We start from the raw sequence: 72,089 nt of genomic DNA on the forward strand, positions 1-72,089 counted from the left end.
CCACCTAAGTCTTCTGCAGTTCTCCAGGGAGGAGATGATGGCCCCTTGGACTAGGGGAGTCACAGTGGAGGTGGACAGCAGTGGATGGACTTTGCAGGTAGGAGGGATGGCCCTGTCCAGGAGTCGAGAGTGGAAGATAAGCAGCTGGAGAAAGCTGTCACTAGCCAGTATTGCAAAGCCAAAAATCCCAGGGCTGAGATGCACCTTTAAATCCCACTTCATCCCAGGGTTCAAATTATCCTCTGTCCCCACCATGTGGGCATCAACCCTGGCTTCCATGCCAGATCTGCAGACCAGCCTCAGGGGCTGCCTGCCCGTGGTACACTGAAGAGCAACGGTTCCTAGAGAGCTCTTCTTTGGATTCTGCTAACTCTTCCTATAAAATCACCCACCCCTTGGTCTTGCTTATGTCCCTCCCTAGAGGTGGTGAGGAAAAGACAAGCCCCCTCCCCCAGGTGGGGGCTTTGGAGGAGCGCAGACAGTGCTAATGTGTCCCAGGTCACATTTTTCTCCAGGCTAAACATCCCTGTGCATACAATTGCTTGGGGTCAGTCCCAGCTTAACATCATTACCACAATGTCCCTTTGCAAGTGTCTGCCTGGTGTGAGGATTGGACTTCAACACCTCCAGGTTCAAAGAATCCCGAGGATCAGAGGCCAGATGTTCATCTCTCTTGAGCCATTTGTTTGCATCCCTTGGCTCATAGCCCAGAATACTGTGCTGGATGAGCTGTGTCCCTGTAGCTTTACCCTTCTCCTTCCAGAATTGTTTTCTGTCCTAAAATGTTCTCTCAGGCCTAGGATGTGTACGGCGCTATGTGGAGCTGTATTTTCCAAAGCAGGCCATGCAACGGAGTTGCCATAAGATGGTGCATGGGAAGAGCCATCTGTTGGTGAGTAAATCTGGACAGTGCTGTTTGCTATGACATGTGGGATTATGTATTATGTATCTGTGCGTGCATACATATTTATATTTACACAAACTACCATGACATCCTCTAGACCTCGCTGGGAGTTCCAAGGTGCACACATGTATCGACACCCATTCTCTTGGTTGACTAGGGATGCTGCCCAACTTATGAACCGAAGCAACCCTCCTTCCCAGAATGCCTACTGTTAATAGGTCTGCTATGGGAAATGCCATTCCAAATGATAGCTATGAAATGCAATTTGTTCTTTAGGTAACTCAAGCCCCAACGTCCCTCTTTGCCCTGAAACATATAGATGTCTTAAAGTTCCAAATGGCTGTTTCTGAATTCAATTATCTGCCTAGTGGGTTCCTTCTTCCTTTACTGGTACTTATAGATCTGACTTCACTGAGGTACACACACTGATTTTAACAACTAAGTAAGAGGCTGGATTAGTCACCTTCCTACCCTCCCCTCACTCATGTTGAATTCAAACAAGCCATCCTTTGGCTGCTGCCCAGGCCTTGGGTGGAAGTGAATGTTTACACCCCGTTTCCAGTTCCTAGGGGGATTCCAGTGGTGAGGCCCTTGCTCCATGCTTTCTCTGCTTCCCGCTCCATGCAGGGGTTGGTCAGCCTGGGAATCACCAGCATCATAGGGCAGGTCAGGGAGGACAGCAGGGGAGGACACTGCAGCTGAACCCTGAGCCCAGCCCTCACTCCGCAGAGGGACCCTGTGTAACACCCAGGAGAACCGTTTTCTGAGCCTCCCCTTCCCTTAGTGTCAAAGGAAGCAGGTGACCACAGAAGCCCCATTAGGAACCGTTTGCTTTTGGTCCCTCCCAGTCAGTGGCTGGTGCAGCCCGTTTCCCAGTCAACCTAAAAATACAGCAACAGAAAGTGTCCTTCCCACGCACCATCTTATTAAAAGCTAGAGAATCTCTCAAAATAAATGCATCCTTTGTTGTTAAGATATCTAGAAATATTGTGCCCTTCTACCAGGGTGCCAAACCTGAAGTGCCATTGTTAGAAGGTTAGAAATAGTCGTGGTGGAGGTGGAGGGGGCTCGAGGGGCCTCCTCAAGGGCCTCGCAGGCTGTATTCCCCCTGTGGAGCCTCTCAGAGAGGTGGGTCCGTTGCATAAGCACGCCAGTGACCAAACTCTCTTCAAAGCAGTGAATCTACTTCATCATCTTTGTCAAATAACGAACCTAAGGTGGAGCTGTGCCAGACGTCCTCAAGCACATGCCATATTGTCTGAGCAAACGTTTTAGGCATAGCAAGCCCTCCTTATTGGGGGACAGTGGGAGCCCCACCCCCAGCGATCCCAGTACTTAGATGCTGGCCAAGGGCCAACCCTGTGAGCAGGACTTTCTAAGGACAGCAGCCTCAGGCCTGCTATGTTAACTCTTTTCTGCACAAGAGCCAATATTGTCTCTATTTCCAGATGAGTAAGTGAAAGTCCAAGGGCTGTACCCAACCACCTGTTCACATTTGGGCTCATTACTATCTCCACTGGGTCTTGGTTTCTTCCTGGGTAAAAATTAGGGATGGATAATACAAACTACCTTCTGCTGTCATTTTGATGATAAATGATTTAATGCACATCACCCCCCCGCCCGCCCGCATATAAAGTGTTTGGTTCCTGGTACATAAAAAAGGACTCAAGAAATTTTAGATGGTCATATTATTATTATTATTGGTTCAAATCACATGGCTAATATTTGGCAAAGTAAAGCTTTGGACTCTGGTCCATATTATTGCTTCTAGAAACTTCTGCTTTCTTAAGCACAAAACTTGCTTTTTTAGTTCCTGTGACAGATCCTGGGTTTTACTTATGACTATGCAGACAGTAAGAGTGAAATGGATCTCCTTTTTTCAATCCCAGTACCACACTCCCCAGGGAAGAAAATGAGTATCCCAACCTTTATCGGGTGCTCTATCCTGGATTTCTCATGAGGGTCTAAAGAGTGGGGTCAGATGGAATCTTATAATTCCTGCTGACATCATATGGTTTTGTGAAAGGGATTCTGAGGAAAGGGAGATCAAGACAGACAATTCTGTAAAGCATTCATTGCAAGTGGTATGAAAAAAAAAAAATATATATATATATATATATATATATATATATCCCAGAGTTATTCTGAGTATATAGTAAAATAACATTCACAGAGTGGTGAGCACATAGTTAATGCTCAATAATTGATGACTATGATTACTCAGTAAGAAATCTGTATCTGAAATAAAAGTCAACTCACTGATTTGCCATAAGAAGGAACCTGAAAACTACAAGAACAAAATGCCCGCTAACTCTGAAGGACATCAAACTACCTTGTGAGTGTCAGGATGAGTTGGGAGAAAAAAGGAGTTGGGTGGGTGGGGCGGTGGTCCTGAGCATGGAGATAAATTAGGGTTGAAGAGAGGTGTGCAAAATTTAAGCTGGAGGCAAAGACAGCAACCAGGGTATATGGCAACCAGGGGTCAGTGCAGGTAGAAGGTTATGGTCCTCCAGGAGGCAGGAGGCCAAACCACAGCTCAATGAGCCAGACAGCAGACACAGGCACCCTCCAGGGGCAGCTATGAGCCACCTCTTTTAGGAGGCCTAAAAGTGGGACAGGGCCATTCCAAGGTCCCAAGCCATGACCATCTCATATTCTGCAAATTGGAAGTAGTGAGTCTCCCAAGGGCTGTTGCAAACCTGTTTTCTTGGATGGAACAGCAAAAAAAAAAAAAAAAAAAAAAAGCCCTCTGGTCTTGCTACTTTACAGAAGCCTTAACTTGCAACTGCTGAGCTACACTGCAACCACATATGGCCCATTTGAATATTTTCAACTTCCAGCACGGAAACTGATTTTCAGAAGAAACTCCTCGTGATCACATTTCACGAGGTGTGGATCTGTGCCAAGTGGATTCAGCATTGACCAAGTCTTGTATATTAATTAACCTGAAAGGTGGGAGGCAGCCTGAAGTTCCAGCATGCTGCAGAGTGAGTGGCAGAAGACTTGAAGACTGCAGAGCTCCCCTATACATGTTAAGAACTGCTTGTAGAGACTTGGATTTTTCTCTCTACGAGCCCGAAGCAAGCCAGAAACCTCCTGGGTTCCAACCCTGAGGCCAGCAGGGACCCTTCCTGGATAATATGTCCAAGTTACAGGCAAAGCCTTCTAGATGATGGTGAGCAAAGTGAGCCACAGACCCTACGTTCATGATAGATCACAAGGATAAGGAAATCTTTTCCCTGCCTCCTGGTGCTCAGGGCCAAGTCCTTACTTCTCTAGGGAGAGGTAAGGGCACAGAGAAACAGAAAAGGAAAACAGAGTGGGACACAGAATAAAAACGTATGTATTAAAATAACAACACAAATGTTTGTATTTCTTCCCAAAACTGGCAAGTGCACCGATGAAGGCCATTGGCCAGGCCCCTTAGTAGACGAGATTCAGACTTGTAGCAATAGATCTCTCAAATAAGCTGCTCTATATGAATTATAGTTTCATGAACAAGACGTTCAATTAGCCATAGAACTAGATGTGAACCTGAAAGCTGTTTGAAGCTTCACTGCAATACAAACCCCTACACTGACCATTAGGACAGATTTCAACACCCTCCTCTGTCTCCCAATACTCGAGGCTCACCTGTCCTAATAGGAAGCCAGCCTCATTGCTAGAATAGTGTTCTGACTGGTTCTACTGCCCCTCAATCCATCCTCTGCATTGTTGTCGGAGGAACTGGTGTACAGATCAAATTTGATTATGTTACTACTCTGTGTAAATGTTTTTAAACGATTCTGCCCTACGTTCATGATAAATCCCAAGCACTCTAGCTTGGCTTAGGTCATGCATGCTCTGATCTTGCCTTCCAAGATCTCTTGACACTTCCTGCCACATACCTTTAGTTCCAGTCTTCCCCAGCTCCAAGTGTTTCACCTGGGAGATGGAGATACTACTATGTACTCACCCCAAACCACTTCCCTTTCCTCCCATGGACATGGCTAGAAGAGACAGAAGCTGAGGCTACAAACATGGTGGAGACTTCAAGATGGAAGATCACTGGATTCCTGAACCATTGCAAGGAAATGAGCCACCCAGCGCATCCAACCAGGAACACCAGTGTTTGCCCACTGCATAAGCAAGAAACTAACATTTATGGCAGGAAATCATTGAAAACCTTGGGGTGCTCGTTATAGCAGTCAGTGTGGATCCTATCAAACACACGAGCATGTTCTTGTAGGCGGTCGGCCTTTTTATGTTGTCCCCTCTTTCCAACATCCTCCCCTTTATTTTTTGCCTCTGTAATTCCTGATTATCCTTCAACATTCTGGGTTCACCTCTTGGCTGGGAAGCCTACTTGGGTCCAGACGGAGTCAGAGTGGAGTCAGAGTGGTCTCACCTCTGAAGTGCCCCAGACTCCGTACTTTCCTTCTGTCGCTGTCCCTAACAACGGAAGTTTAGTTGTTTCTTTCCTTGTGCATGTCCGCCATTGACCAGGCTCCAGACAGGGACTACATCTTGCTCATCTCTGTGTTCCTGGGGTTCAGAATATGGGGACTTTCTGAGTCGATTTTGAATAAATATTTTTCGAATGAATGAGTAATGGACGTATGAATGGAGTCAGCGCACACAGAGATTGGTGAATGGGCTGATTCCTGACAATAACCTAAACATTTACAGGACGTGTGTGCCGAGAACCACAGGGAGTACGAGGGAAGTGTGGGGACCATGAGGTCCCAGCCCAGGCCCAGGGAGGGGAAGTCCACAGAGCAAGCCTGCTGGACAGTGGTCACAGAGAACCCAGAGCTCTGTGTTCTCTGTGTGTCATGGACACAGACGGAAGAGGCAAGAGAGAGTTAGAAGGCAGGAGGATGTTGTGAAAGAAGAAACATACCTTAATTATGCACCTACTGTGTGCTGGGAAGTTTAATTGGATGTTTCAGAAGCCTATACAAAAGCAAGAGCAGATAAATGGGATTACATCAAACAATAAAGCTTCGGCACAGTAAAGGAAACAATCAACAGAGGGAAGGAACAACCTATAGAGGGGGGACTATTTGCCAACCATTCAGCTGACTGATTACATGAGGAACTCAAGAAACAACCTTAGAGAAAGAAGTAATCCAATTTAAAACTGGGCAAATGATCTGAATAGACACTTCTTAAAAGGAGAAATACAAATAGCCAACAAATATATGAACAATTGATCAATATCATTAGCCATCAGGGAAATGCAAATCAAAGCCTCGATGAAATCCCATCTCATTCTAGTTAGAATGGCTACCCTCGGAAACACAATAATGAAAGCCAGGGAGGATGTTGATCAAGAGGAACTCTGATGTAAACTAGTATAGTACTATGGAGAATGGTATGGAGGCTCCTCAAAAAACCTAAAAATACAGATCAATTGTATTACCCAGCTATCTGACTCCTGGTTATATAATCAAAGGAAATCAGCATACCAAAGAGCTGCCTGCATACCCAACTTATTGAGGCGCTGTACACAATGGCTGAGACATGGAATCAACTGAGGAGCCTATAAATGGATGAATGGATAAATAAATTGTATATATACACAAGGGAGTAGTAATCAGCCGTGAAGAAGAACAAAATGTTGTCATTTGCTGCAAACAAACAGTTGGAAATAGAGGACATTGTGTTAAGTGAAATAAGCCAGACACAGAAAGAGACAAAAGCTGCATGTCCCCTTTCATGTGTGGAAGCTTAAAAATAGTGAACCTGAATGTAAAAGATGATTCCTGGAGACTGGGAAGGTGAGTGGTAGGAAGGAAGAATCAAGGGAGGCTGGATTTGATCAGTATATACCATATGTATGTGCTGAAATATAATAAAACGCATTAGTATGTATAATTAATACACGTTAATAAGGAAAACAAAATATTACAAGGTGTGGCTATCCTTACAGCATATGTTTTCTGTGAATGTCCTCGTTCATCAGATAATGATGCAGCTCAGAGAAGTTAAGTGACTTGTTTAAGCCCACACAGCTGTTCAGTGGCAGAGCCTGAAATCCAAACCAAGTGTGCCTGTATTCTGAGCAGGGGCTCCTCCCAATGTACCTGAAGGGACAAAGGCTGAAGCTGACAGCTGACTTGTCTGTTTCTCTATGATATCCAGTGCCTACAGACTGCACAGAGCAAACCCTCCAGTGCTTCCCCTGGCAGGGGTGGGTTAACACGCACCAGAGGGGAGGGGGAAGGCCGGCTGCCTTTCTCTGGCCGAGCTCTGTCAGCAGGCCTGCTTTGCATGCCACCCCGGACACTATGGAGGCCAATGCTGGGCTGCTGGTCAGGCTCCCCTGCTTTCTCAGAGGGATCCAGGCTGGAGCCAGTACATTTCCCAGCCCCCAGGCAACCTCTGACCAGGCCTCCTGGGCTCTGTCTCCACTGGCAGCTGGGAGCAGTGCAGCCTCTTGGCGGGCAGAGCAGCCCGCGGCCCTGCTGGCAGGTGAGGGCTGTGTCCTGCTGCCAGGGACCTCCCCCTCTGTCTGGGGAGGAGATCCAGGAGCCCCAGGCCCAGGCCCAGCCCTCACTTGCCTCAACAACCTGGAGGCTGAGCAGAGTTCCCTGAATCGCTGGCCAAGGGATCGGGAAGGCCAACGTCTTGCTGGGATGTGCTGGCCAGCCACAGAGGAGTCTGGGTCCCAGAACGAGCCGTCAGTGGTCATGGTCTCGTGAGGGTACTCTGCCAGGTGCTGCGATGAGCAGACACAGCTTCTGTCCCCAGGGAGCTCAGAGCCTAGGAGAGGAAGGGGACACAAGGCGGACGATCCTAGGACAGTGTCCAAGGGAGGCAGCTTCCTCGGCTCCACCCTTCCTAGCTGCACACTCCCTAGGCCTCGGTTTCCTTGCCTGTGAAGTGACACTAACAGAATCTTCTCGGAGGGGTTTGAAGGAGAAGCACGTGGGTGAAAGTGCTGAGCCAAGTGTCTTGCTCTTGGAAGCCACTGGCTCCGGGCTGTGTGGACTTGTGTGCTCCTGGTTAGATGGGGCGTGTGGAGGTCAGGGCTCTGGGCTTAGATTTTTTGTATAACACCCATGGTTTTTTGCCCAGGGCTGAGGACTGAGTTGTTTTCTAAGTAGGAGAGAGGCGGAAGGCACAGCTGATGAGACAGGAACAACTGCCATCAATAATAGCTTCAGGATGTGCGTCTCTCTCCCTTACTGGGCTCGCTCCAAGGAATCGGCCTCTTTGAACTGACCAAGACGCAAACCACAAAACAGACAACAGCAGGCGGGGAAGAGGCTGGCCAGGCTAATAATCTCCAAATAATGAGTCTAGATAATCTGAACTTGATAAAAGGCCCCTTGAATCATCAAGGACAGTCTGCACTGGTGAGAACAGCTCCTATCTGGGCAGCACTTAGAGTTTGCACAGCTCCGCCATGAACATTATTTCATCTGGGGGAACCCAATAAATATGTGTTGAAGGATTGAGCTTTGCCACGGTCTCATGGTGGAAGTCTTAAGGACCCTGATTGGGCTGATTAAGATGCGGAGACCCGGGAGAGAAATTCAGTTGCTAAAAAGGATGAGGCATGTTGGATGCCAAACCCAGTGTTATTTGCATACCTTCCCCGTAAACAGACAGGTCATGGCAGCTGTGCAGTGACAGACCCCTGGGCCAGGCAGGAAATGCAGCTAACATATGTGTCCTCAGTGTGCCTGTCCTGGAGATGGGTCTCCAAAGCAACATGTAAAAAAAAAAAAAAACTATTCTGGGCGCCCCAACCCTGCCGCCAGCAGGCATGTTCCCTGGTGGGTGGGAACTGTGGAGAGAAAAGAAGGGGGCATTTGGCACAGCTGGAATGCAGACAGGCTGGGAGGCTGCTGAAAAAATTGGCTTGGCTCTCTCTCGCTGATGGAAGCTGTGTAAAATGTGGAAAGAAAAATTACACAACTGAGCTGCCTCCCGGGAAGCCGCTGGCTAATTAGGTGTCTCGCAGCGCTCGGCTCTTATTGACGGAGCAGTCTTCACCCTTGGGCTGCCAACCCCGGCCGGGTACAATGTCTGAAATGTTCTCCTGGGATGCTGGTGGTCACCAGGGCCACTGCTCCGAGGGCGCCTTCCAGGTGCCACCTCTGTGCTGGAGGTTTGCACCTAGCAGCCATTAAACACCAAGCTCTCCCTGAAACCACAGGAATGAAGTGTGACCAGAGCTCCCGTGTGGTGGGTGTGAAAGCAGAGGCAAGGAGAGGTCACTGGGTCCCAGCCTTGGGGACAAGGTGAGAGGTGGCTGGTGACTCTAGAAACCAGAGGGAAGTAGTCCTAAACCCTTAAAGAGAGAATTCCAATTTGGGGGATGAAGTTCATGATCCATCCTGACTTGGCAAAGCAGAAAAAGCCCTCCAGACAGCATCTAGACCAATGTTTCACCAACTTTTTTTTTTTTCCAATAGGAACTTTTATCTGAATACAGTCTTGGGAGGAAGCAGAGAGGATAAAACAGAGCAAGGAGGTGGTGCCCGGTGTTAAGTCGGGGCCCCACCTGCAGCCTTCTGGCCTCCCACTCATCAGCATTGCATCTGCCTGGAACCCTGGGGTTCCTCGGAACCCAGTTTAAATCACTGTCATTCAGCTCCTTCATCTTGCCACCTGAGAAAACAGAGATCTGGAGAAGCAAAATGACCTGTCCAGTGCTAAAAAGTTCAATAAGCAGTACAGGCATAACCAGTAATCAGACTTCCTGTTGTTCCAATGGAGGATTGTGGTGTGGGCTACGCAGCCTTTTGTAGCTCTACACCGTGACGGAGTTGGAGGTTAGATGTCTGTCTCGATGGTGCAGCAGTAGTGATATACACGTGCAGAGAAATGGAGATAACGATGTGTGGTTTATTGAGCCTTCTTTGTGCCAGGCTACGTGGATGTATTAAGAACCTAGAGTTGGAGGAACTTGGGCCCCATGCCCTAGGAGCTCACAACGGAGCTGGGGAGACAGACAGGGCCCCTGGGGCTGCCGGTCAAACCAGGGAGTGGAGAGAAGTTCAGTGGGAGTGCCCAAGACAGCCCATGAGGACCATCAGGGTAGGAGAGGGTAGTTGGGGACTGACGGGATTACGGCTTGGGAAGGGAGGACTTGGCGGGGGCAGGGTATAGCAGGGGGATTGTTCCAAGGAGGCTCTACGAGAGCCAAGGCTGGGAGGCACCAAAGAGCCAGGCGTGGTGACTACACGGGTGCCTTCTAACAGAGACATGCTCAGGCCCTTCCCCGCCCCCTGTGGAAGCGGGTTTGTCTTCCCGACCCTCCCCAGCCCCAGCCCAGGACTGATGGGAGGCCTCAGCTTCCTACTTTCCAGTGAGTGTCCTGAAGATGGGAGGGGGGATGGGAAGAGCAGGAGAAAGGAAATGGATTCCCCAAGGCTGTGTGTGTCAGGAGAGATGTCACTGCTACCAAACACTGAAGCTGCTAGGACAGTCACGGCGCAGCCAGCGTGGCTTCCTTCCTGGGCTTCTCTTCCTCGGCCATGTCCTGGCCCAGAAGGCAAAGGAGAAACAAGGGAGGGCTGGGTCTTTCTTTCTACATGACCCTGGGGCCTTGTTCCTGGAGGCGCCAGAGGCTTGATGGGCAAGGGCTGGACACGGGGCTGGGGCAAGGGCTCTGACAAGGTGGGAAGAGGCTTGCCACAGGGGATACAGGGGAGCCCTGGAGCAGGGCAGGAGGCTGCACTCCGTGGAGACCAGGCGTGGCGGCTGCGCCTCTAGGAACAGTTATTCTGCCCACTCTTTATCTCAGCGGAAGCCAGGCAGCCTCCAGAACTCTGTGTCAGTGGCCATTATGGAACAAAGATGGATCACAGAGAGGCCTGTGGTCTTGGGTGCTTAGAGCAGGGTCAGGAAGAAGTAGGCGCCTTGTCCTGAGCAGGTGCGCTGCAGGGGAGTAGCAGGAAGGGGTGCCCTCTCCAGGAGCTGGGGAAGGTCTTGAGCTGTTTAGTTGGGATATTATAGTGATGGATGCTTCCAGAAGACTGGGAGACTTTGGTATATGCTTGCCTATGGCCATGTGTGTGTATGTTTACGGTATGTGATCAGCACCGACATCTGCGTGATTGTGTAGGCGAATGTGTGCATTTTATGGGTACCTATGAGGGACTGACCTGTCCCTTGCATGAATGTGTGCACACGGTCCTGGACCTCAGGACCTGAGCCACACCTGTGTACGGACGTAGATGAGGGTGTGGCCTTGTGAGTTGAGTGCAGCTGAGATTCTCGTGAGTGTGCATCTGCACTGCTGCTGTGTACAAGGGTGTGGGGAAACTTGTGAATGTGTGACTACACTTTCCGAGGTGCCAGGGGACTGAGGCAGGCCTGGTCAGCTCTGCCAACAGGTCTCCTTCCCCATGGGGCCTGGCGTGGGCATCAGGGCTCTGGCAGGGTAAGGGACAGTGGGTGTTCCAAGTCTCCTTGCTCCAGAGCCCTGCTCTGTGCCCAGGAACATTCCCACTTTCTCATTCCAGGGAAGGAACATAATGTCCACTGGCTCCTCTCCTGCCCAGTGAGTCCAACTCCCTGCTGACTCGGGCTGAGAGGCACTTCCTGACCGGGACAGGGAGCATCCAGGGAGCCAAAGCCCAGAGGCAGAGTGGGAGGGAGGTGCACCCACTTCAAGAGACTCTGCCATAGGAGCTTGTCCCCTGAGGAGGAGTCTGCCATGTGCCTACCCTGGGCTCAGCATTTCCTAACCATACACTCTTTGAAGCCTTCTTGTGACCTGGTTGCTGGGTACTACCATTACCTCTTTTTGGCAGTCAAGGACAACTGAAACTCAGGATGAGGAACTGGTCCAAGAAGGCACAGCCAGGGATTGGTAGGGTGGGATTGGATGCGATTTTCCTGACTCTGCACCCAAGTTCTTACCCTGCAGGCAGGACCAGCCCCTCCTGCCCACGCTGCCCATCACCTCCCATGCACAAACAGGAAGACGGAGGCCCGGAGGGGACATATTCTCTCACCAGGCTTCCTCCTGCCTGGGCTGTCCCCTAGGAATCCCGGAGACTTATGGGCTGTGACTGCAGCAAGGGACCTACGTGACGATGGTGCCCTGATTTCTGTTTTGGAGAGAAAAGGCCTCACTAAACAGTCTAGGGTGCATTGGTCCATGTGCAAATTGCTTCCCTTTGTTGGGACTGACAGCGAGAACTGCAGCTTCTGTGGCCAGTGACCAGGGAACTTTCCTCAAGAAAATCTTTCCATGGCTTGCTCAGCCCCACCACTGACAGGCACACAGATCTCCTGATCTCCAGGGCATCCTACACAACTCAGCCAGCCTCACTTTCTTCAAAAAACCCTTGCTACCTGAGTGCCTACTATGTGCTGTACCATGTGCCAAGCCCTTTCACATCCTATATGGTTCATGTTATTCTTCCCATTTATTATTTCATTGAATCTCTATAACTGTACTATGAGATTGGAATTATTTCCATTTTACAATTAAAGAAACATTCAGAGAGTTTAAGTCATTTTCTTAGGGGCACACAGCTCATAAAAGCTGGAGCAGGAATTTAAACTTTGGTGTAACCCCAAAGCCTATGTTCTTTATAATTCAATGAACAAATTTGAGCCCCATGATATTTCTGTAAGCAGAAAATATTTAGCCTAGGATCAGAAATGGCACAGAAATGATTTTACTTGGCTGAGAACACATGCTAAGGGGCAGAGGGAGGATATGGGCTCAGGTCCATGCATATGTGGATGGACACCTGATTCCACAGCGTAAGAGTGAGAGCAGGTGACTATGTGTGTAGGGAAGGGCAGGTGGCAGCCTAGACAATTGTTTGACTTCTTTTCCTGCCACCATGATCCCTCAGCTCTAGACAAAGAGGGTCTCTCTCTTCCTTAGCCCAATGGGCCATCTTCCTCCTTACTCCACTCCCCACCCCTCACCTACTCACAGATCTCCATTATCAGGTTTCCCATGGCCTCAGAGAACACCTACATATGTCCCTTCTGAGTGCTGATGTCCCCACCTCACTCTAGATTTTTCTTTGGCTCCACCTCCATCTCAAATCTGGGGATGCCCAATGCTACTGCTCGCACAGAGATGGACTCGTGGTGAGATTCAGAATGTGCCCTGGCTTCTCTTAGAGACAAGGATGAGCCTTGAGTTCCAAGGAGCCTGTTTTTCCCTCCATGTGTTCATTCAAGTATCCACCCACACCCCCTTCCATCCATCCACCCAACCGTCCATCCATCCACCATTCATCCATGCACCAAACCATCCATCCACCCATCCATCCATCCACCCACTATCCATCCATCCATTGAACAAATGTTTTAAGCACCCATTATGCTTGAGGTACCATTGTAGAACTTGTTTATATCAAAGAATAAAAGCAGACAAAAATACCTGCCCTGATGGATATTATAGTCTTGGGAGGAGAAAAAGATAATAATAATTACATCAATTACAAAGTATGTAGGAAGATGCTAAGGGGAAAAATAACATGAGGAGAATGTAGAATCCATTGAGAAGGTGACTTTTAAGGCAAGGCTTGAAGGAGACTTATCCATATGATCATATGTGGGAAGAGTTTTCCAAATGGAACAAATAGCAAGTGCCAAGGTCCTGAGGTGGAGGTCTGTCTGTGGCCAGAGTGGAGTGAATTGGGGCAGGAATAGGAGAGGAAGTCAGATAGTGTAAGGACTTGACAGTCATCATGAGAACTTGGACTTGCAATCTGGGAGGGAATGGTGTGTGTGTGTGTGTGTGTGTGTGTGTGTGTGTGTGTGTGTGTTGGGCAGGGGATGGAAAGTCCTCCCTCCCTTCTGGATCTTCTTCGTTTCTCTCACTTCTTATCAGCTGTCTCTGCAGGGAAGTTTTTCCTAAAATCGATTTTCCTAAGTAGTAGCACCTAATGCCTCACCATGCACTTTTTTTTTTTTTTTTTTTTTTTTTGGTACTGGGAATTGAACTCAGGGGCCCTCGACCACTGAGCCACATCCCAGTCCTATTTTGTATTTTATTTGAGACAGGGTCTCGCTGAATCGCTCAATGCCTGGCTTTTGCTGAGGCTGGCTTCCATTCCCTGCTCAACACACACACACACACACACACACACACACACACCACACACGATCCTCTTTCCTCAGCCTCTTGAGTGGCTGGGATTACGGGTGTGTGCCACTGTGCCTGGCACCATGTATGTTTTATGCGACTACTGTATTTCATCTTCTTCGGTGCACTTACTGTCTGGAATCAGCTAATGTAGATTTTCTGCTTTGTGTCTCTGCCCACCAGAATGGAAGATCCTCGAGGGCCTGCCTGGGCCTGCCTTGTTTAGTTCAGACTTCCCGCTGCCCACACAGTGCCTGATGCCCGGCAGAGAGCTGTGAGGCAGCAAGCAGCCTGCCACCCCCTGACCAGCTAGCTGCTCCCTGGCCCCAGGGGCTGCTGGGAGGGCAGTGGATCTCCTGATCCCCAGCTGGTCCACACCACCCATGCCACAGCGGCCTCCAACCTCCTACAACACCCTGCCACACCCAGGGAAGTAGGAGGTGAGGATTAGACTCAAGAGGCCCTGTGCAGAGCTGAGCTCTCCCCGTCCCACCTCTCCCGCACTGGATCATCAAAATAAATAGGTCTTTTCATCGAAATCCCAGGCAAAGTTCTACTGGTCAGGTCAAAAAGCTGTGCTGCTCAGAGGCTTCCAGAGAGAAAAGGGGCCTGAGGAGGGACAGAGAAACTACTAGGCACTCACAAAGATGTTCTCAGTTGGGTCCTCGCTGAGTCTGCAATGTGAGGCGGCTAGACCCACTTTGCAGATAAAGAGATGGAGGCTCAGAAGTTAAGCAACTCTCGCAACTCCCCCTATTTTATATTACATGCTTAGTGCACGGCAAAGCCAGAATTCAGTCTTAGGTCTGCCTGACCCCAAAGCCTTGGGCTTCATCCATCTCTAGGCTAACCTTCAGCCTCAATCCAGCACAATAACCCATTCTTCCAAAGACTTAACAGAACCAAGAAAAGGAAAGCAAGAAAAATAAGGAGCCCATCTTGATAGGGACGGGGTTGGCCAGGCGCCCTCTCTGCACTTATGCCAGGAAGAGCCATCCTGGGCCCAGCATCCTGCACTCTTGACCCAGGGTGTACGGGGACAGCCCTGTCCTCCTCTTAACCCAGGGCATTTGGAGCAGCCCCGGGGTCCAGCTCTCAGCCTGAGCTCCAAAGGGAGTCTCCGGCTGCCTGCCCGCCGGCCTTCCAGACTAAACATTCCCTCTCCAGCTCTCCTTGCTCCGCCAGGGCAAAGTGTCCTAGGAGAGTCTCAACAACAGAAGTGAAGGATAGTTTACGTGTGTCTCTGGACACCCTTGGGAGAGAGGCGGGCATGTACCCAGGCCTGCAGACACGCTCAGCACACGCAGGAAGGAGAGCTGTGGGCGCCAGTGGGGAGAGTCAGACCAGCCCTAGGTTCACACGTCTCACTCACACACACACACACACACACACACACACACACACAGCAGGGCTGCTGTTGAACCTGATAAAGAGGAGTGGGCCCACAGAAATACTCAGATCCCACTGGCCCTGGGCTTTGGAAGGGGCCGGGACACGTGTGCCTCAATGTGGACACACATGGCCTACAGGGCTGTATTTTGGAAAAAAAAAAAGAAAAAAAACACAACCAAACCTGCCAATGTTTCCACTGTGGGCTGCTCGTAAAGTTTTTGTAGACTGGAGAAATGGCCCTGAGCTGAGGAGCTGCATGTGGGTTGCCAGATAAAGAGGGAATCAGGAAAACAAATGGCTCTGAGAGCAGGGGTGGGGTGGCAGTGCGGGGCCTGCAGGCGGGGGTGGGGCAGGGCTGGGGCAGGGTCCCCCAACAGCCACAAAAGCCACTGGTCTTCCAGCCCACGGGCTCAGGGCTTTGGTTTGGCTCAGTGAGATGCAGCACAGGGCCTACCACGCCCTGGGCCAGCACCTCACAGGCTCCCAGTGCTCAGAAGCTGTTAGGAGGGAGCTTGCAATGCCGCAGGTGGTCGGGGACACAAGTCACTTCATTGCGACCTTTGGGGCTGCCCCGGTTACAGCTGATTCATTATAATTCAGAAATATTTTGCATAGTATAACGTGTGTGTACAGATATTTGTGAAATACATCTGTAATAGCAGCAATTGCAAAACAAGAGCAAGCGCTTAAGAAGTCTGGACTCAGCGCCGGATGCTGGCCAAGTCCTTCACATGAATCATCTTCGACTTTCACCACAACCGTGTGAGGAGGTGGGCCCTTGATATCATACCCATTTCACAGATGAGGAAACAGAGGCACAGAAGATCTCGGTAAGGTTCCCCAAGACAATTAGTAAATAATTAGGTGGGGTGTGAGTGCGAGCGCAAATCTACTTAAGGTCCGGGAAACTGTAGTCATTACATAGAGATTATATAAAATACATAAAATTGACACATCGTGACACATTTGAAAAGTTATTATTGTTTTGTTGAAAAATGTCCAGTGGGCACTGCTGAGCCCGCCCTTGGGCAGTGGGTATGAAGTGCCCATCCATTCTGAGTGTCCTTCAGGTTGGAGAGTGTGGCCACATCTGCAGGCTCCATTCGAGGGTGTCTTCTGGACAGTGGTTTGAGCATGAAGGAAAAGGACGTGGTGGGGGCGGTTCAAAGGTCACAAAGAAGAGGACCATTTTGAATGTTAACAAGTAAAGTTCTGTGGCGGCTGGAGAGATCCTTACTGTGCTCTGGCAGGACTGACCATCAGGTAGAAGGTTCCGGGGAAATTCCCGACAGAGGCTCTGAGAAGAACAGGAGACCATGGCTGCAGAGCGGGGCCCTCTCTCGGCAGGACTCTGCCCCCCACCATATGGGGTGTGCACCCCCCAGAAGGAGGGGCTGTGTGTGCAAAAGAGCTGGGTGTGCGACGGATGGGCTGCGGGCAATGACGCTGGGTCCCGTGACAACCGGGCCTCGGGTGCAGAGTGGTGGCCTGGGCAGGCTGTACCTGGGCATGCTGGGGGGCATGGGGGCTCTACTTTCTGCCCAAGTTTTCTGGGAACCTAAAACTGCTCTAAAAATAATCATAAAAATAACGAAGTTTATTAATTAAAAAAAGAGAGAAAGAAGGAGGTGGGGATAAAACAAAGTCCTGAGCCACCTCTAGGTGTGAGGTTCTATCGAGTTCTGAGCAGCCCCGGGGTCTCCACGAGGGCCTCTTGGTCCCCAGGGGTGGGACCCTTGCCTGTCCCCACCCACCAGCCCGAGCCGACCTGGAATTCTTTGCTTTATCAACGCGGATGGCACAGCAGTGTCATTTGCAGGTTGCTCTGCCCGTCACATTCTACAGGCCTCGGTTTCAGGGGCTCATCTGTGGGGGCTCACAACCCTCCTCATGGGGCAGCACCCCACAGTTTTCAAGCCTCCTTCATAAAGGGCCCGTGAAGGCAGCTACCTCACGGATAAGCCACAGCCAGGTAGGCGTGGAGGAAGTGCTCTGTAACCGTTACTGTGTGAATGAGTGACTCTTTGAGTTTAGCAGTGAACCTGAGAGAGGGACAAGGCATTTTGGGCTTTACCTATTTTACATTTATTGAGCTGCTTACAATGAGTAAGACTATAGAAGCACTCACATGAATTAATTTCATTTAATCCTCATTACAAACGTCGATGGTGGCAAATAACGGGATAACTGAAGAAACTGGGGCACAGAAAGGTTAACGACCTTCTCAAAGGTCACACAGCTCGTAGACAGAGATTCCGCTTCTGGCAGCTTGGCTTTTACACACATACCACGAGAATCTGTTTCAGATCCAGGGAGACCTGGGCTGCGACCCGCCTCTAAGTCCCAAGGAAGGTTAGCGGGGTGGTGGCCAGACTCAGATTCCAAGAACAGCTCAGACCTCTTCCCACATGATCAAAACAACATTTCTACAGCCTGGCACAGCATGCGACAGCTGGCTTTCCAACCACCTAGCAAACAGCAGGACCTTCCCTGCCTAGGAGGCCAAGGCAGTCCCTCCCCGGAGATCCACTTACATCCAAGGTCTGTCTGATGCAGAAGTGGTGGCAGAAGAGGAAAACAGGAAGACAGGTTCAGAACAATCATAAAAGCAAGATGAAAACAGGATCTCCTCTCCGGAGGCCTCCCATCCCATCCACATCCTCGGCTCAGACATCCTTCGGACCTGACCGATTTGCAGAACTGAGTCCCTCGACTCAGGAAGGGGCTAGCCTGAGCCTAGAGGGCGATGACGAGGTGCTAAGTGTCCAGGTGTTGAGGTGCCTCCATCCTCCCCCACCTGGAGCCCTGCCTTCGTCTGTTCAATCATTCACTGGAAACATGGAGGACAAGGGCCCCAATGCAGCTGCTCTTAAGCTGATGGAGCTCCGGTCTTCCTCCCCTTCAGACTTGGAGGTCCTGTGAGAGCCGGATGTGACAGGTGGTGACACGCTCTCCAGCCCAGGAGGCCCTCTACCTGTGAGAAGCTGCTGGTTCTCTCTGTGTCACAGAGCAGTAAGAGATTTCTGAGCCGTGAAGGGAGTCCACTCCTTGGAGAATGTGGAGCCCCGGTGTAGCCCTCAGGGTGGCCTGGCTGAGCCCCTGCTCCCCTGCCTGGGAGGAATCGGATGGCCCCTCCACGTTCCTCTTTCCTTCCTCTTTCCTTCTTCCTCCACACACAGGTTATTATCTTGCATTAACTTACTTACTTGAAACCTCCTTAAATCCTTTTTGGAATAAAGTTGAATCATGAAAAAAAAAAAAATCTGTTGAGCTGAACTCGTAGAGGATAGAATAAGGAGGGGATTTATTCCAGGAACTGGGCTGAGCCTCCAAACTGAAACTCCACATTTCCTGTCACCCCCACTCATCTCCCTGGGGACAGGACTGCTGTCAAAGGGAGGGCTGCCTTATTGTGACATTCCTTCTGCCTCAGGGTCGGCGGCCCTTCCTGGAGAGGCTCTTGGGCCTGTCTGGGGGCATCTCCCACTGTCCTGGCCTCACCACTGTGGGGAGGAAGAGGTGGCCACTCTGCCGGGGAAAGAGCTAAGTGAGGGACAGTCAGTGACACGGTAGATCTGTCATTCATGACTTCTCTCTCTGTTCTGGAGCTCATGTGGACAGACCAGGCCACACCTTCCCCTTCCTCTCAGGCTCTGAGGGCAGGTGGGGGCAGAATCATTGCCAACATAGAGGCTCTGGCCACCAAGAATTGATGGTTCACCTGGTTCTAGATACTGAAATGTGGTGACCGCCCTGGCTGAGGCTGGGTGAGGTGTACAGAGCTCAGACTTGGTGAAGTATTCAGGGATGCCGGAGGTAGCAATGTGGTCCCGTCCTCAGGGAACACAGCATGGTGCTGGCCACCTGCCCACCACCCACGGCAGCAGGAGGGGCAGCAGGAGGGAGAATGACGGGCTCTGTGGCCTCTTGCCTTCAGCCTTTGTCTGGGGCCCTCTCCCAACACACCCTTCTCTTGCCTTCTTCCCCACCGGCGCCTCCCTCTGCAGAAGCTGTCCCTTAGTGGGCGTGTCTATAGGCTTGTCCTTGAGATGTTTGCATCCTCTTTTTGTCCCTCCCCTTCTTTTTCTTAATTTTCAACTTCAACCTTGATCTCAGTTTGGATGTTTGAAATCAGTGACATCCTTTAAATAGTAAGTAGCTCAAAGACACCTGCCTCTTATCTTCAATTAATAAACCCCATGGTGTCATGGGCTTCGTAAACTATGCTGGTGCGCTAGGGAGAATGATTGCTCCCCAGAGGTGTCTGTGACCTTATGCCCTGAATCTGCCAAGAACGGAGGTTACTTAGCGCGACAAAGGTTAATTTTGCAGATAAAATTAAGACTCTTGAAATAGGGGATTTTCTTGGTTTATTTAGGTGGGGCCAAGGTAATCATCAGGGCTCTTAAAGATGGAAGAGGAAGGCTAAAAATTGAGAGAAGGAAACGTGACCATAGAGACAGAGGCCACACTGATAAGACTTGGGATAGATCACTGCAAGACTTGGGGAAGACAAGGAAAGAGATTCTCCCCTGGAGCCTGGTGAAGGATTCAGCCTGCTGACACCTTGACCTTGACTCTGACCTCCAGTGCAAAATACATTTGCATTGTTTTAAGCCCCAGAGTTGATGGGAATCTGTTACCACAGCCATAGTAAATGGACACAGTCACCTTGGGAAGAAAGGGAAGGAAACCCCATTTCTTAGAGAAGAGTTCACAGTTCCCAGCTTTGATATCACAGGGTTTCTTTGGAGTGAGTGAGTGTGTGAGCACGTGTGTGTGTGTGTGTGTGTGTGTGTGTGTGTGTGTGTCTCTGAGATGTGACTTGTCCATGTGGCATATGGATGTCTTTTGTCTCCCAGACCATAGTTGACACAGGACAAGTTTCCTCAAACTAATCAGACACTCTCATCTCAATGGAGCCTCTGTGCGGAGGTAAATTCACATGCCAAAGTGGCCCTTCCTCAGAGACACATCAAGGGCACCATTGTGTTCATGCACTAATAAGCAGGCCCGGGCAGTTGGCTCTGCTTTTCTTGGGCTTTCTTTTCACAGTGACATCTGCTGGGCTTCAGCTGGCACCCTGGAGCCTGTGCAGGAGAGCCTGGTGGCGAACGAGATGGGGGACTGAGGCCCAGGGGAAGAGGCAGCAGTGCTGGCTGCGTCTGACTTCATAAATGCACACAGGTGTCACAGTGAAACAGAATTCGGATTAGATGACCCCATATCTTTTATTTGATAAATCGGACTCTGGAAAGTCCCCAACAGTCCATTGGCTCTGCTGGGATGCGGTAGACTGTGGTGGTGCCCAGACGGTTTTGAGATCAGAGATGAATTTGAAAAAATGCCTCCTGTTGGCTGCATGACCCGGTTTGTTACTTTATTTTTCTCCTTATCTATAAAATGGGAGAAGAGGGAAGTTCAGAGTATCCCCCCAAATTTATGTATGTGTATAGCACAGTCCCTGGATCAAAGCAAATCATCAAGATGGCAACGTTATTTGCAGGTAAATGGATGGAGTTGGAGAATATCATGCTAAGTGGAGTAAGTCAATCCCCCAAAAACCAAAGGCCGAATGTTCTTTCTGATAAGTGGATACCGATCCATAATGGGGAAGGGGCATGGGGAAAATGGAGGAACTGTGATTGGGCAAAGAGGAGGGAAAGGAGGGGATGGGGCCTGGGGGCAGAAAGATGGTGGAATGAGATGGACATCATTACCCTAGGTACACGTATGACTGCACATATAGTGCGACGCTACATCGAGTACAACCAGAGAAATGAAAAGTTGTGCTGCCATTGTGTACAATGAATCAAAATTCATTCTGCTGGCATACATACCTAATTAAAATAAATAAATAAATAAATAAAATTTTACAAAAAGATGGCAGCTCTTGGGATTGTCTTTATTTTCTTGGTCTGTCTTGCATCAACATGGAGAAAAACAAGGAAGCAAGACTAGGATTCTGTGGGCAGTTATCTTGTTTGAAGAATCTCTGCTGAGAGGTTTCCAAAGACATAAAATATTTTTCTTCTTGGTTCCCTTTACCCACACAGCTTCTCTTCCAAGCTGTGATTAGAAACCTGTTATCTGAGTTCCTGTCTTGAATTCGGCTCCATGTGCCTGTCTTCCTTCTCTTCGCTCTAATGTGTTCTCAGCCCAGACATACCCATTTATTAGAGACTCCAAGGCTGAGGAGGAAAAGCACTGACTGGGAGAGCAGAGGCCAACCTGCAAGAGGTACCTGATTACTCCGTCCTGTGGGGCAAGGACACCTGCGGGACTGGGATAAGTGGCCATTCCCCAGCTGCAATCTCAGATGACAGCTGCCCTAGCTCACTTAGAAAGGCAGGGACTCTTCTGGGGCCAGGTGGGACTGCCTTCCCTGAAATTCAGGATGGAGAAGAGAACAGAGCTGGTCCCCAAACCTGGCTGAGTGGGAACAGAGCTGCTAAGCACAAGTCATCCTGTCTTTCTTCTTGGCTAAGAGGGCTCCGAGTTCGCAGGGCAGTCATGGGGGGACATCTGGAATGGGGGGGGTGGGCGGTCACAATCATCCCCCAGGGACTTCCCTGAGCAGGAGCTGAGGGAATGGTGGGAGTCATTTCCACTGTGCCCTTGTCAAAACCCTATGGAGAGGCCTGTAGGTGGTCTAGTTGGAGAGGAGGCAGAAAAGGGCACAGGAGTGGGCACGTTCCTCTTCCCTGGCAGCCACCTGTGTGGTCCCATGGGAGGTGCCCGTGCCAGCCAGAGCAGCGCATCTCAAACCTCAACATGCATGCTGGGAGCCATGTGGAGAGCTCGTTAAAATGCGCACTCTGAGTCAGTGGACCTGGAGTGGGGCCTGAGGTTCTGCATGTCTGTCAAGATCTCAGGTGAAGCCAATGGCTGGCCCGCCTCTGGGATGAGCCAGATAAAAACAGAAATATAAATGATAATGCAGAAACAAGATGAGGGTCTTGCAGGAGAATTTTCTCTTGACTTCCATGATGTTCTGGGTGCCACATCTTTTAGCAGAGATAATATAGAGTTCTTTCTCTTCCTTCTGGCCTTTGGGTTTCCCCTATGTGTGCACCTCCAGAGTGGCAGGTAAGGGGGAGAAGGGTGGGAAAGGGAGAGAGCCATGTGGGGTCAGGAGCACTGGGCTCCACCTGTGTCCTGTTTCCCACTCTCATCAATTTCCACCCCTGAGGCAAACAGACCTCCCAGCCTGTTTCTTCATGTCTCCCTGAAGTGCTAGCTGGGCATCCCTAATCTGAAAGTCTGATATCTGAAAACCTCCAAAATCTAAAACTTTTAAAGCACTGACACTCATTGGATTTTTGGAGCATTTCTGATTTTTTAAATTGGGGATTAGGGAGGCCCCACCATTAAAGTCTATACAAATATTCCAAAATCCAAAACCTCCCAAATCTGAAGCTCCTCTTGTCCCAAGTATTTTAAATCAGGGATGTGCAGCTTGTATAAGAGTTAGGACTAGGATTAGGGTGAGAGTTAAATAAAGCAACAAATGTGAAACATCCAGCAAATTACCTGGAACATAATAACATGCAATGTCCAGTACATTTTGAAATTAAAAAAAAAAAAAAAAAAAGCAGGCTCATTCTGCGCAGGATCTTGACAGCCAAACAAAGGAGTTTGGCTGTGCTACCAAGGAGCCAGTTACAAATGATTCCTAACTCGGCAATAAAGCCAGCCCCCCAGGGACCTCTGCTGAGCTGCCTCTGAGTAATTCTGAGTTCTTAAATGGAACTCAAACAGATACAATTATAGCATTCAAAACCAGTCCTGAATGCGGACCTCTCACTAATGCCCATTAAGCTTTTGCCTCGGTCGGTCTGACTTGGTCTGATTCCACAGGCCCTGGATTTCCTGGAATCACCCGCCAGCTCTGTCTCCTGCTAGACTTGGAGATGAACAGCAGGTCGTGCGGGACTGCACATCGGATGAGCATCCAGGATGATGGGGAAACGACAGAACCCATAACCCTGCCCAAAGACCTTCCAGATCTGAAATCCAATGAAGCTAGAGAAAGAAATGACCCTTTATCCAGGGTCCTTGCTAGAAAAGGACAGCCTAGGGGCTGAGCCTCGATGGGTGAAGAGCTGAAGGAGCACAGGCTTCCCGGGAGAGAATGGTAGCTGGGGTTGGACCGCAGCTCCAAGGGATGAGTAAGTGTCCCTCCCCCAGCTTGATGGGTTGGGCAGTTGGGGAAAAGCTGGGGCCTTCTGAGCAGCAACTTCTTAGGGCTTCTGTTGCCCCTTAATATCACTTGTCTTGCTCCCTCCCTGGTGGCCTCTCCAGAAGCAAGTGGCTGTTCTGTGCAGTGGTTAGGGACATGAACCTGGACACGGGCTGCAGGAGGTCCGCCCCAGCTCTGTGACCCACGAACTAGGGGCCTCAGGTAGGTTAACTAGCTCCCGGGGACTGTGGTTCTTCCCCTGTAGAGGAGGGAGACACACATCGTCTCATGAGGCTGCTGTGGGTTTCAGAGGAGTTAACCCCTGGGAGGCATCTAGAGCATTTCCTGGCGCCAAGTCAGGCCCAAAAGCTCTCAATACATCCCAAATGCCAGTATCTCACATTCCCAAACTCTCCATCCAATGCACCCCACCCCTCTCCTTCTACAGTTCCCCATCTCTAAATGACAGCTCCACCCTCTAGTTGCTGAGGCCCTGAACCTTGGAGTCATTTTTGACATTTCTTTCTCACGCTTCACAGGCCATCCGATCATGTGAAATCCTATCAGCCCTACTTTTAAAATAAATCAGAATCTGGTCCTGCCTAACAACCCACAGCCCAATCTGCCGCCATCTTTCCTTCTGGCTCTCGCAGTAGCCTCCTGCTATTCTCCCCTCTAGGCACCCAATCCCTTCTGCACACAGTCTCTCGAGTAATCCTTTTAAAACACTTAAGTCAGATTTTAATTTTCCTCTGCTTAACACCCTGCAAATGCCCCCATCTCACTCGGTCAAAGCTTACGTTTTAGCATATAAACTTCTATATGATCTGCCCACTACCTCTCTGAGGTGTCCCCCACTTCCCTTCCCCGGCTCACTCTCTCCAGCCACATGCTGGGGGACAGTGCCTGGGATTTACCAGTGGGTAAATAGGCAAATGAGGGAATGAACGCCTGTCAGCTCTGCCCGCAGGACCTTCCGTCAGGGTGGGGAGCCGAGACACACTCACACCACAAGGGTGACATGCTGAGGAGCAAGAAGAGGGCAGTGCAGACCTCAGAAGGGCTGCTGAGGAGGAAGGGGAAGGAGGAATAGTGGGAGTGGTGGGCGGGGGAAGGGGGTGGGGTGGGGGGGTGGGGGGGTGGAGCAGGGTGGACCTCCTGCACGGGGTGCATGGGTGGTCCGGCAGAAGGAGAGGCAGTACCTGGGGCTCGTCATAGATACAGGGCCTGACTTGAGCACAAATTCCAAGGTAGCTGCTCTGAAGGAAGGTGTTGGTGGGCCAGTCCAGGGGCCTTTGGTAACTTAGCCACTTAGCTGATGTTCCACCAGGCACTGTGCCCAGAGCCAGCTATGCAGAGACGACAGCAGAACTCAAAGATCAGACTGAAGCCCTTGAGAGAACAAGACTTCGTTTGTTGTTATGAGGACCAGGAAAGGGGCAGCACAGAACTGAAGGATTTGTGGAGCACTTTACAGTTTAGAAGTGCTTTCTCACATAGGATTACGAAGTCACGTGGCATAGCAGGAACATGGTGGTGGTTGCTGCAGGGAGCCTGAGCTGTGGTCCTGCTCCACCACGTGTGGCTGCCTGTCCTTCAGTGCGTGGTGACCACCCTGACCTTCTTTTTCTTTATCTGTGGAACAGTGGTGGCTAGTGTTCACCAAATGCTGAACACCCATCTGCGTTGTGAGTGCTTGTGTGTGTGTTAACTTGTTGGACCTTCCAAAACACACCTATAAACTAGGTGCTATTGTGACCCATTTGGCAGGTATGGAAATTGAGGCTCAAAAAGACTAAGACTCTTGGCCAGGTCACACAGCAACTTGGGAGAACCCAGTGATCCTGGCTCCGGAGGCCACAGTCTTAGCCACACTGCTACACTGTGGATGATGACAGCAGCCCTGCCCCAAAGTTTTGGGGAATCAGTGAGATTATCATACATACAAATCAGCTCCCCTTGTCTAAACAAACCCAAGCACGGCTTTACGAGTGACTAGTTAAAAGTTCTAGGTAAGTAGTGGCAATGACTATTTTATCTGAAGCTCACGATGTTAGAGCAGTTGGCTGCTCTAGGAGATGTTATTGGCACCTTGGCATCACCCCTTGACCTTATCTGAAGGTCACAAATAGATGATGATGACGTCCTGCCCAGGGACACTGTCACTGATATCTTCTCAGAGAGGATTCTTGTGCATCAAGCAGGGCAGGTCAGAAGTGCTGAGTGTCCACACCCCAGGAGCAAACCTCAACCAACAAAGCATGTGAGTTATGGATAACACCCCAACTTCCTTGTCCCTTAGTGGGATGATTCTGAAGTGTGTCCCACACAATCACTCAGAGGGTCCCTTACGGGATGCAGCCCCAGCTGGCCACAACAGCACCCCTAACCTATTGGTCATTGGTCCTTCCTTGCCCTGTGTCCCTCCCTCTTCCCTCATGGTGCTTCCTGGGGTCGATTCCTGAATCACCGACTTGCTCCCTACCTCAATCTGAGTTGCAGAATCCCAAGGAAAGTGGGGACGCAATTCAGTTTGGAGAGAGAAGAAAGGAAGGGATAGCCCTCTGGAGGCTTGGGATTTTTCTGGACGGAGCCAACTAGGGGAAGAGCTGGGGAGAGGCGCGGCGCGTTCATCCGGCTCCAGTCTCCCAGATGCTGCTTCTCAAACAGCGCAGCCCCGTAGCCCATATTTCACCTGACACTTCAAACAGATGGGCCAGCACGGGATTCTGGCAGGAGCCCGATGCCTCTGGAGTAGATTACAAGAGCATTCCTTGCAACTCGTGGACATGAGCGTAGAATAAACACAAATAAGCTCCCCTTGTCTAAACAAACCCAGGCTCGGCTTTACGAGGCGTTTTTCTTTCCCCATCCCTCCCACACTCCTCTCCTCAAAGGCCAGGCTTGTTTGCTTGCTTAATCCCAAACCCTTGGCACCTTCAAAGGACCCCTTTGTGTCTGGGATGAAGGGGGAGCATTTCTGCCTTGTGGACACAATTTTCCAAATGAACTTCCAAACACAGAAGAGTCCAGATGATGAACAATGAGACGACATCGTGGCTTTGGCCCGTTGGATGACACGAACAGGAGGTAAGAAGCAGAACATGAGAACCGATGAATTTTCAGTAGGTTCCTCCAGCCAAATGGTTGGCAATTTCACTGGAAAGGATTCTCAGGAGGAGAGAGGACAAAGAACAGGGTGGAAAAAAAGCAAGTTGCTGGCTCATCAGAGCAGCTTCCTCCCTTGACAAGTCAGTCATGAGGCAAGAGAGACAGGACAGAGAGAAAAAGACTGAGGGCTGGCCAGCATGGTGGCAAAGAGGGCTTTGTCACCTCCCAACAAGGGTGGCCTGAGTCACAGCCCCTGGACCAGACTCAACGTCTTCTTGCCATTCCTTCAACACAGACCCTGCAGAAATTCTAAGAACAGGGGCAGCTGGCTGGAGCCACCCAGAGCATCCAAATGGGAACCAAAACCTCACAAAAGGATTCTCCCCACCACTACCATCCCCACAAAAAAAAAAAAAATGGCTATGAAAGAATATACTAGTGAGAACTCACAAAAGAAAAATAGGGGTTGGGAGACCCGGGATACTATGGCATAAGATTTTTAATCCTAGGTACTCAGGAGGCTGAAGCAGGAGGATTGCAAGTTTGAGGCCAGCCTCAGCAACTTAGTGAGACCCTGTATCAGAATTAAAAGAAACAAAAGGACTGGGGATGTAGCTCAGTGGTAGAGTGTCCCTGAGTTCAATCTTTAATATCACGAAAAAACAAATAATCAATTAATCAATCCGAAGCAAGGTGGGAAGGGGGGGGAAGGAAGAAAGAGGGATGCATCAGGGGCTATTTACATTGCCATGCGTCCTGCTCCCTAGGGATCAAGTTATTCCTATGGGAAGCACCATAAGCTAAGTGGTTAAATGCTTGACCATGGAGCCAAACTGCCCAGGAAGGGATTGCCTCTAGCTTTCCTTTATGGTGAACTTGAACAAATTACTTCACATTTCTGTCTGCCTCGGTTTCCTCATCTGGATCTTGGGGCTTAGAGGGTTGCTGTGTGGGTTGCGTGCATACATGTAAATCACCTAGAAGGGCATGTGTCCCATGGTCAGCAACAACACGTTAGCTCGAATTACTACACAACATGAGCAGACAACTCCTCCACCCCACACCAGTCTCATCAGCGTAGCAGAATAAACATTCAAGAGGCAAAACGGCATGAGAGTGGGTCAGGTCCCCTGAAGCCAGGAGGCCACCATTGCTTTGAACAAAGCCACGTGAACACCTTACCTGTGAACAGCTTCCACCGAGCACAGACGGCTCACAAGTACAGCGTGAATTCTGAGGTCCCCCTGGCATTCCCAAGTTCTCTTCCACGTGGTAGAAAAGTCACTGTAGGACTCTGGATTAGAAGCAAGGCTGAGGCCAGGGCTCTGCCCTGACAGAGGAAATGGCACACCCCCTCCACGCCTCCCAGAGCAGCTCTTGCATCTGGCCAAGCCTCTGGCTGTCAGAGGGGCCAGCATCTGCCTCTGCCCTGGCCAGTGGCTGAGGCTTGGCATGGTTCAGGACAGGAGGCCGGCAGCCCCATGACCTGTCTATTCGGTGAGTGGCATGTCCTCCCTCTCCACCTCAGCTCAAGACAGAGGCCTGGGCTTTTCTCTGCTGAGCTGTCTTCAGGGGTGAGCGAGGCCACTGCTACCCCCCATTCCTCTCCTGCAGACACACATGCCCCAGCTACTGTTCTCTGCAAACATTCCTCATGCACCACAGATCCCCCAACTACTGCCGCTAAAACACCCGCTCGTGGAGACTTCTGCAGCTTGGGAATGAAGCTGGAATTAAAACAAAGACAAAGGGCCACTATCAGTAATTATTTCTGAAGTAACAAGCAACTAATTGGGACTTACTGTTATTAAAAACCTATACTGCAGGCAGTAATTAAACTGCCACTAACAAGGATTTCCGCACCAGGCTCTGCAGCCACCACATGGCTTCTCCCCTCATCCCGGGTGGAGAGGGCTGTAGCTGGAGAAAATAAGTGGCTTCTTCGTGCCCCTCCAAGAGTTATCATTCATATTTGAGAGTTCTTCTCAGGGAAGTTGGAGTGCCAGGGCAGAGGGGCCAGATGAGGCACAAGGACAAGAAGCAGGGTGCGTGGAGGCTTCTAGATTGTGCCATTCCCTGGAGGATGCTGACATCGTGCCTTGGGCAATGGCTCTAGGACACTGTCAAGTCAGTGGGAAAAGAGCTGAATCGACTCTTTTATAAATAGAGCGATTGCACACCTCCTACACATGAGGAGGTCTAGGAGATGAGATGCGTTCATACACATTGTTTCATTTATTCTTCCTAACACCCGTAAGGAGGTGTCCTTAGGAACTATTTTATAGATGAGACTTGGCTCAAAGACGTGAAGTCACCTGTGTCAGCTCACCTGACTGCTGGGCAGAGCAAAGGCAGACATGGAGCTCAGAAGGAAGAGGAGACTTGGGTCACACCCTTGCAGGTCACACAGAGATGGTAGAGTCCATGGATCAGGCTGGGTGTGGCCCCTTTCTGGCTGCCTGCTGAGCTTGTCAAGTTGTGCAAATGCACTGTGCCTCAGTTTTCTGCATCCGTAGAGTGGGGATAATCATCCCTATCTAGTGGGTTGCTGTAAAGAACACCTAACATTGCTTGCAAAGCACTCAGATGGCAGCGTGTGGTATATAGCCAGAAGAGGTCAGCTATGTTCTAGATGGATGCTGAAGTAGCACTGTCTCAGAAGTAGCACTGTCTCTATGAATTGAGCCATGGCTGAATTCTGGCAATACTGAAAGTCACAGAAGTCTCAGCAAACAGTGTCTGCCTGCCTGCCTGTATCTCTTGGGAAGGGGGCAAACTAGCCCAGCATGCTGGCTCTACTCTGAGGCTCTGCCCTGGTGTCCGGGGCAATGGGAGGCTGGCCAAGCTCCCAGACAGCCTGTCTCGGGCTTGGAGCACAGAGCCGTTGCCTCACCAGCTTGTAATGAGCTACGTCTCCAGCCTGATTAGGGGAACAATCCTCACACAGAGAGACCCAGGGGAAGGAAGTGACAACATGTTGGGGACAGGGCATAACCTCACCTCCCAAGGAGGAGCTAGCTTCTGTGGAGCTGGTGACTTGAAAGAAGCAGCCCAAGATGGTGCCCATTCCCGGGGAGGAACCGCGTGAGAGTCTCCCCAGACCTCTGTGTGTGAGCCTGGGCGGCAGCTACTTGGGACCTCTGGATTGCCAAGAAGGGACAGCAGCAAGAAGACCAACCTTCCCTGGGCACATGCCAGGTCCCAGCCCGATGCCAGCCCCACGGCACCGTTGTGACCATCAATGCTGTCTTCTTGTGTAGAACCCTGGAGCGCTGCCCTCCCCAAATCTGTGGCTTGCAGCCCATTTCTGGGTTATGAAAACAGTTTAGTGGGTGACTAATACCATTTTTAAAATAACATGATTTCAAAAAAAGAGAAAATTTCCAAGTACACTGCACATGGTAAAGAAGAGTCTTGTTTTATAGAAGTTGTATTTCTTTAATATGTATATGTGTTTGGGAGTGGATTGTGATGTGACGTCAAATGTAGTTTTTTTTTTTTTTTAACTGAGGATGATAGTCAAAATGATAATTCCTGAAAGCCATTGGTGAAGAACACAGGCTGTACACGTGGAAGGCTGTGGAGCCTTGGTTAAATCATAAAGCCTCCCCATGCCTCCGTGTTCTCACTTGAAAAGGGGGATGCGTCCGTTTCGTACCACTGAGTTATTCTGTGAAGTGCTTGGAGCTGTGTAATGTATTCTGTCATCAGTGTCATCTCAGCTGAACCAGGGGCCTCTGCAGATAGTTCAGTTTTCCTGAAAGTGCCAAGACCTTCCTGAGTCTGTCTCCTGAGGATGCTTTCTGGCCACAGAAATGTGGTCAAGCACAGGGCAGGCCAAAGGGGTGGGGAACAAATGCCCCATGAGCTTCTCGTTGCCTATGAAGAATGGGAGGTGGTGGCTGAACGATGCAGCCCCTCTCCCTGCAGCGTAGCATAGGAAGTGTGTTCCTCACAGTCTCTTAGAAGGAACCCAGTGAGACTGAGCCCCAGTGGCCTTGGAAGCAACTTCTTCCTCATCTGACTTCCTGCACTCTCCCTCCCAAATAAACTTCTAGCCTCCAAATCCTTATCTTGGTGTCTCATCTTATTTTAGACAAACTTAAGCAAGCCGATTCTGGTGCAAAGTAGGTGCTCAGCAAATGTCAGTTGTTAGGGACCAGGTTCACATGGAGACAGGACCTGTGCAGGGGCTCTGGATGCATTATCTCATTTGATCCTCATTCCAAATCTGAAAGGTAGAAACCCATGGCTACCGTTTTCCAGATAAGGAAGCTGAGGCTTAGTTTAGCACTTTTCCCGAGGTTATATGGCTACAATGGGAAGAGCTCCTTTCTGGAACCACGTGTGTTACCACGGTCCTCCATTGAATCTACTACACAACCCCGCAGGCCAGTTAGCACCCGTTGTCACTTCCATTTTACAGACGTGGAAAAGGTAAATCCAGGAAAGTAAAACACCTGACTCCCAACTATTCACTGCTATGCTGGGACCAGCACCGTGCACTGCAACTTCTGGCCCTGCACTTCCCATAACAGCAGCTACCTCAGAGCACCCTGGAGAGGGACAGCATGGGAGCGATCCCTTCCCTTAAGTCAAGCCCCTGGAGTAGAATCAGGACAGCTGCCCATCACACCTCCTGGCACAGGAGAAAGGACACAGATAGAAAGAAGGGACAACTTTTAAGGTTAATGAGACTTATGTAGAGATATAATCTGTTATGGTAATGCTCATGTCTCAACTCCTCAGCCTGCTAAATGGGCTGATGGCCTGGGATCAAGTCCCTCTCACTCACTGATGGCCTTGACATTCAGCACTCCATCTGTATCTTCAGCATCCCACCAGTCCCACCAAGGAACCCTGAGTTCTAATGTGCCTGTGGTCTGAGCTCTGTCTGCACACAACTCACTGTGGCTTTTCCCCTGGAGGAGGCTCTCAGTGTCTTGGCCTCCTCATCTATTAAATTGGGATGAATCCTAGTACCCTCTTCATGGGATGGGTGAGGATTAGAAGAGTGAATTGCACAAACCTCAAAGTTGGAAAAGGACGCATATCTAGCATATATGAAGAATTCCCAAACACTCCATTAAAAATTCAATTAGAAGATGGGCAAAAGACATATAAAGACATTTTACCAAAGAGGATATACAAGTGGCAAAAAAAAAAAAATCTGTGAAAATATGTTCAACATCACAGCTTTCGGGAAATACAAAGATCCCACGGAGATGTCACTACACACCTACAAGAACAGCTAAAATAAAAAACAGTCACAACAACAAATGCTGGCAAAGATGTGGAGAAACTGAATCACTCATACATTGCTGGGGGAATGTAAAATAGCACAGCTACACAGTGCATGTAGAAACAGTTTTACTCTTTCATTAAAAAGTAAACATATGGTTAACATATAACCCAACAACGGAACTCCTGGGCATCTATCCCAGTGAAGTAAGGATGTATAGTCACGTGTGCAAACTTATACACAAACGTTTATAGCAGTTTTATATGTATGTAATAGTCAAAAACTAGAAATAATACAGATGCCCTTCAGTGGTTAAACCGTGGTATATAGGTAGTTCAGCAGCCCTTGGATCTTCAAGGTCCATATCCACAGATTCAATCAACTTTGTATTGAAAATATTTGGGGGAAATATGTGTCTGTATTAAACATGTATAAACTTCTTTTTCTTGTCATTATTCCCTAAACAATACAGCATAACAACTATTTGCACAGCATTTGTATTAATAAGGTATTAGAAGTGATCTAGAACTGATTTAAAGTGTGCAGAAGAATGCGTGTAGGTTACATGCAACTACTGTGCCTTTTATGCTGTAGTTGGAATGTGTCCTCCCAGGTTCATGGTTGGAAACTCATCCTCAGTGCAACAGTGCTTGGAGGTGAGGCCTGACAAGGGCAATCAGGCCAGCGCTTGCACGAGGAGATTAGTGCTGTCCCTGCAGTGGGCTGGCTGTTGTGAGGGTGGATTTATTACAAAAGTGGATTCAGCCCTCTCTTGCCGTCTCATTCTTGCCCTCTCTTCCCTTTCGCTTTCTGCCATGGGATGAAGCAACACTAACGTCCCTGTCACATGCTAGTGCCAGGTACTCGGACTTCACTTCCTCTAGATCTGTGAGCAAATAGTTTTCAGTGGTTTATAAGTTACCCAGTCTCGGGTATTCTGTTTTCACAATGGAACGTGGACTGACAGCTTTGTTCTCCCAGCTTTTGCCCACCACAGCCTCCAAAGCCTTTCTTGGAATCTAATGCCAATGTCCAAAGTGCATGTGCACAGAAGCCCATTTACGTAACAAGGGGCCAGCCCTCTGTTTATGCTGAAAAGCTGGGCGGAGATCTAGAGTGGACCACAGAAAGCAAGGAGAACTTCCACTCTGAGACTTTAAAAACCTTCCCAGAGTCCTTCCAAGGCCCAGCCTATGAAGGCAAACTCCCACCTTCTATGGGTCCTAGTACTTTAGACCTTCCCCTTTCAACAGAAGTCCTGAACTCTCTCCTATGTGTACTTATTGATTTTTTTTCCTCCCAGATAATACTGGTTGGATGGACAGGATCCAAGGTCTGATTGGATCATTGTAGAACCTAGCTTGGATTTGGCCACATGGAGGAGTCCATGTTCAATTTCATTCAAATCAGTCACTATTGATTTATTGAGCACCTGATAAACTCAGACCCAGTATTAGGGCAGGAGGTGAGAAGACAAGACTTTCCCTTAGTGGAGAGGAAGACGCAGCCATGCTGTGGGACACACAGGCAATGGCAATGCTTGGCCTTCTGGAGCCATAGGTGAAAAACTACCCTGTGCTGTGTGACCAATGAAGACAGTCACATCCCCTAACCTATCCTAGAAACTGTGGGGGCAAAGTGTCACTCCCACTGAGAATGGACATCATTGACAGGGGCTCCAGGACTGTAAATGGGCTAAGCTGAGACCCAGGGTACACTTCCACCAGAGCCAGTGTGTTGCAGTGGTGACCAGGAGACCTGTGATGTTTTTAAGGTCATGAGTGAAAGTTGGATACAACTCAACTGCAATATTAGAAATGCACTAAAGCATAATGTGCTTTTGCTCATTAGCTTTCTACAATTCAACTTCTGGGGCCCTAAAAAAATGAATTATCTAAAGAAACTACAGTTCAAATACTCCAGGTGGGATAATTTGAAAGTACGTCATTAGCATTTTCATATTGAAGTGGAGACAGAAGAAGCCCATGTGAGAAAACTGTGACAAGATGGTCTGACAGAACGACTGTGGCCTCAGCCAGGCTTCTTTTGAAAAGGGGCCACCTTGAAGGTAAATCTTGACTGAAGCTTTGGAGAAGGTGACCCTGATGAGTGGTGGAATGAATCACAGCACGTAAAATTCCTTAAAAAATAATTCATGGACTTGAAAAAAAAGCGTGGAGGTGGTGTTTGTTTGGTTGTGGGTCCTTGTCAGGACTGTTGCTTGAATAACATCCTCACTTATCCATGTCCATTTGGGTCTGCCTTTGCCAGACGGTCCCCCAGGGCCGGGCTCAGTTGATGCTTTTGGGAAATGGATTTCTGAGCTGAAAAAGACAAATTTCCCAGGTGTGCACTCAAGTTTCCAAAGGAGAACTGGATTAAAAGAACACCTGGGAGGGAACGGGGAGGTCCTCTTGAGATTTCCATTGAGAGTCTTCCTGGAAGCTCAGGTTCTTTGGAGGGGCCCACAGGGACCTGCTGGGCAGCCCTGGGGAAGGGGATACTGAGAGGCTGTGGCTCAAGGTCTCTGTCTGATTCACCAGAAAAGGTCAATGTGACCTTTTTTTACACATCAAAGTTCCATGTATGCTGGAAAAAAGTTTCGGTGGTTTCAGGTTTAAACCACACTAACCTAGTGTAACACCATCATCATAAAATAATAGTGATTATTAACAGTTGCTGATTTTGAGGGGTGAGCATGTGCCAATCACTGTTCAAAGTGCTTTACACGCACCATCTCATTGAACCCTCAAAGCAGCTCTGAAAGGGAGGTCCTCTCATTATCCCCATGGCATAGCGGAGAAAATAGGCATCAAGGAGAAGTGATTTTATGAATGCACTGTGGTTTAGTCAGCTTTTTCATTGCTGTGACCAAAAGCCCTAACAAGAACATTTCTTGAGGAAGAAAAGTTTATTTGGGGCTCACGGTTTCAGAGGTCTCAGTCCACAGCCGGCTGACTCCATTGCTCCAGGCCCAAGGTGAGGCAGAACACCATGGCAGCAGGTGTGGTGGGGAAAAGCAGCTCAGGACATGGCAATCAGGAAGAAGAGAGAGGGACGAAGTATATATCCCAAAGGCACTCCCCCAGGGACCTACCTTCTTCAGCTACACCCTACCTGCCTAGGGCTGCCACCCAGTTTATCCATATCAGTAGATTAAGCCATTGATTAGGTCCCACCTCTCCTAACCTAATCATTTCACCCCTGAACCTTCTTGCATTGTCTCACACATGAGCTTTGGGGGGATACCACATATCCAAACCATAGTACACGTGGATCATGAGAGATGATCAAACCCCAGCTTTGAACCAGTGCAGCTGGCTCCTGAGCCTGCACAAGTCGGCACCACACAGTACTGAGGAAGATGAGGCCTGGAGAGATACAGGGACTTGTCCACTTGCCCAGGCTCCATAGTGGGCTCCGGGGAGAGCCAAGGCTAGAATCCAGATTCCGATTCCCTCTTGGGTACTTCTTCCTCCTAACACTCTCCCCTTCCCTCTCTCCTCCATCTTTAAGTGTGCCCTCCACGAGTGGCTTTAAATAGACCATCCCTTGGTTACCAAGCATCTGTGCGCCCACGCTGGGAGCAGCGGAAGGAGATGGAGCTGTGATGGTTGATGTGCTCAGGACTCTTGCTCTGAATGGACTGGGGCTTTTTCTTACCTGTAGCCTCACTGCCCTCCTCCAGCTGTAGATGCAGAGGTGTCTGGTGGCTGCTCTGTCTGCCCAGCCTCACTGCAGACACTCTGCTATTGCAGATATGTACACCCCCTGTCCCTTTGCCCTTGCTGTTCTCTCTGCTAGAAATACCCATCCTGTTTTATGGACTCCTCCCCAGATGTCCCCTCTCCAGAGTCCCAACCTCTCTAACCTCCCTTCCAATGCAGAGTCAGCTACACCCTCTGTCCATGGCAGAGTGCGGATTCCCGGTACTGTAACCACTGATGGTTACATCAATGACATCATTTCCGTGATGAGAACACAGGCAAGTGGTCCCACTTTTACTTTCCTAAAATCAGAATCATTCATGCTTCTGTTTAATTTGGGAGTGTTTCTTGCTTTCTGAAACACTATTATTGAATTTAAAAAGTGTTTGTAATCAATGTCATCTTAGGATCCAGAAAATACAGGATTTCTCTGTTTCCCACCAGACTGTGATTTTACCTGGATGGGGGTCATGACCCAGGTGTTTCTGGACCCCCCCATCAGCCAGCACAGAAAAGGATCAGAGGACATACCAGGTGGTGGCAAGTCATGGTGCTCAGGGGCTGGATGACTCCCTTTGTGCCCAGGTTTCCATGGGAGGCATCCTAGGCCAGGAGAGCCTCCAGCCATCCATTGCCCATCAAGTTCACGGCACATGAACTGGAGAGAAACACGGTGAGAATGGCAGGCTTCCTCCCCCATCTCATGTGGCACACCTGAGGCTGACCCAGCTGGGCAGGAAGCATGTCTCTCTCAGATTCCAAATCACATCCTACCCCATTCGTGGCTTCTTTTTTTTCTCTCAGATGTAGCTAAAGTCACTTCACTGATGACAAATTCTGAGCCTTTTGCTCTTTTCAATTCTCTGTTTCCGAGAGCAATTTCCAACAGACCCACCACCATTCTCTGGCTTCATTACTTTCTGGCTCCAACCACCTCCTCAGGCCCTCCAGATGAAATCTCCAGTGGCAGTAGCTACCATTTTTCCTCTTGGGGCCTTGTTCCTGTAAACCATACGTGACAATCTCAGACTTGATAAGCTCTAGCAAGCTACATGGGACTTTGCTTATCATTTCCCTTGCCCTTGCCCACCCAGCCTGCTTTCTGACAGGATCCAACCCAAGGCAGCCACTGTCAAATGCTCTGACTCAGGAGGGGGATCATTTTTGCAGTTGTGGACCTAGATGCCCTCTAAGGAAACTTCTAATTAGAAAATCGGTGGTCTTATGTATACCGGAGCCATAAATCAGATTCGTTTGAACGATCCCAAATTTATATAATGTTTAAATTGCTCTTCAATAAAAGAAGTTTGTACACTTGATATATAGCTAAAATAAAAGTAGCTAAATCTATTGGATATATTACCTAGAGTTTTGGGGGGACTTTCCAAAAGGATTTGGATACCCAAATTTGACGAACCTAGGACTCTGGCCTAAATAGGAGCACGTTGGAAGTGGCCTGAAGCAGCTGACCAGGAATCTGGCTTTTCTCTTGGATAACCAATCAGGGAACAATGGAATCGTCTCTTGTACAAACAGTGACTGAGCATCTACTACACCCTAAGCACTGCTCTACAGGTTGAGGACTCACAATCAAAAGTAGTAAAGGACCTTACGGTGCTAGACCAGGTGCTAGACCCAATGGCTTTCTATCTGCATATTACATTTATGGCCTTGATTTGGGTTCATTTCTTTTTCTGTTGCTAATTGTCTTCCAAAACGAATTGCTTTCCCTTCCTAAGGGTAGTGGAGCTATGAGATGAAATGAGCCTGGGTTCCTGAATCATTGGGTGAAGAAGAGCCACCCACTGACCAGAAATGCCAGCCTTTGACTATCACATGGATAAGAACTCAGTTTCTCTTGTGTTAGGACCTTCATACATTTTGGGAGGTTCTTGGCATAGAGTCACACATTACCCAAACTAATACCCTATGTGAAGTCACCCTCATTGCTACACTGGTCTAGACACACCATTGTCATTCCATTGCTGACCTTCCAAATGGATTTGGATCCCAAAGCAAAGGTTCATCAGCCAGGAGTCAGGCCTGCCTCAAGGTCAGATGCCATAAACTCAAACTATAAGAGTTAAACTCCGTCCTCCTATAAGAAGGACTAAAAAGCTCGGATAAAACAAGTTTTCAAAGTTTGACAGAAAATTGTAATGCTTCCCTGGGAGGTTCCCAAGCACCATGTTCCTCTTTGGGAAATCAGTCTGGGAACTGTCAGAAGACCCTGGTCTCAGTTTCAGTACTAAATGGCTGTGGTTCTCTAAGGGTACAGGCAGAGTAACAACCACCTGGCAAAGAGAATTTAGCAAGTAATGGCTTCCCAGTTGGGTCAACAGCATGAGTCAGCGTGCCATAGAAATGAACAAATCCCATTCATAAATTTCCCAGTTTAAGAGCGTTCCGAGTCATAAAGTCAGCAGAAAGCCAGAAGACCTACAATTGTCCAATTAGAGGTTTTATCCAGGAAAATGCACATTCTCAAAGATCCTGTTTGGTCCTTGAGCCAGGAGTGTAGCTGGGCTGGTTTGGTGGGCTGGGCCTCTGGGGTTTATAGCACTTTTCACTTCAGAGAGAGAGGACGGAGGCCTTCTTAGAGTCTCTAGTTCCCAAGTTGGAGTCTGGGAAGGGCCTAGAGATTCCCAAAGCCAAACTTCCCATGAGAACTCAGGAAAAGCCAGGATCTGCCTAAACCAGGTCACCTGGGAGGGGGAGCAACAGCTAATAGCTATTGAGCACTCACCATTTACTGTTATTGAGTACTGGTCCTGTTCTAATTGCCCCACACATATTATTGCATTTCATCTTTATTGCTACCTTACAAGGAAGGCTCTGTTTCCTTCCCATCTTCCAGATAATTGGTGAACAAATGTCCTCAGTCACAGGTTCAAGATTTTTTATTTTTTTAAGTTGTTGATAGACCTTTATTTTATTTATTTATATGCAGTTCTAAGAATCGAACCCAGTGCCTCACACATTCTAGGCAAGAGCACTATTGCTGAGCCCCAGCCCCAGCCCAGGGCCAAGATTTGAACCCAGGTCTACAGATTGTAAAAACCCCTGCCTCTACACTGTGTCCATGATCCCAAGGGCCCTCACTCCCTCTTTTTTCAGCTACATGAGCTGTGCTAAGAAGGACAAACAAATGCAGGTCTAAAGAGACACACTGTCACCAGTGGGCAACACTGTGGGAAGCCAGGCTCGAAGAGAATCTCCAATTTTTGCCAAGCACAGTGTTTTATGTAAATGATCGTGATAAATCCTCATAACTCTCCTGCAAAATAGATGTTATAATACCCGTTTGACAACTGAGACCACCGAGGCTTAGAGAGGTCGTAAAGATTCACACAGCTAGAAGCAGTGGCGAGCCTGCCTACATGGTCCCTGCTCAGAGTATTACGGAGGATGCTGAGCTTGCCCACCTACATATGCATAGTACGGTATTTGTTCTTGGGAGGGACTTCATTTCTGTCAAATTCCAACTCACTTGCATACATTCCATAGCCCTGGACATTTAGGCCACTTACTAGCTGAGTAATCTTGAATGTATCCCTAACCTTCTCAGAGGGGACATGGTTTCTGCTCTTAAGTGATTTGCCAGCCAGACCAGGGGTCGGCAAGATTTCCCCACAAAAAGCCAGAAGGTAGATATTTCAGTCTTTGGGGACATCTTTGCTCTGCAAGGTGACTATTCAACTCTGCCACTGTGTTACAAAAGTAGCCAGAGACGATACAGAATTTACTGCATAGGGCCAGATGTGGCCCTTGAGCCTAAGGATGCAGATCCCTGACCTAGATGGCCCACAGATTCCACAAATAAGTGAGACCTTCCATTGTGCGAGTGTTACAAAGGAGAGATATCACCAGACTCTGAGGTCATATAACTAGCCTCCAGGAGGGTCAGGACCTGGACAAGTGCACGGTATGAATCAGGACTGGCACTGAAGTTCAGTCCTCCTGCTTTCCTCCTTGTGAAGTTAATGTTCCTTCTAGAGGCTCGGTGACAATGGAGAGCACTGGCTTTCTGCAGTGCCTTGGCTTAACCTCTGACTGGGGCCCTGAGGCTTCCACTAGCAAATCATCGGCTCTTTCCAGCAGGACTGGCTCCCGCAGCACCTTCTGGAAGGCCGTTACAACAGCTGCAGCAGCACGCGCAGCGTTAATTTATGAAAATCTCAGCTTGTAAAAGCTGAGCTCACAGGCAGAGCTGGAGGAGGCACGCTGTACTGGAGACTGGCTCGAACTGCTATTTGCTTCTCTCGTAGCCACAAAAGGAAATGCTGGAGCGGTCTTTGGAGAAGGGGTGGCTGGTGGGGAGGGGGTGCTGCTAGATTTAATAGCAGGAATACAAGTCGTTTGTCTTATTGTAAAATAGATGTGTGTTTAGATGCAGAAAATGCTCTGGATCCTTTCTTTCCTCCCCTTGCAGGCTTGAAAAGCCCTGAGCAAAACAAAACACTGCTGATTTTGAGTCTATTTTTGGGCTCCTGTCGCTAATTGTCTGCTTCCGAGGCCTCTGTGCAGGCAGCCTTCTTGAAGAATAGCTCTACCAAAGGGAAATGGGGATGAATGAGCGGCTTGCTGCTGCTGCCATCATCTGAGCAGAAAGCAGTCCCCAGAGGCCAGCATGGCTCATGATTGCTGTTATTCCCTCTCTCCCCAGGTACCCACCCTCCCCACCGGCCCTGGCCACGCTGCGCTTGCTGGCACTAGATTGAGGCTGCCCACCCTGTGCCAGAAAGCTCTTTACCGAAGGAACTAACTCTGATAAAGGGGATAAAAATAGCCAGCAATGATGGAAAACATTTTGTTGAGAGATCTGTTGACAAGAGGGGAAATTGAGCTGTGAAAAAGATAGGTGGTGAAGGACACAGAGGGAAGAGCGGCCACCCTGGGGCAATCCAGGGAGTCCAGCAGTAGCCGGCACAAGCCAGGATGACCTGCAAGGAGGGATAGCCCAAGTGGCCGATGGCTTCTTTTTGTCAGAGGCCCACCCTCGTGTGATTTCTCCCTCGTGTGAGACAAAGGAGGGACGGACAGACTGCAATCTCCTTCACCTGGAGGTGGTATCTGAAAAGCAGCCCCATGGAGGAGACAAGCAGAGTGCAGGGCGGAAGCCAGGCATGAACTTGGCTTCTGGAGTTCAAGGTTGCCACTGTTCTGACTGTCATTTTCTAACACAGTGACTTAGACAAGCCGCTTGCCTTCTCTGAGCCTCATTTCCCCAGGTGATTAATAAGGAGAGAATTAACTGACATCAGGGCTCTGGTGATAACATGTACACACAATCTCCCAAAGTGGCATCAGGCAGGCCATCCAATGTACATGGACGGGGGGCCTTCTATGTGCAAGTGCTACCCTGGGTGCTGGGGGTAGACAGAGTCCTGCTCCAAGATGCTTCAATTCCTTAGTGAACCCAGCAGAGAAGGGAGATGCAGCCTTACAATTAAATAACCAGTATCACTCACCCAGATAGAAGGACCCCAGAACACCTTCTCTGGGTTATAGAGACATTGTTCTGTCCAATGCTGAGTGTCTACTATGTCCTACAGGCTGCATACATACAGAGGAATTGAGGAGAGAGGCCCAGTCTGCCCCTCTGAGACTCATAGGCAGCAGGGAAAAGAGACAGATGGAGAGATAGATGTCATTCAGCATGTAAGTGACCACGATAGAGTCTGGTTGAACAAGGAACTGTGAGCTCTCACTTGGGAGCAGCAGGTCCTTGAGATTTCCAGGCACTCGAGCGGGCAAGTTTTTCCAACAAGCTAAATATATACAAGTTAATCATATTCCTGCATTTGCATAAATTAAAAGGCAGCAATTATATATTGCAGCAATTCTAAATAATTTCCCAAAATAACTATCTCAGTACATGAAAATATTAACAACGGTTATTTCTGAGTGGTGGAATTATGGGTGATTTGTATTTTCCCTCAAGTTTTCTATGACTAGATTATTTTTGTAATAGGAAAACAAATAAAATGTGAGTAAGAGGAGAGCTGTCCCCAAATGCCCCACAGATGGAAAGTCTATACTTCCAGATTCTGCTGAGAGTCTCCCTGTGACTCTAAGGATGGGAGTTGTTGTGTTTAATGGCTGACTGTTCACCTTCTCCGTCTGTGGGCAAGAACCGAAAATAGTGTGCTACCCTGAGGGCCTTGAGATCTTGCTGGGCCATACACTGCATGTGGGATCTTGGCAGGCATTTTGCCCCCCCCCCCAGCATGTTTCCTAATTCTGTGTGGTTTAAAGAAGTCTTCTAGGAGCACCCCAAGCCCACCTGAACTCTCCTCAGTAAGGTCCACACCCTGATGGATTTTTGCAATGGGAACACCCCTTGTTTATAGCTGCCTGGCCTTTTCTCGTGCCTGGTACAATGACCTCAGTACACATTTGCTGAATGAGTGATGGAATGAATTAAATGTCAAGCCTGTGCTAGGCCCTGGTGCTGCAGAGCTGAATGCCTGGACCCCAGGCCATCTGGAGCTCACCCTTAGTTGGACCTCCATCTCCCCCATACAGCACAGATGACGCCCAATTTTTTTTCAAAGAGCTTATAAGCAAAGAGAAATCAGGAGAATGGGGAAGGAGGGTGAAATCCCTTAGCGGTGACTGAGAAGGAACTTGCAGAGGAGGCAGAACATGAGCAGAGATGAGAGAATGAGAAGCAATTCCTCTAGGTGCAGAGACAAGGTAGGCAAAAGCGTGGACCAGGCAGAAGCAGGCATGTGGTGAGGCAGGGGCAGGAGCAAGGAAAGCCATGTATGGAGACACTTGAATCCAAGCCCAAAGGGTCTGGTTGGCATTCTGGCTGCAGTAGGCAGTCCAGGCAGGTTTAGAAGTAGGACTGTCGGGGTGTGGCCTCCTTTCTGCTGGACTGTGGGACAGGGCATTGTGCGTGCATGTTAGATGCCAGCCTTGCCAAGCATTCTTCCGCCTGCCCATCTCAGGGGCTCGGCAATATAGCCAGTTGGAGTTCATCACTGCCAAATTTAGTCATCAGCAAACAACTCTCTAATTTAAACTAGCATCCGTGGGAAGGGTCAGCTTTGGCAGGGCCCTGATAAATATGGACATGAATAATCTCTGCCAGTTGCAGCAAATTAACTGCAGAAAGGACATCCTGGGAGTACTCGGATCTTAAGTGCAGCCAACCCTTGCAGATGCAGGCTGAACACCTTGTCTGGGCTGGAACAGCCCCCTCAGCCTGAAAGCCCTTCTCCCAGGGTCAAGAATGGTTAGCCTTCTCTGACCTCTCAGGTCTTGGTTCAAGTCTGTTTCCTTAGTGGTTCTTTTCCTGATTTCCCATCTAGAGGTAGCTTTACTGCCCCCAACATCACTTTCTGTCATATGATCTTACTTTCTCATTTGCAAAAGGCTCATTTTATTTTCCTGCATAGCTTATTCTTTTCCTCTCCACTTAGCTCTAACTAGAATTAGAATCTTGTCTTGCTCATAGCTATATTCACAATGCCTGGAACTTAGAGGTTGCTTAATAAAAATGCATCAGAAGGAAGGAAGGAAGGGAGGAAGGAAGGAAGGAAGGAAGGAAGGAAGGAAGGAAGGAAGGAGGAAGGAGTGAGGGAGGATAGAAAGGTGTTTTAAAATTTTTTTAAAAAATACATTGGCTCCAAAATGATCACCCCAGCCTCCAACCTGCTGAACTCATTAACCAGAAACCCATAGAATACCTCTAAGGCAGGGCCAGGAGTGTTGGACCCCCGAAGACAGCAGAGGTCTGGACTTTTATGCCAAAGGAAGGAAAGGGAAAGAGGAAATGAATTAACGTTTATTGAGCACCTACTTTGTGCCAGGCCTATGGCTACAGAAAGGAAGTTCATTACAGCAGAAGAGAGGGGAGCTAATGGTGAACAATAATAATCTGAATGAGCTCTCATTTATTTTGCACCTGGGCTAGGTATGTTGCATACATTTTTCCAAGCAATTTAGGAGGTAGGCAAGACTACTGCTGACATTTCATAGCCAGGGGGAATTAAGGAACATTTAGTAACTGGTGCAATTCTACATAACTAGCTAGTAGCAAAGACGCGATCAGAACTAAGGGCTTTCTAACTCTTGCCCAAGATCAGAACTAAAGTCTTTCTAACTCTTGCCCTTCTCTCTTGCCTTTCACACCACTGAGATGGCTGGCTTGGCCCTGCCCAGCACCTCACTCTCCCAGGAAAGTTGGTAGAGAGAGCCCTGCTCCAGGCCAGGGCTCTCAACAGACCTTCCAGGCAATCCCCAGCACATCCCAGCGGCTCAGGGTCGGTTAATTAGCCTGCCACCCCCGGGTGCTGAAAGCAGCTCAGGCCGCCTGACTTGGGCACGTGCCAGGAGTTGCGCCCACACACAGGCAGGTGAGGAGGGATGGGCCTTCTGCCCTGCACAGCAGCCAGCTCAGAAACCACCCAGGGAGGCCTCCCGACAGGCCATGGCACAGGGGAGGGCAAAAGCATCACTTTCTCTTCCAGGGGAGAACTCGCAGGCCTGGGGCTCTGCCACTACAAGCTGGTGACCAGATATACCTCTTAATCTCCCTGAGCCCTAGCTCTCCCACCCAGAACGCTGCTTGAAGATGACGTGAGCCGACAAGCACTGCCCAAGGCTGGCACGGGGGGAAGCTGAGCGAACGAAGCTCCATTTTCTCCACAGAGCTCACCTTTACCTGATGAATTCTAAACTCACAACCCACCAGCCAATCCTTCTTCTCACATAGATGTACTCATACGACCAACATGCATTTATTGAGCCCCTGCCGTGAGCTTGGTGGTGTTCTGTGCTTAGGGAAAAGGAAATGAACAAAATGGCCAAACCTCTGATCTAAAAGATCTCCTAGCTGAGAGTGGGCAAGCAACTAACTAAAAAATAAAGAAATAAAGTAAGACAAAATAAAATAAAAATAGAATGTCAGATAAGGTGCTAAAGAGAAAAAATAAAACTGAGAAGGTAGATATGACTAATAGGGGGCAAAGGAGGAGCCAGAACTTTTCATAGGGCATCCCGGAGAAGGTGGCCTCTGAGAAAAGAAGTGATGAAGGTGGCCATGTGGTGTCCCTGGGCGGCGAGGGGGACCTTCCAGGAGAAGGAACCAGTTGCACATTCCTGCCAAGAAGATAGGATTCTCCTGAACACAAGAGCCAGGAAAGGGTCCTCACTAGATTTCAAAGACAAAGCACTTTCTAAACAAGTCCGGGAGAAAATAAGATTTTGTAAAAATGCAACTTGCAGCCAGTTTTTCAAAGGGCATGATACTGTCCCCGGCTGGTACCGTGGTTGGCCATTTCTGGGAGGTTGCCCTTGACAAGCTTCAGCACATTAACACAGGCTTCCCCAGGTCGTCACCCTGACTGATACCTACAGTAAGAATCAGAATCTCCGTCTTTTTAAAGCCCCTCCCGTGAGTCATGCCCCACTCTGGAAGCTTTTTTGTGCCCCATTACTCTTCCCATTTTACACATGAGGAAACTGAGGCACTCCGAGATCAAGCCTTTCCAACAAAGTCATGCAGCTCCGAAGTGGGAGGACTGGGGTTGAAACGACAGCGGCCTGACTTCAGAATCGATGCACTGACTACCAGGCTAACCACCTCTAGACACCGACCTGAGGGTTATCATAACAAGAAGGGACTGCCCCAGGCTTCTTGTCCTTCTTCATGACCCATGCTGCTTCCCCAGAAGGGACACTTTGAGCTTCCTGCTTAACTCATTTTGCCCCATCATTCCAGATGTGGAGCACCCACAGAAACTTAACTTGAACAACAAATGTACCTCTTATGGAAACATTGCAGAATTGAAAACTCGGGACTCAATGAGTTAATCTTTTGATCGGTTTTGCCAGAGACATGAAATCTTGAAACAAATGCCTGCTGCAGATGGACTAGTCCAGCAAAGAGGAGACCCCAGCTTCCAGCGTCTACTGCAGAGGAAGGTGGCTGAGCAAGGAGCCAGGCAAACAGGGGCCACCACCTCAAGTCTTGTTTCTGCCATCTGCAATGTAAGAAGGGATGGAGGGCTCGAGGGTCTCTTCTAGCCGTGATGTTAGGGTTGAGGCAAGGGCCCTGGATCCTGAGCTGAGCCAGGGACTTGGGACTTTTCACCTTCCACAAAGCTCACCCAGGGAAGCTGGCCATGCTGTTGGGCAGTGGGAGGAGCCTCTGCCCCGAGTGCACCCTTTGTACCTGCCAGGGTCGGCACTGTGGCTCACCCCCAGCAGGAGCAGAGGACCCTTCTGCACACCAGGCTGCTCATTCAGAGCATGCTCCCAGCAGAGCGAGGGCCTGGACAGTTGGGGAAGTCCAGCCCTGTGCCCATGTCCCCTCTTTCCTGTCCTCCCACCTCTGCACTTGTTTTGTAAACTCATAAGACACTTACCACTCAGCCTTTAGGGAAAGCTGATTTCCACTGGGAAGGGACGTGTGCAGGACATGATAGTCAAGGCAGGACCTGCTGGCTGCCTTCTCTGTGTGTGTTTTTTTACATTGAGATGAAATTCATATAATATGTTATATTGATCATTTTAAAGTGTGTAATTCAGTGACCTGTTTTAGCACAGTCACAATGTTGGACAATCATTGCTTCTATCTAGTTCCTTTCTTTTTTTTTTCTTTTTTTTTTTTTTTTTTGGTAGTGCTGTGGGTCAAACTTGGGGCCTTGTACATACCAGGAAAATAGTTTGCCACTGAGATACATCCCTAGCTCTCCAAACACTTGATCACCCAAGAGAAACCCCTGTACCCATTAAGGAGTCACCTCCCATCCTTTGTCTTTGGCAACCACTAGCCTGTTCTGTCTCCTATGGATTTGCCTATCCCACACATTCCATGTAAGTGGATCATATACTAGGTCATCTTTTGTGTCTGGCTTCTTTCACTTCTCATGGTGCTTTCAAGGTTGTAAACTTTCCATATGTTGTAGTGATCATTAGCACTTCACTTCTTTTTATGGCTGAGTAATATTCCATTGTATGGACATCACAAGTTTTGTCTATTCATTCATCCATCTATGGCCATTTGGGTTGATTCCAACTTTTGGTCATTACAAATACTGCTGCTATGAACATTCATGTCCAATGTTTTTAAACACTTGTTTTCAGATCTTTTAGGTGTACTACCAGGAGGGAACTTGCTGGATAACATAGTAATTCTATGCTCACCCACTTGAGGTGCCATCAAGCTGTTTTCTACATGGCTGCGCCATCTTACCTTTCTACCAGCGTGGTACAAAGATTCCGATTCCGCCACGTCCTCACTAATGCTTGTTACATTTTGATATATGTTTTGGAACTATAATCATCCCCGTGTATGTAACCTGGTTTCTCACTGTGGTCTTGATTTGCTTTTCCCCATGACTAATGATGTTAAGCATCTTTTCATGTGTGTTCTGGCTATTTGTATTTCTTCCTAGTCAAATCCTTTGCCCACCTTTGAATTGCCTTATTTGTTTTAATCGGGTCTTTCTATTGTTGGGCTTTTTAAGTATTCTATTGAAGTTCTTCAAATATTCTGGATACTAGACCCTATTGTATATAAGATATGCAGATATTTTCTCCATTTGATGAGCTGTCCTTTGATGTATACAAGTTTTAAATTTTGATGAAATCCAATTTATCTATTTGGCTTTGGTGTCATATCCAATCCTGGGTCATGAGTATTATTTACCTCTAGACTTTACCCTAAAAGTTTTTTTGCTACATGTTTTACATTTACTCTTCCCAGCATCCTCTGAGGTAGATATCCAATCACCACCATCTCCATCCTTGAAATTGAGGATCAGGCCTTTTTAAAAAACACTCATTTTTATTTGTAATGAATACATAGTAGTTGTATACAGGTATGGGGTACAGTGTGACATTTCAATACAGGTATTTGATGTGTCAAGATAATTAGCATATCGACTATCTTAGGCATATACTATTTCTTTGTGTTGGGAACACTCAAAATCTTCTCTGCTACCTATTTTGAAATATCAATAAATGGTTATCAATTGTAGTTATTCTACTGTGCTATAGAACATCGGAAGTTATTCCTCCTATCCAATTGTACCCCTAGATCTAGTAACCATCCTTTTTCTATCCCTCCCTCACCCAGATCCTCTCCAGGTCCTGGTAACCACTATTATATTCTCCACTTTTTAAAATCATCTTTTTACTATCTACACATGAATAAGAACATGGGGTATTTTTCTGTGTCTGACTTATTTTACTTTAATATAATGTCCTCCAGTTCCATCTATGTTGCTGAAGAGGACAGAATTTCATTCGTTTTTTTATGGTTGAATAATATTCCATGCGTGTACTCTCCAATCATCTTTATTCATCAGATAACAGAGATCTAGGTTGGTTCTACCTGTTGGCTATTATGAATAGTGCTGCAATAAATACTCAAATGCAGATGTCTCTTTGACATACTTAATCCATTTCTTTGCATATATACCCAGCAGTGGAATTGATAAATCACATGGTAGCTATATTCCTAGCTTCTTGAGGCGCGTCCATACTGTTTTCCATAATGGTGACACTAATTTACATTCCTTCCAACAACATATAAGACAGTTCCCCTTTCTCTGTGTCTGTGCCAACATTTATTATTTTTTATTTTTGATAAGAACTATTCTAACTGGGGTGAGATGCTACCTCATTGTAGACTAGTGTACTTGTTGGCCATTTTGAGAAATGTCCATTCAGATCACGCTCTCGTTTTTAATCAGATTTCTTAAAAATATTTTTGCTGTTGAGTTGTTTGAATTCTTGGTAAATTCTGGATATTAATGCCTGACCAGATAAATAGTTCACAGATTTTTTTCTCCCATTCTGTGGGCTGTCTCTCTGCCCTTTCACTCTTTGGCTGTTTCCTTGCTGTAGAGAGGATTTTTAAGTTCCATGTAATTCCATTTGTCTATTTTTGCTTTTGATGCCTGTGCTTTGGGAATCATATTTTTTGAAAAAAATCTCTGCCCAGATTAATGTCCTGATGTGTTTCCCCTATTTTTTTTTCCTAATAGTTTCGTAGTTTGGGATTTTACATTTAAGCCTTTAATCCACTCTGAGCTGAGTTGCATAGGTGATAGAGAGGGTTCTAGTTTCTTTCTTCTGGGTGTGGATATCCAGTTTTCCCACACCATTTATTGAAGAGACTTTCCTTTCTCCGGTGTTTATTTTTGCTGCCTTTGTCAAGGTCAGGACATTTAAGTTCCCTGCCCCAAAACATACAGCTGAGGCTGAGTAGGTGCTGGGTTTAAACTGTGTCTTCAACCTTGGAGCCTGAGAAGCACGTCATTTGGGCTCCCCAGGTCTGGCTTCCGGCTGCCCATCATCTCTTTATCTTCAACAGTATGGCTATTTCACAAACAAAATGCTGGCCCAAAAGGCTGACGGGAAGGAATGAAAAGGTGCAGACTCCCGCCTGACCTCTGCAAACAGCAATTGTGCTGCCCAGGTCAGAGCGGCCACCAGGTTGAATCCAAAGGAAAGTCCTCTTTGCCTCTCTAAGTTCAGCCTTAAGTAGATTTTGCTGTTGTACTTTAACAATTTCCTTCCTATAATGATAAAGCTGGGCCAGAGGGACAAACTCTTTGAGCCACTTCATTTCATAATTCCCCATCCTGCAGTGATTAGGGACAATGCTGTCTTCCAAGGGAGCGTCATGTTGTCATCGGTCCCAGACCACCCAGTGCCCCACAAGAAGGGGCAAGGTGTACCCTGAGCATCCTGCCGTAACCTAAGCACAATGCCTCACCTTCAGGCTAGCAACAAGCATCCATTGACTGAGGCCTAGCGTGTGGCACACTCTGTGTTGTGGGGCCACAGAAATAAACTTTCCAGCTAGCTCCCAGGCCACTGGAGAAGAGGGAGAAACAGCGGTCACAGGATGAGGCAGAAGGGACCATGGGATAGAAAGAGATGGATGTGAGAAGCCAGATATGGGGGTACCCATTTATTCATAAAATATTTATGGGCTTTTCCTTTGTTCCAGAAACTCCTTTAGATCTTGGGGAGAAGACAGTGAATAAAGAGCCAAGCCTTGCCTTGTGGGGCTCACATTCTGGTGGGGCAGAGACAAGAGTGAAGGAGTTGAGTTGCTCAGGATGGCATCAGGAAAGTGCAGGAGTGGAGCAGAGCAGGTAAGATGTCAATGCACAGAGAAGGAAGGGAAGAACATTCCAGAGGGAGGAAGCACATAAGCAAGGACCAGGAGGGTGGATGATGATCCCATGGCATCTTACATCTTACATCCCATTTTTTTTTTACTTAAAATATTTCTTTCATTATAAATACTTCACTTTTGTACATTTTGAAAGTGCAAAACAAACAAATCACCCACAATTCTGAAATCCCCCATGGACAACCGTTAATTTAGTGACTGAGCAGAGGCTTCAGCCACGGGTATTCTCCAACCGGGTCCCTGCTTGGCACCTAACAGCATGCCCTGGGGACAGCACAGCCTGGCTCTCCTCCTACACTGCCTGTCAGGAGGATGCTCAGGGGACCCGAAGGGTCTGCAATCCCAGCTAATGACTTTGGCTCAACCCCACACTCCTAATCAGATCCACCTACCTTGGAATGAAAGAGGGACTCACTCTGAGGTATAGTTAGTTGGGGAGGCCATGTCTCAGTACAGACTTTGGTTCTGAGACTGGCTCTGCTGGACACACCCATGACCTTGGACAGGTGCTTACCCTCTTGCTCCTCTGCTTCTCCACTGGGAGCAAGGACTGGACCTTCCCCACCCCCACCTTAATTTTTTTTAGTTGTAGGTGGACACAATACTTTATTTTATTATTTTTATATGGTGCTGAGGATCAAACCCAGGGCCTCACACATGTTAGGCAAGAGCTCTACTACTGAGCCACAACCACAGTCCCCCCAGGAGGCTTCCATAAGAAATAAGTGAGATCGAGTATGTGAAGTGCTCACCAGGGTTTGACACACAGACAATGTTTAGTGAAAGATGCTCTTATGCTCTGGGTATGAGGACCAAGTTGGCTAAGCACCCTTTAAAATTCCTTCCTGCAGCTGCCTGTGGTGCTGCCCACCTGTAATCCCCACAAAGCTGAGAGGAGGGTCAAAAGTTCAAGGTCAGTCTCAGCAACCTACTGAGACCCTTAGAAACAGTGAGATCTGTCTCAAAATAAAAGGCGGGTATGGGGGTGGGGAAAGGATTAGGGATGTAGTTCGGTGGTACAGTGCCTCTGGGTTCAAATCATCAGTACCAAAAATAAAAAATAAAAATCCATTCATACAACTTGGGCACCCAGGATTTACAGATATAGTCCAGAACTGGGTGCTGCACACACCTGCAATTTCACTGCCCTCTGTGTGCTCCACATCCCTCCACCCCAGTCTGGCCCATGTCCAGAGCTTCTGTCCTGGATCCTGGAACTGGGGCTCACTTCTCCTGACACTCTCCTTTCAGGCAGCCTTGGCTTAGCCAGATTCTCCAGTCCCTAAAGACATCCCTGGTGGCCTCCTGTCCATCGGGGAAGTGAAGCTCAAAAGAAGAATGTGGTAGTGACATGTGACAATGCATGCAGGAGGCAATGCCAGCCAAGAGAACCAGGGAGCCACGGACACAGGCAGCATTCTCCCACTTGCTTATCGGTGCTTTTATCCTCACAATGCTTATTGAGCACATGCTATGAGCCAGGCACCACATCAGCTGCTGAGGTTGCCAATGTGAGATGCACCTGTTCTGAGACAGCGCATCCGCAGAGAGACAGAAAAGACTTTGGGAAGTACCCTACAGCATGAGTGCTGCTAGGTGTGTGCAGGTGGGGTAAGGTTGGTGGTGGGAGAAGGGGAGCCCTCAGAAGCTCCGTAGGACTGTGAGTAGGTTCCTAGAGGACTTTTTTTTTTTTTTTTTTTTTTTTTGAGAGAGAGAGAGGAGGAGGGGAGGTGTGGGGAAAAGAGTTTCAGGCAGCAGGAACAGCTTGTGTGAGGGCCTAAAGACAAGGAAGAGTGTAAAATATTGCTAGGATTCAAAAGAGTCCCACACTAGTGTACAAAGGCCACAGTGAGACACCTGAGGGCTAAGAAGATAAGGAGGGGGGTGTCCCACCTACAGCTGCAGAGCATCGGTTAAGCCCAAGGACCAGGAGGCAGGGAGCGCAGAACAGATGCCCTAGTCATCGCCTACTGGTTTCAGGGTCTTGGCTACTTGACCTCTCTGAGTTGCGCTGAATGGAAGAGACAAAAGGGAACGGGTGTGGGAGTGCCCTGGAAACTGCAGAAGCACACGGGCAAAGCCCCAGCTTGCAGCTCAGGGAGGCGGGTCTTCCCCAAGGCCAGTAGGACCCTGTCGACTAGCCCCGCCCCTGTCCTGGGAGGGTCACTCTGCTCCTCCTTCTCCGTGGCTGGGAGAAGTCCATGGTCAAAAGGGTCAAAAGTGAAAAGAACCAGTTGTGCCTGGTCTTCCTGTCCCCGGCAATGGCTGAACGTTGAAGAGAGGAGGAAGAGAAGTATCTGTAAGGCTGTCAACAGGGAAACTCTGGGCCATGATGGAGACAGAAATATTTACTTTGTAAGAATAAATATTACAGAAACCACTTTCCGCCATCCAGTCTCTGGTCTGAGGCTGATTTCTCTTACTACCTGAAAAAGAGACAGCAGCAGAAGATGTAGACACCTTTCCATAAAATACATAAGTGTACTTCTGTAATACCTGGGAGATTCCATCTCCCATGGGTGATGTGAAAAACGCATGAGCTTGAGGGAGGCCATCTGGATTGGCCCTTCAGGTCCTTTCAGTGCTTCCTGGGTGACTATGGCCAATTATCATCCCTCTCCAGGCCTTTCCCTGGATCCCAAATGGAGCTTATGGAGCATGCCCAGGGTCATGTCTCTGGGGTTCAGACTCTCTTCCTCTCAGTACTACTGATAAGGTTTAGATGAGGCGTCCCCCAAAAGCTCATGTGTGAGACAATGCAAGGCTTGGAGGAAAAATGATTAGGTTATAGACTTAACCTTATCAGTGACTTCATCCCTGATGGGATTAACTGAGTGTTGGCTGGAGGAAGTGGTTCCACTGGGGGCGTGGCTCTGGGGTATATATTTTGTACCTGGCAAGTGGATTCTCTCTCTACTTTTCTGATCACCATGTGATCTGATTTCCTTTGCCACATCCTTCCACCCTATTGTTCCTGGCTCACCTGGAGCCCAGAGGAATGGAGCCAGTGGTCTATGGATTGAGACCTCCGAAACCTTGAGCTCTTAAATAAACTTTGCCTCCTCTACAATTGTCTGGTTTGGTCTTTTAATCATAGCAGTGAAAAAAAGCTGACTAAAACAATTACCCAACCTCCTACATAACCAGCATTTCTGAAATATCTTAATCCATAAGCAGAACCCAGGCTACGTATGCCATGTGTCAAGCTACCTGGATTCCCAGTCTCTCAGGCACAGGCATGGCCACCAAAATCAATCTCACTAACAGAACCAAACGGTGTTCCAGGACAAACTTGAGGCTAAAGGTGGAATTCAACCATGGCATCCTTTTGTCTCAGAAAGATCTTTATGGACCAGAGTCCTTTTTCTTCTTAACATGACCAAGTTGGTTAGCTTAGCAGAGGTTGAAGCCTGGTGTCCTACAGTCCATAAGCATCCATGGACCACTCATCAGAAGTCACCAGTATGAACTGGAGCAAGTCCAGCACTCCAGGAGAAGGAAGACAAAGCCACCAGTACTTTTCCTCCAGCTGCCACAGGACACCAGGCTACGTGTGGTGTTTGTCACAGTTGAAGAGACAAGCTGGAGGAACACGGCAGTGTCCTCATGGTGCTGTGTGTGTTGCGTGACAGCATCTTTGTAAAGCACTTCTCGCTGGTGCATGGGGGCTGGTACATGATTGCACCAGACCTGGTTTATTCTCAGGGGGTATCCAAGGAAGGGGGTGGACATGGACAGTCACTTTACTGCATTAACTTCAGTGGAAAAAAGGAAGGATGTCAATTGACCACATGGGAAAATAAATTCCATTTGAGCCCATTTCAGATAACCATGCAAGGGGCAGGTGAGGGTATAACTCCTCCAGGGGTGAATGCAGCTCCTCTTTCTGTGTTCTGACCCCTGGGCTCCCAGGAGCACAGTGTAGTAAGGAATCGGTGCTTCAAGATTGGTAATTACAAGCAAGTCTACAAGTGGGGCGGTGGTCAAGCCATGCTGGCAGCCCTCACCCAGGTACTCTTGGATTAACAGGGGACTTTATTTGTGAAACAAATTGGTGGCATACATCATTATTAAGTTGGTTGCTCACTTGCTGTGTAGTGCTGGGCAAGTCACATGACCTCTAAACTGTAGTTTTCTCCTCTGTAAAATGCTCATGAGGTACCAGGTGTGAGGTCCAGAATGACACATAGTAGGTAATCAAGCCAGAGTGATTGGCTTTGATTCCTGAGGAATGACAGAAAGGAGATCTTAACTCAGGATCAGAGGGTGGGTCTGTCCTACCCTACTCCTCACCCTGTTCTTCAGGAAAGAAAAAAAAATTGATGAATATGATGAAGCACCTAGTAGTTCTGCTCCTTCAAGTGGAAAAAGAACACAGGGCCCTGCTCCAAAGCTCTGCCAAGAGTCTCTTGGGACTCTTAGCCCCAGCCTAGGTGGGGAAAATTAAATCAATAGGTCAAAAAGACACCCTTCGGGGGCCTTAGGGGACCCCAGCATTGAGCCAGCTCAGCGTCTCACCTTTGAGCATCTAGAGGAAGGGCAGCATTCTGTCTGGTGAGGTCTCCAGCTACTCCCGTCCATAGTGGGGGGAGATTCAAGAACAAACTGCTGATTTCAGCCTCAATCCATTTCCCCAGAGACCCGACCCCCAGGATCCCAGCATGCTGTGCTCTGAAATGTGTTTTTGCCTCCCCCTCCTGGGGGCCATTGTCACTGCACCCAAGACCCCTGCCACAGAATGGGTGGGCCAGACTTACACAGCTCTCCTTTCTGGGTGTTGGTGTGTGGATGGTCTCCTGGGATCCCTGAACTCCTGACTGCAGTGATCTGGAGACAGGGAATGTCTCTAAAGAGTGCAACCACAGTCACAGATTTTATGTATGCATGTAGGTATTTATTTTGCTGTACAAGGTACTAGGATTGAACCCAGGGGTATTCGGCCACAGAGCTATATCCATAGACCTTTTTATTTTAAGATAGGGTCTCATGAAGTTGCCCAAGCTGGCCTGGAACTTGTGAGCCTACTGCCAGCCTCCTGACATGCTGGGATTACAGACATGCACCACGCCCAGCCAGCTAACATCTACTTGCTTAAAATTTGCTAACATATTTATTTGCTTTGCTTTATTTGCTTAATATTTGTTTTCAAGGTGCCAAGCCCCATGACAAGTGTTTTGCTTGTTCTGCCTCCCTTAACTCTCTCAATGACCCTCTGAGGTGGTAATTATTATTATTCTTCCCATGGCACAAATGAGAACCCAAAGCTAAGGCATGCTGAAATTCACACATCTGGTAATGGTGAAACCGAGACTGGGATCCAGGTAAACCTGACTCCAGAGTCTGCATTCCACTGTAGTGGCAGTAGTCCAACTTTAGAAGGGTTGGGAATTACCCAGAATTCATGTTAAAATGTAAGTTCCAGGACCCCATTGATCCTGGAAGCAGTGGGTCTCAGGAGTTTACTTTTCAACAAACACGTTGGTGAATTCTGCCATAACTAATCCATGGGTGCTCCTTCACAGTATATTGTAGGACATACCTAGCCTCACTCTCATCCAAGGGCTTAAATACCAACTGAAGTGGTTCTGGTAGTGTACAGCGTTACAGGCAGGGAATAAAATAACTCTGGTCTGTGAAGGCCCCTATGTATCAAAAGGGTGCCATGGCTGAATTCCACTTTCAGCCCTGAGCACATCCATAAAACCCATATGAACTGTGCTGAAGTCTATCCCAGAGTCCTGGCACTCGCCCGCGCTCCATCAGAAGTGGGGAGGCTGGGGAAGTGACAGCTGGAGGAGCCCTGCCCTCACTACAGAGCTTGGGAGGTCCATTTCTCCATGGTCTTGGTTTATCTATCTCAGCAGTGAAAAGGCTTGAGATCACCTTTACATGGTGTGTGCCCACACACCAATCTTTGTATTTCTTTTGGCTTCCTGAGAGCTGCCACAGCAATTAAACCTGGCTGTCCAGTGTCTCGGGTTCTGCTTCCCGATGAGTTCAGAAGTTGAGTTTGGATGTTAATGCTCTTAACACCTTCTGGAGGTCAATAAGCCATTTTTAGCAGGGCCTTCTGCAAATTGTATTTGTGACATGATTTCAGGACTCAGGGCAAGTTCATGGAATTAGGTGGATGATCGGGGATTAGGTGTACGGTCAGGGAGTAGGTGGATGGTCAGGGAGTAAGTGGATTCTCAGGGATTAGGTGGCTGGATTGGCAATCATTGACATCCCGCTCATCATACCAGCAATGCATATGTTCTGCTGAGTGGAAACGCCATTATGAAGGTGCCCTGTCTATTCTGGCTGTGAGTGAATCAGATCAACAGACCAGGAGACATAGACAGACCCTGGGCTTTAACCCCTAAACTATGGCTCTGGAACTGGGCCAATCCCTGCCATCGTTGGGCCTCCACTGCTCTCTTTGCAAATGATATGTTAGGCTTTGCCCTACATGGTCTCTTCCTTCCCGGACCCTGAGGTGTATTAGACTGCCAACTGTGGGCAGGCCAGGGGTCCGCAGGCCTATCCTTCGTGAAACACCTCAGTGTTCTATCCTGCTGCTGATTTAGTGCCCAAGCCCCAACCAAGCCCCAGGGACACTGAAACTGGAAATTGAAAAATTGAGCAAGGGCCAAAGAGGTTAAGGGAAGATACAGCCCATGCCTCAAAGATCATAGCTACTTTAAGATCTTGTTCTGCCTTAGAAGACACCTGGGGCCCTAGAGATGTCCTAAACTCTTACAGGGAGGTCCACTGGTCACTCTGTTTGCCAGTCAGGCTTTGCACCATCCCTGAAGGATCTGACTCCAGAGGTTGGGGTTGGGCCTGATGACTTGGTTGCTCTTACAATTTGCACCACAAGCAGGTGCGGTTTTTCCTATATATGAATGTTGTGAGGATGAACTGGACAACGTAGATAAGACCTGGCACAGCTGGAGCTCCCTACCTGCCCCTTGTGGTGGGTTTTGTTATTTTTGCCAGTTAATCTCTAGGATATGTCTGTGAAATGGGTCGGACAGATCCACTGTTAGGGACATGGTTGGAAGATTGAGTGAATGAATCATGGAGGCACAAGTATATCTCCCCGGGGGCTTGGTGACCTTGTCTGGCTGGAATGGCCCTCAGACAGTCAAGTCAGAGACTGTAGCTCACAGCACCAGGACCCCTTTGTCTTCCCCAGGATGCAGCCTGGGCCATGAAGAAGGATCTCCAGTCAGCCAGGGCCTAGTACCAACCCTGACTCAGCCAGATTTGCAGGTTGTGGGTCTTGACCAAGTTACTTAACATCTCTGAGACCCAATGGGTGGGTGCAAGGCAGATGGTCCTGCATGTCCCACTCAGGTAACTTAGTATCCAGAAGCAGAAATCTCAGAAAAGGTTTTAGACAGTGACCTATTGTGAACGGGGGTTTGTGGCAATTTAACATGACCCTCAGGGACTCCCCCAACAGGTACCTAAATTAAACAGGATGATGAAGATGGCAGGGTGGCTTGTGCATGTCTGATAAGAGCAGGTGCTCATAAACTGCTGACTGACGTACAGAGGGGGAAATTCCCTCAGGGCGTCAGAGCGGGTGAAAGCTAAGGTCAGCCTCAGATGGCGTTTGCTGGAAGCCTGGGATTTCCCAGTCTTCACACATGCTACGCCAAGACCAGGCCCGGCAAATCAACACAAGGCCAGACAATTTCCGGGTTTTGCCTAAATCAGCACTGCCCCCCTTCCCTGGTTTCCCACCTGACCCCCCAAAGGCTGTCTCAAAGGAGAGCTCAGCTTGCTCGGAGCATCCACACACCAACATCTGGATCCACCAGCATCTGGCCGGTGCCGAGTGATGTTGTCACATGAATAGGATGAGTCACAATTCTGGTGAAAATCAACAATGAAAGGAAGAAAACCACACTTTCTCTTTCTTATCTTCTACCAGATATGCCTCCTTCCTGACCTCAAGGGCCCATACCCAGATGCAGCATGGGGGAGGAGGCGGGAGGTCATGTCCCCCAGAATCTTCCAGGTGTGTTCAGCAGAGCACTAGACTTCATGGACAGGAAGAGTCTGTGGTCAGGGAGGTTCGGAAAACACTGCACATATATTGTCTCCTGCCTCTGAAACTCCCCACGCACTGGGGCATTTTAAAGACCGTCAGGCATCCTGCATGAAGAACCCTAGTCAGCTTTGTTTAACCCAGAGTGCCCTCAACTTATTTAACTGCGGAATCTTCGTCTCCACGGACGTCCCCCCCCCCCCCAACATGGATTAGCATTAACTTTTCTTTCCTCTGGTCCAAGTCACTCTTCCGGCAAACCCTGGCTCCTGGAGTCATTTGAATGTGTAAACCCAGACAGAGTGCCACCAGGCCACACAGCTCACTGTCCTTAGCGGTAACAAGACCAATATTTATGCAGCCCTTGAGAGTTTTTCTACAAACTGCTTTTCTTTCCCAGCGTGTTGTTTTACCGACTACAGGGACAGTTGTTAATGCCATTGAGGACACTCCATGTCGGGGCATTGGCAGGCACCACACAAGACTCTGAGGTACATGTTTATCTTGTTCATTGTAGAGAAGACTCCAAGACTCAGAGAGCCCCATGACTGTGCCCAAGATCACACACTGGCAAGGAGAGGAGCCACAGTTGGAACCCAGGAAGTTGGACCCCCGACACCCACACTCAGCCCAGCCGCTTGTTTTTCGGTAGCAGGAAGCAGATGTCTGCAGAGCAGATAACTCGGGGTGGGGGTGGGGTCCCAGGGCTATTCCAAAGCTGTTATCGGGCTTCTTAGGAAGCACGACTTTTTTAAAAATTTTCTCCCCTGAGTGGGGAAATGACCAAAGGAGGCCAAAACAGCAAGGAAATCGAGGCTAGGTGACCACCTAGGAAATGAAAATAGCCATGAAACACAGCTTCCACAGAAAGCGAATGAGGAAGTTGTAACTTGGAAAACCATCAAGTGTAATTTTGATGAGGATCAGACTTAATAAAAGCGCAGCTCTGGTTCCTGCGGCCAGGGAGAGCAGCACGAGGCCACAGGCCAAGGAAGAGACCCTTGGGGACGTGGAGATCCCAGGTACCACCGCAGGCCTCGAGCACTGCCGGTCCCTCTGCCTCTGAGGGCAGAGGGGCTGGAACCCAGTGCGGTTCACGGAGAAGGGGCCTCTGGAGACTCACCAGAGGAGACAGCACAGAAACCAGACTGGCCCCGAGGGAGAGGGAGAGATTTCCAAAGAAAGCAGCTCCCTGTGTCCAGACGCCTTCTGCGGAAGCAGCAGGGCCCTTGGGAGCGTCTTTAAGGAACAGACGGAACACCCACATCACTGGCTGCTTCTCGAGGGCCTGGTCTCTTGCCTGTGGGCTAAGCACTGTGGCCCTTGGTCGTCTTCCCTCCGCCACCTTCATTCCAATGCCAAGGGAAGTAAACATGCTTACAGACGCTACGCAGGAGACAGAGTCCAAATGGATGATGTTCAAATGAAAATCTGAGAAGACATTTGTGCTCCAGGAATGCTTTATGGGTTACAAGGCACTTGGTCGGGTATTTTCTTATGCAGTCTGCACCATAATTCAATGTGGTTGTTGTCTTTATTTTATCCGCCTGACGTCATGTGAGGAAAAACTAGGCTTGGGAAGGTTCATGACTTGTCCAAGGTCACACAGCTGACAGTGGTGGTGTGATCAGTGAATAGGTTTTGAATTCAGGAAGATTTCATTTAAATACCATCTCTATCCTTATCAGCCATGGATCTTTCTGTTCCATGTAGCTGAGGCAACTCGATCCCCTCAGCTGTGAGGGTGGCTACCTTTGAGGGGACCTCCCCATGTGTCAGGCACTGCCCTGAGTGCCTGGAGTACAGCATCAGCGAGATGGCCACTAATTCCTCCCACTCCCATCAGGAGGCAGAGCCTATTTCTCTTCTATTCAAATCTGACCTGGCTTTTTAACTTGCTTTGGCTTGTAGAATGCGGAAGAAGTTAGAGCATGCCAGCTGCCAGTCCAGGTTTTAGGCTATAACTTCTACATCTCCTCTCCTAGAGTCCTGAGCCACCATGTAAAAACACTCAGACTAACTTGCTAGAGAGAAAAGCCCTGGTCCATCTGTCCTGGCAACATCATGAGGAAAGGATCACACCCCCCCCAACCCCTGCCCTGATCAAAGAATAGTGAGCTAAGGAGGAGTTGTTGCTTGGGGGTGGTTTGTTTTGCAGCAATAGACAACCAAAAGAGAGCCTCATCTGTGTTAATGCACAGCCTTCATATCAACCCTGTGGAGACACTGAGGTACAGAGAGTGTAAGTTACAGAGTACATAGCAGAGCTAGCTTTAAGCACATGTAGGCTAAACCCAGAATCCACGTTTATAAGCACTGTGTTATAAGATCCCTTGAAAATGGGAGCAGTAGCTCTCAGAGTTATTAATGAGATCATCCCATCCTTTGTGGTCCATGATGTGCCTTCCGGGGCTCCTGCACTAACTAGACCAAGAGCCCCTCTGCAATTCTGGCTCGATGCTGCCCCCATGTGGCCGCTGACTGTCCAAGCCTTCTTGTCCTGGCACATCCAGGGTGGCAGGAATGTGTTTTGAGGAACTGTCATCCCCACCCCGTGCCTCACTTGAAACTGCAGCCCCAGCTCTTTTCTGGTTGGGTTCCACTTAGCCAAAGCTTGCCCTGTTCACTGCTCAGAGGAAAGCATTCCACGGAAGCTCAAGTTGAGGTTCCTCTGGACGCCCATGGAACTGCAGAAATACAATGTCCCTGCCAAAGCCATCACCAGACTCGCGGCAACCAGAGGCCCCAGTGTTCTCATTTGCTCCTTAGAGCAACATCAATTGCCCAAGAACTGCCTTGGCAACATTTAATCAAAGGCAGCTGCGCTCCAGCAAGGGAAGCATTCATGTTAAGATGGGATTTCAGTGACAAAAATAATCGAACACATACACAACATTCAGCTTACTCTTGCTATTTAAAGTATTAAAAAGAAGCACACATACTAGAATCTTGCAAAATTGTTACCTGTATCTCATTATCATTGTTTTTCTTTGAAATCCTATGTTGTGTGTTTCATGCATTAAAAACCAACTTCCTGTGCTAAGAGGGGGCCTAAAGCTTCAGCAAGCAGCCAAAAGGGGTCTGTGGTGCAAAACATGCTTGGAGACCCCTGCTGTGCTGCCTCCAGCCAAACCACGAGCTCCAGATTCTCCTGCCAGTCTTTAACGGTTCACTGACTCCATATTGTTGCAATCAGGTTGTAGAATAGAATTTTGTGGACTGTTCTCAACTAACCATAAACACGTTTTCATGCTATTTCTCACACACATAATTTTTAAAGGTGGCACGATGGTCCATTTTGTTGATGCTCCATAATTCACTGCCCCCACGGTGGCCTGTCATTTAGAATGGGTTGAATCTACCACTTTTATACATGACATTGGGGAGAGCATCTTTCCCCAAAAAGGATCTCCCATATTTTAGATTCTTGCCTGCAGTGAGCTCCCTAGCAGAGGGAGAAGAAAGAATTTGCAGGTTCTGACACCTTTCCTGGCTCCTGGAGAGCTGGAAGCACAGGCAGTTGGGAGGGAGGAAGTGAAAGTAGAGAAGGCTTTGGAAGAGGAAAAGGAGGGAGGTTGACATTTGGGAGGACAGGGTCTCCATGGACAGGTGTCCAGGCTATGTCCTGCTCAAGGGTGCCTGGCCAGGTAATATGCATGAGCTAAACTCAAGTCAGCCTCTGTTTCCAAGCCCTTCTTCATTCTGGCCAGGATGGATGTCCCAGAGGAAGGCACAGGGAAACAGAGGTAGATCTACTGGAAGAATTCACCTTGGCTCCCTGGTCAAGGCATCTCCTTGGGGCCTCCTCAGAGAATGTCAGAAAGGTGAGACCACATTTTCAACCTGGAGCCCTGACCTCTAGAATCTGGGAAGGCAACAATAGCTTTGTGAGTGATTTTTTTTACTTCCAAAATCTCTCTTTCTCCTTTCTTTCTTTCCTTCTGTCTGTCTTTCTTTCTCTGGAGTACTGTGAATCAAGCCCACGGTCTGGGGCTTGCTTCTTAAGTGCTCTACTACTGAGCCTCATCTCCAGTCCCTTCCAAAATATCTATGACAAATTGATGATGTGCCTTCAGTAAACCCTTCCATGTAAAACTTCTACAGGTCGAAGGTCATAGCTGTTTGTTGCTCCTTCGGCACACACAGACCCCCATCCTAGCTGCAGTCTGCTCAGGGCTAGTCCCTCCCCATTGGCTAAAGGAAGCTGCCTTGCCTGAGGTGAGGCCCCTGCTGATTGGGGACATGGGGGACACAGAACTGGCCCTTTTGCCAGATGGAGACAATTGCAGCTCCCCCCAGCACTCATGCTGCTGGGAGGTCAGCTGACACCTTTATTGCAACTGCATCATGGCCCAACCTTTTCTGCCCCCCTGGGTCCCTTCCTCCCTCCCAGATGGCATTGCCAGAACATGCTAGTCTCTATCTCAGGATGTGTTTCCCAGGAAATCCAATCTAAGACCATTATGTATCTTTGTTTAATCAAAATCAAGAGAAGGAATAAATTTCCCCAACATACGTTGCTAGATATTTTTTTTTTTCTTAAAACATGGTGTCCATGAGGTGGAACAGCATTTTTTAAAAAGATCCTTGCTGGTTAAATCAACAGCAACGTAAACACTTATCCAATCCTGATCCTCAACTAACCTTAAAAATTTTATGGAAGCCCAGGGGACAAGTGACTTGAAAGTCACCCAGCCTATAAGCATCAAAACTTGGATTCAAAACCACACTGATAACCCAGGACTAGCAGAGCTCCATCCTCCCCCCAGCCTTGGGTTCAGGAAACCCGTTCTCTAGATGAAAACCTACATCACAGAACATTTTAATTATGTAATCCTGAACTCCTTCTCTGTCCTTTCATCTGCTGTGCTAGCCATGGATTCTAATAATGTGGTATCTTGATTTGTCTGGGACACTTTCTTCCCATGTTGCTCATGTGTCTTCCTTTCTAGCTCTGTGGATCTGAGGCATGACCCTTTTTACCTTATAGGCTTATCATGCCCCTGTAGTGTTCTAATACCTCTCCTTTGAGGAGAAGCAGTATAGAAATTCCTTGGAAAATTGGAAATAGAACCACCATTTGACCCTCTCCTCAGTCTATACCCAAAGGACTTAAAAACGGCATACTACAGGGACACGGCCACATCGATGTTTATAGCAGCACAATTCACAAAAGCTAAACTGTGGAACCAACCTAGATGCCTTTCAGTAGATGAATGGATAAAGAAAATGTGGTAAAAATACACAATGAAATTCTACTCAGCATTAAAAGAGAATAAAATCATGGCATTTGCAGGTAAGTGGATTGAGTTGGAGAAGATAATGCTAAATGAAGTTAGCCAATCCCCCCAAAAAACAAATACTGAATGTTTTCTCTGATATAAGGAGGCTGATTCATAGTGGGGTTGGGAGGGGGAGCATGGGAGGAATAGACGAACTCTAGATGGGGGGAAGGGAGGAGACAAGGGGTGATAAAAAAGATGGTCGAATGAGACGGATATCACCACCCTAAGTCCATGTATGAAGATACGGAATGGTGCGAATATACTTTGTACACAACCAGAGATATGAAAAGTTGTGCTCTGTATGTGTACTATGAATTGTAATGCATTCTGCTGTCATATATAACAAAATGTAAAAAAAAATATCCTACATCACTAGTGGAAAGAAGCAGGAGCAGGAAGCCTGGGGTCACTCCCAGAGGGTGGGGCATGTCCCTGCCTTCACTCTGACATCTGGAGGGCAGTCCTTGCTGTGAGGTGAGCCTCTCACAGATGTTGGCCTCCGACAACCAGAGTTCAATCTTGGCTCTGCTGCTGGATGGCTGTGTGGCTTTACGACAATTTAAAAATCTCCTGAGCCACATGTTTATTTATTTATTGAATACAAATTCCTAAATCTAATGTCAGAGTTATTTTCTGAATAAACTAGAAGCCTGCATGATAGATTTCCTAGCACTGTTTGGGCCTTGGAAGGCCCTAAGCTACCAGCCCTCTGCCACCCTTATCCCACAGAACTTCCTGCACAGTGAGATCGAAAAGAGAGACAGAGAGAGGAAAGAAAGGAAGGAAGAGAGACAGACAGACACTGACAGATTTTCAGTGTGAATGCTCCATCCCCTTCTTGGATTGCCAGGGGAATAGAAGCTGGCCTCCCCTTTTGACAGGACCCAAGGCCCTTTGAGTTTCTCAGCAGGTGCCTGAGAATCTGCGAGGCCACCCACGGGCTCAGCCCACACCGGCCAGCAGAGGGCAGCACCATCCTGCTAAAATCCCACCAGGGGTTTGCCGCCCATTCTGGGCCTCCACGAATAGATCATTTTTCAGCTGGCTGGCACACACTGAACCTTTCCCCTGGAACCCTGAAAACTGTAGTGTGTCTCCTTAGAAAGAGAATGTCAGACCAGCGGCTCTGCAGCAGCTGGGGCTGGATTCAATCTGCAGTGCCAAAACACATTTTAAAAATAGGCTCTTCTTTTTAATACCTTTGTTACAAATCACACTGCCCCAGGGAGGAGACTCCAACCAGACTGAGGCCACCAGCACCTCAAGCTCAACATTTCTTGACACTGCACCATCTACTAGCCAATGCCACCCCCCCCCCCCCCCCCCGCATCCTAGGTGCAGGGATCAGGGCAGAGGAAACGTTGAGTGTGTGTTCTGCATTTGTGTATACCCATGCTCCAAGGTAGGCCCTGAGCCCCAATGCACAGCACCCGGAGAGAGAGCGGGCAAAGCTAGGGTGAGGTTCCCCCACCTCTCTTGCTCCTTGCATGAAGAATTGGGACAAAGCCCAGGAGCAGAATCCCTGAACAACTGAAAGTCATTCTCAAGATGGTGAAATTAACAAGTAAGGGGACCACCGTTGGGGTGTAGAGAGCCTGTTGACTGCCTGCATCTCAGAGTCTAGGTTTTTGGCAACTTCAGGGCTTTCTAGACACTCTGGCATGTGGGACCCCCTGAACTGCAGCTGGCCATGCACTGAAATAGTGCTGCCCCTCTTCCAAGTAGACACACTCAGGGGACAGGGACAGACTTCTACATCGGGGGACATTTTCCTGCACAAATCTGCCCATGGGGAGCACACGTTACTGCCATGCTGAGCACACAGGCCGGACTGCCAAAGCTGGCATCCTTCTTCTTTCCTTATTATTATTGTTATTTTGCTGAGAATATAGTAGATAAGAAAACGGATTTCTGCTTACACATTCATTTCTCTGTTAGGACATTCTCAACACCCCCTCACACATCTCTCTCTCTCTCTCTCTCTCTCTCTCTCTCTCTCTCTCTCTCTCACACACACACACACACACACACACACACACAAACAGCAATGTTAATGCTAAAGAAGTAAGCAAATTCCTCCACAGGCTGAATTGCTGCCCAGGAGACAGCCCCGTGGAGAGAGTTACTCTAAGGAAGCCAACCCTCCCAGCACACTGGCCTGTGAATGTGGCTCAGGCCTTTCAGACTGCGGGGCTCAGATAATCTTTTCTTCATGTCTCTCCAAAATGCCTATAACATCTGCGAGGCGGAACAATGTGCGGTTCTGCCTGTCCTTCAGGCCACAGAGTGGTTCCACTGAATGCTGTGCCATGGCCTTGTGACAAATGGAGCTTTCGCTTGTGTTCTTTGACCCCGGTGGGATTTAGGCTGAGAGAGTCTGCTGCGCCTGGGTGGGATGGGGGAAGCTGAGGGGGAGGAGGTAGGGCTGCCTACCGCCCGGGGCCCACCGAGGCGGGTCTGTGCTATAGGCCTTAGCCGTGAGGGTGCGGCCCTGGGTGTCTGGAAATTGATTCAGAGAAGCAGAAGAAGAGCAGAGTGAGGAGGCTGAACACTCAATGACTATAAACTGTGAATTCCCCGCAGACGCCTCACACACCACCCCCCCCTCTGGTGGCTCCATCTGTCCATGGATTCCCTGTTCCTCTGCCTCTTACTCTTCCAGGCCTCAGGCACAGTGAAGAGGCAAGTGGATGGCGATAAGCTCTTTCCCCGGCCCCTCCCTGCCACCTGCACATGAGGAGGCTCGGCCCTGTCCCCCCAAACTGGCCAGGCTTGCTGCCTTCCCCAGGAGTTCAGGCCACTCGGGGCTCAGCCCTGGCCTCCTTCGAGTGCGGCCCTCATCAATAATTCACCAGCTTCCCCTTCACCAGACAAAGGGAAGAGGGACCTGCAGGCCTCAGAAGCCCAGAACGCCAGGCCTGTGGAGTCAGGGAGCTAAGGTCCTCTCCAGAGAAGAGCAGAGTCGGGAGAAGAGAGGAAGAGGGGAGGCCAGCACAGGCAGGGACCCCAGGAGGGGACAGCCGCGAAAGGAAGGGTAAGAAAAGACCATTCTAGAAGTTAGGTGTGCCACGTGGGTAAAATGGGCCCTTCTGAAAGAAGGAAACGCTTTCTCCCCACTCTCTGACGGCAGAGATGAGAGGAAGCAGGACATGGCTGGGTTTACAGACTATTTCTTCACAGCTTCTTACTCTGTTTTGACAAGACATCTGCCAACGCTGCTATTCTGAACCGTGCCGTGTGCCACCTCTGTGGGCTGTGCCAACTCCAGCGTTCTGCAGTGTACCACAGAAGGTGCCGGCAAGGGGCACACCAGGCCGGCTGTGAGGTGGGAGTGTGGGTAGCAAAGAGGAGGGCACTTGGGGTCATGGCTGGGAAGAGCCATCTGGGCCCAGGTCTCAGCAAGGAGGACCTGCTGCGTGACTCAGGCTATGTCCCTGGACCTCTCTGAGGCTCCACCTGACCTCCAGACCCCCTCTTCATGGGGATGTGAGTCTGGTTTGCAAATATGTGAAATTTGGTCCCAGCTACAAATCAGTCAGTCTGCTCATCTCTTCGCGTTCTTCAACTGCATCAAAGAAAGTGAGACTGTGCGGTATCCATCCCGAGAGAAGATATAGGGCCATGTGGGAAAAGAGGTGCTTTGGTTGTTCCTTAATGAAGATTTACAGAGCACAGAAGATGAGGCAGTGAAGTGAACACACCCATGATTCCTTCCCCTGTGCTGCATATAGCCATGAGTTCAAAGCTCTGTTCCAGAATTGATTGTGTATCCATCAGGGCCAATCTCTGTGGGTCTCAGTTTCCTCATCAGTGAACAGGAAATTGTTACTCTGGCCCTGGTGGGGTAACCCAGGGCACTTGGTGAAGTTTTAGGTACAGGGTGCTAGACCAGAGTTTGCAGACAGTACGCACTGTGCATCCCTCACCCTCTTTGTTTCTTATTAGAAAACAGGGGCTCTGAGGGACTCTAGAAGGAACTTGGAATTTCTTAGCCATTGATTTCCTTCACGAGGCCAGTGATCAAATGCACATCAATAAGAGATTTTCTGCTGGATGCAGGGGCGAACACCTGTAATCCCAGCAGCTCTGGAGGCTGAGGCAGGAGGATTTCGAGCTCAAAGCCAGTCTCAGCAAAAGCAAGGTTCTAAGCAACTCAGTGAGACCCTGTCTCTAAATAAAATACAAAATAGGGCTGGGGATGAGACTCAGTGGTCGAGTGCCCCTGAAAGCAATCCCTGGTACCCCAAACAAAGAAGAGCTTTTCTTTTCTTTTTTTTTTCTGTGTTGAATTTTCCTTCCTTGTCCTTAGATAATATCTGCATCAGGTCCAGGAGTTTTTCTGGTTGCCTTTAGGTCTCTCTTCAGGTAGTACAAAGCCCAGTGCAACCTAAATCATAAATTGAGAGTGTCTCACCCACGCCCATGGGTCATCCCTTGCTGCTGAGCAGGGGAGCTGTGGGTCTCCAGGCCAGCCACAGGAAGGAGGGGGTCCTCCTGTGTCTCACATCCTTATTCTTTCCTGTTAATGGTCCCTCCAGAACTGAGGGCAGGGGACAGAGTGACCATCACCAAAGGGATTAATATTTTTCTCATCCAGCTTATGGTACCCTGGTGGGGTAGATGGCCTAGTGCTAGTTTGGGTTCCTGGGCAATGCTCATGGGCCCACTGTGTCCTTCATGAGTTGGGGAGGCCCTGTGGGATGACCTCTCCCTCCTCGATTATGCTCACACGTCATGTGGTACTGGAGTCCCCTCACCTAACAGGCCACCAAAGGGGGTCCTTCGCAATGGCTTTAGCCTGGCTATTGTTTGTTCTCCACTTCCACACTATTGACGGGAGGGTTGCTTTCTCGTGGTCCTCTTTGCTCTGGGGGCAAGGGTATCTCCTTCTGGCCAAGGTGTCTCTTCATCAGGTGAACCCCATGTTCCTGGGATACTCATCCTTCAAAGCCAGGACCAGGTGGAGGGGGAGCTATGAATTCCCATAGGGGTTAGCAAGTATCCCACCCAGAATCAGAGGCCAGCCTCCCTTCTTGAAGGCAGCCTAGGCCTCTCTGAGTAGTTCCAGAAAGATGTCCCTTCCTACACAGCCCTTGGCTTCCCTTCTTTACCCCCTAGGCAGGAGCCCTAAGACTGGCCTTGGTCACCTCTTAGCCAGTCTATGAGGATATTTCAGCTCCTGGCTTTAGAGGGAGTGGAGACTGTTCCCCAGCTTTGAAACCTCAGTACAAACTCCAATGATAAGAAAAATGCTCTTAATGACTTGTTACATCCCGAAAGAGGAGAACGACCCTTGGTCCCAAAGGTGAGATACCACTTGTTTAGGGATCCAGATTATCTCAGAGACCCTTCTATCTCCAGGAAGTAGTTATCTGAAAGAGATGCAGTCTAACTTTTCTTATCTGCAACCTCAGACAAAAAAAGTAGGCAAGGAAGGACATCGGTCACCTCTACTTAAAACAAAATTCTATGTTATCTTGGAAGCATTTACATGTTTGAAACAGAATGTTTAGACTGTTTTAAAATTTACTATTATTTGTAGATGGTAAATATGGGGAGGGGTCCTCTTTGGCTGTGAGCACAACTGTACTTCATTGATCCCTACTCTCCTAATAGCACTCAGTGTGACCTCAGGCAAATGACTTGCCATCTCCCTGCCTCAGTGGATATGTCTGCAAGATTATCAGGCCCTACCTCCCAGAGTATATGAAGTCAAGTGACTTGGAATAAGGCCTGGTGCACAGTAAAGGCTAAGAAAATGTTTGCTGTGGGAAGTGAAGGACAGTGACTGCATTCCCTTGCCATCTGGTTTCCCTTGATTATTCACATCTCCAGTCACATGGTTCTTATCTTTAATGTTTTAGGACTTTGTTTTTATTGATAAGTCCTTTTCTTGTTTCCTTTATGTTGATCTGTAAACTGTGCCCATTATCGACAGCCATGATATTTTTAAGCAGCTAAACCTACCCTATGGACTGAGATACTCAGGGAGGAAAAATGGCAGCCATAGAGTCTAGGCCCTTGTGTCTGAATCTGATCTTGTTACTACTCATCTGGACAATTAGCAGCACTGTTACACAACCCCTAAGATGATGGGCTTCCCCATCTGTCAATCAGAGATGGTGCTCACATTGACTTCACCTTTATCCATCCTTCACCTACTTCTTACCCACCAGATTCCAGACACTGAAACTTCTACTATTAGATATTTGCTTTGTTTAAATTAGCATGGAATAGAGCCCAGAAATATCTCAAAAAGTCAGCTCATTCCCTGTAGTGAAAGTGAATTTTTAGTTATAAATCTCATAATTGTTGGTTGTTACAATTATGATTTTTTTACTAATCATCATTATGAGTCTGGGAAATGCAAATTTAGAGCTCAGATGAATGGGTGGGTTGGGGGTCCTACTTCTCTCCTGGGCTCCTAGCCTCAACTTTTTCCTTAGTAAAGGGCTTCAAGGAAAGGGGAAAAGAAAGAAAATATCTGGAGGCAAAAAAAAAAAAGGGTGGGGGGAAGAAAAGAGAGAAACTGCAGGTAGAAGCCAAGATCCCCTCTCAGTGCCTGTTCACACAGCGCGCGGAGTAGAAACATACATACTTCAGGCACCTGCCATCAACAAAGGACTGAGCAAAGCCATGCAGGAGAAGGGAAAAAAGAAGAGAAAAACTCAGTGGATGAACCCATCAGAGTCTGTAATTAGCAAAGCCAGAAAGAAGCTACTTTGTGTCAGTGGTTTCATGTTTGCCATTCCATCTCGGGGGTGGGCCCAACAGAGGATCCAAAGTGTTTCCAAGGTCTTCCAAGCTCTGCTTCTGCAGGGCCTGCTTCTGGCTCCCAGTTGAGCTTTGCAGTTCCTTCTCAGCCCAGCCTACCTCAATTAGCAATGGCTTTCCATACCCTGGAGTGGTGGCCTCCAGAAAGACTGCAGGATTATTAACATCTGGGACTGCGGCAATGCCACATTCAAGCCAGGGGTGCACAGGAACCACCCTCATGTCAATTTTCAAAGGAAACCAGACCCAGTCCCTGGGCACCCACCTCTGATTCTGCACCTTCCATTCAGAACAGAGGTAAAAGTTTTCATCTGAGCTTCCAGAATTCCAGTGTCAACTGTGGCTTAAACTCCAAACTGGTTTCCCAGACCCTGATCTGAAAATGAACCAGAAGTTTTCATACTGGAAGAATCCTAAAAGTCACACTCATTTATATGTGAGGAAATTACTGCACCTGAGGGTTAGAAAGTGATGTATGTTAGGAATGTTGCTTCATATCTCAGGAGGAAGGAGAAACAAAAAAATAAGATAATGGAAAGTAAATCAATTGAAATGGTTTTAGGGAATTAGTAGGGAGAGACAGCTCTCAAAAGCTGGGAAATAAATTTTTTTTCTATGTTCCCCAAAGCTATTTAAACAATACCCGACACCCCCCCCAAAGCCTAGGGTGATTAATGCTAGAGTTTGGACAACAGAAGTGGTTGCCAGGGTAACCAGCCTCTCCTTCAATATACAACCCCCCTTGCAGTCACCCCACCCTGCAAGTGGCTTTGGAGAGCTGGGGATTGTGAGAAGTGGCATGGAGGCCAGCCTGTCTCCCTACCTGCCCACAGTGGATCAGCCCTTACCATCAAGCCCCAGGCCCAGGGCCCAGCATGGCCCACCACGGCCCACCATGGGGCCTCCATTAGTCACGCAGCCGGACCCCACCGACCAGCCTCACCCTCAGCAGGGCCTCAGTTACACAACAGGCAGGCTGGAAGACGCGGGAGCCTGCGGGCTGGGGTTTCAGCCTTCCCTGTCATCTGCTTTTCAGAAATGGGTCCAGCCTTATTAGAAGCCCCAAATCAAAACCAAATGGGGATGACATTTTTATTCAAGCCAACAGCTATTTGCTTTCCATGCCTGCACGAGCACAGTTTGGGGTGGCTGCCTGGAGAATACTGTGCTTGGTTTGATCCATAGAATTTCAGGACTCCCTGGATGCACCTGATAGAAACTTCCTCAGTGGGGGAGGGCATCCCCTATCCCACTTGGAGCTGTTCAGCTTTATATTACAGATAGACTGTAACTAAATAAGTGTGTGTGTGTGTGTGTGTGTGTGTGTGTGTGTGTGTGAGAGAGAGAGAGAGAGAGAGAGAGAGAGAGAGAGAGAGAGAGAGAGAGATGCCAGAAGACTTATTGTGCTTAAAAAGGTTGAGAACTCTTAAGGTACTTTCCTAATGTTTAATTTCTTCAACATTTAGTCCCCTCAGGGAAAGAAAGGACACCTCTGGTGTTCTTCTTTGGCCTGGTTGTTCCACACTGAACTTCCCAATAAGAAACTGACTCCCTGTTCCTGCCCTCCAGTTCCTTAAGTGAGCGAGGCTTCTAGGCAAGATCCCCTTTCCAAGGTAGCAGGATGGCCGCGACAGCTTGTTCTTTCGCCTTCCACATACCAGGAGTGCAGCTGTCCCCCAGGAGGGGACTTTGTCCTTGCAGGACACATCCAGGACAAATGGCAGTCTCGAAAGCAGAAGCAGCTCCGAGAGAGAGAGAGAGAGAGAGAGAGAGAGAGAGAGAGAGAAAGAGAGAGAGAGAGAGCACACATATAGCAGATAAGTCAGTTGGCAGCCATGACCGCACCAAGCCCCCCCTGGAGGCAGCATAGAGACCCCATCTGCCTATCTGATGAACACTGAGAGCAGTTGCCAGTAAGGTCGGGGTAGCAGTTTGGCCTTCCTGTGATGGATGCTCCCAATGTGTACCTTGGTGTGGGGCCCGAGGTGCAGCAGGTACATGGGAAACTAATGATAGGAAGGATGGGAGCCATGAGACCCAGAGGCCCATCATGGGAAGAAAGCGGTCTTTGATTATGGCAATGGCTCAACTCCAAGTTCGCTCTGCTGCCTCCTATGCAGAAAGCAGGGTAGAGAGGTGGAGAAGGGAATGTTTACTATGGCCTAACCGTGTGTTCAGTGCTCTGCAGGTTGTCCTTGATCCAGGGTGTCCTTGCCACAGTACT

Source organism: Urocitellus parryii, chromosome 4, assembly GCF_045843805.1.
Source record: "Urocitellus parryii isolate mUroPar1 chromosome 4, mUroPar1.hap1, whole genome shotgun sequence".
NCBI lineage: Eukaryota > Metazoa > Chordata > Mammalia > Rodentia > Sciuridae > Urocitellus > Urocitellus parryii.